The sequence below is a fragment of the Haliotis rufescens genome, unplaced genomic scaffold (genome assembly GCF_023055435.1).
Source record: "Haliotis rufescens isolate VD_foot unplaced genomic scaffold, xgHalRufe1.0.p SCAF_3, whole genome shotgun sequence".
Taxonomy (NCBI): domain Eukaryota; kingdom Metazoa; phylum Mollusca; class Gastropoda; order Lepetellida; family Haliotidae; genus Haliotis; species Haliotis rufescens.
This window is the reverse complement of record NW_025964001.1, coordinates 9,166,057-9,238,145: the sequence shown is the minus strand read 5'-3', so window position 1 is coordinate 9,238,145 and position 72,089 is coordinate 9,166,057. Positions and strand designations below refer to the sequence as shown.

General features: G+C 40.5%; 3 protein-coding genes across 6 annotated transcripts; 2 read left to right on the top strand and 1 right to left on the bottom strand.

The window, feature by feature from the left end:
• Positions 1–20,049: 20,049 nt before the first annotated feature.
• LOC124140911 (ATP-binding cassette sub-family G member 8-like) lies at positions 20,050–35,165 on the bottom strand. 2 transcript variants are annotated; one of them, XM_046508739.2, is made up of 11 exons: positions 35,033–35,165; positions 34,133–34,403; positions 33,290–33,525; positions 32,625–32,757; positions 29,372–29,495; positions 28,875–29,020; positions 27,110–27,335; positions 25,540–25,739; positions 23,988–24,064; positions 22,781–23,048; positions 20,050–21,194 (listed from the first exon to the last, which is right to left on the bottom strand). In XM_046508739.2, exons 2-11 carry the CDS (start codon positions 34,371–34,373, stop codon positions 20,929–20,931), a joined length of 1,917 nt encoding a protein of 638 aa, XP_046364695.2. In that variant the 5' UTR covers positions 34,374–34,403; positions 35,033–35,165; the 3' UTR covers positions 20,050–20,928. The 2 variants fall into 2 exon arrangements, with proteins under 2 accessions (XP_046364695.2, XP_046364696.2); XM_046508740.2 differs by lacking the exon at positions 35,033–35,165 and adding an exon at positions 34,503–34,603.
• LOC124140910 (ATP-binding cassette sub-family G member 5-like) lies at positions 35,160–45,839 on the top strand. The gene is made up of 11 exons (XM_046508737.2): positions 35,160–35,283; positions 37,420–37,668; positions 37,827–38,059; positions 38,576–38,708; positions 38,804–39,076; positions 39,826–40,042; positions 40,278–40,477; positions 41,440–41,578; positions 42,837–43,022; positions 43,765–43,892; positions 45,482–45,839. The coding sequence occupies exons 2-11, from the start codon at positions 37,422–37,424 to the stop codon at positions 45,646–45,648; spliced, it is 1,923 nt and encodes a 640-aa protein (XP_046364693.1). The 5' UTR covers positions 35,160–35,283; positions 37,420–37,421; the 3' UTR covers positions 45,649–45,839.
• A 2,671-nt stretch (positions 45,840–48,510) lies between these two features.
• On the top strand, positions 48,511–64,277 carry LOC124140912 (ATP-binding cassette sub-family G member 5-like). 3 transcript variants are annotated; one of them, XM_048403682.1, is made up of 11 exons: positions 48,511–48,880; positions 53,564–53,831; positions 54,823–55,055; positions 55,368–55,500; positions 56,385–56,654; positions 57,107–57,323; positions 59,681–59,880; positions 60,594–60,732; positions 61,355–61,540; positions 62,309–62,436; positions 63,808–64,277. In XM_048403682.1, exons 2-11 carry the CDS (start codon positions 53,576–53,578, stop codon positions 63,972–63,974), a joined length of 1,929 nt encoding a protein of 642 aa, XP_048259639.1. In that variant the 5' UTR covers positions 48,511–48,880; positions 53,564–53,575; the 3' UTR covers positions 63,975–64,277. The 3 variants fall into 3 exon arrangements, with proteins under 3 accessions (XP_048259639.1, XP_048259640.1, XP_046364697.2); XM_048403683.1 differs by lacking the exon at positions 48,511–48,880 and adding an exon at positions 48,913–49,607; XM_046508741.2 differs by lacking the exon at positions 48,511–48,880 and adding an exon at positions 50,908–51,169.
• The last annotated feature ends 7,812 nt before the right edge of the window (positions 64,278–72,089 follow it).

Genomic DNA, 72,089 nt, shown 5'->3' with positions numbered 1-72,089 from the left:
GTTAAACAGGGCATTGTATTTAGAAATATAATTGTCAAAAATGTCTGACGAACAAGGTAAAGGCTCAAACTCTGAAGAAAAACCTAAGAGCTATACTTCAATAGCATTGCTTTCGAAAATTCTATTACATTACCATGAAATATAAAACACCAATGCTAGAAAATAACCAGTCTTGATTTTCCAACGAAACAGATTCCATCGAACGTAAAAAGTAACAAACTATGTGAATGGATCACCGAAAATCATTGAAAATCATTTGGATGTATCCGAAAAAATGACCATTTATTGTTAAATAAACAGTGGCATTTAAAATGCACACATGGAAGTTTATGCCTCATTACTGAGCTCTTCCAAGAAGACTGTTGTAAAAATTGAACCGCTTCCTTTATTACATATGCACTCACAATATACCCACTAATACCTGATAAGTCTTGGAAAAAGCATGAGTTGTTTGATATTTCGATAAGATACACTACAAATATATAAACGAAAACATGTCAAAGCCATCAATCGTGACGTAGAAAAGTATTGCGATTGTGTATGCCAAAACAACATTGGTTAAGAATGATCAGTTTACTAATCAGGAGTATTAGTCGTATGTACAATCCTCCTGAAGTACGATCAAGCATACTCTTTCAACGAAACTTTCCAAGAGACTCATACAACTCTTTGTCAGAAGTTGTTTGATCACGGTTACAATATTCATGGCCTCAGCAAAGCTTTCAAAAGGTTTTTTGGTCGACACATGGACCTTCCGAAATCTTACGCATCAGTTAGAAAAAGATCCCGATGCAATTCCCTATTTGTACCGTATGGTGTTTTTTCCAGATTTACAATTGACTTTTCTTTGCATCAGTTTGTGACAGGTACCACCGGTGGGGCAGGATACGCTCACCTTTTCGCGAACAACTGGTATCATCACTATTTGATAGTGATTCATTAACACATGCTTATGATATTCTCGAAGGCGTACAAGGAACTCTGCTTTTAGTAGAATTTTCTTCTGATCATTGAAATGATTTAGTCGTTTTTATTTATGTGGAAACTACCACAGATCGTCAAAAACTGAAGTTAAATAATTACTGGAAGTCAATTGTCAGAAACAAAACGTCCCAGCTAACCCAGCTCGTGACATCTCGGGCCTGCCTACACAATAGCTGATTCCAAACACCGACAGTGAATCAAGGCGTTTACCTTTTCGCTGTTAGGGGATCATAACACAAACGGGAACCGTCTCCCACAATTACCAAAGACAAACGCGCAAATATATATGCAAATGAAAATAGAGTATGACATGTCGAAGCCCGGAGAAAAAATTATGACAATTTGTTATTTTTTGTGATTAAATTTCATGTTGTCATTCTTTAACGTCATCTGTTTTTACATTCTTCACTGTTTGTTTAGCTTGTATGTTTCAAAACAATTATCTGAGCAATTCATTTAATTGTTTTCTATGTACAGCGTAATACCAAGGCTTTGTTAACATTGCAATCTCACAAGAGGAATGTTTCATATGCAAATTCGACGATAATACTGGAATGCTGAGCGAACACCTGGCATCATTACTATTTGATAGTGATTCATACATGCTCATGATATAGTAAGAATCATACAATCGACTCTGCTTTATGCGGGGATTTCTATTGGATTTTGAAAGGGTTTTGTCTCTTTATTTACTCACTCGTTGTTGGAAATCGTGCCAGAGAAACAATTTGTGTCGGTGCTAATTTTGCTATAAAAGTATAAAAGTGGCGTACATATTTTACTTGTGTTTCAGTTTAATGCATATATATCTTATAGTGTACATACATTTACTACACGGTAATACCATGAGTGAGTTTGGGTTTACGTCGCTTTGAACGGAATTTCAGTTAATCACGGCGAGACATCTTACTTTAGGAAGAAATCCCGAAGTGATGCAGATCTTATACTTTTGTAACCACTGCGGTGAAACCGGGGAGCAAGCGTATGGTGCTGACAAACCTGGAAACATATGATTGATCTTGGTACACTAATTGCACAAGAAAATCACACCGCAAATGCACCTTATAGACGTTTTTTATTTATGCCGATAAGAGAAATGAATCCACTTGATGATTAACAAAGGCGTCTTAAGTGAGGTACAGTTAAACAGGATGGAGACATGTTTTTTCAGAAGTTTTTTAACTATTACGTTGATGCATATGTTAAGATAACATATTGTTGAAGAGACCTTGCTTGCTTTTTTCTCAGTGCAAATATAATAAGGATATTTCATTGATGAAATAATGTTCAATTTCATTCCATTAAGAATGTCATTGTATATTCATAAAAGCAAGCTCCTCTGAGAAACTGCCTTTTCCAGTGAAACCGTAAACCCAGAGGTATCTGAGAGTTATTCTCATGTACATTACTTTCTGTACTTGGTATGTATCATGTGAGTTAAAAGCTCTCGGATCTTGACATAATGAAGACAGTCCTTCATAAATAAATAATATATTGAGGAAACTGTCCAAAACATCACTTATGTAAATATGAGCGAAAAAACCCTTCACAAAACTTCTTAGACAATAGTTCGTCTGAATATACACCACAAACAAAACAATTCCAGTATCATTTTCTAATCAGTAAATTTCCTTACTTGTCACCCTTTTGTACTCTACGTGTAGTTCCAGGTGTCGCCCTTTCCTCCGTCGCTGTCCTTAAAGGGCTACTTATGTGTTCTTTAACTTAAATTAAATATTATCCTGATGTTGATTTCTAAAATGACGCTACTGTTACAGTTACTGTCTATATGTGAATTCGTAATTTCCTGAATCAGTAATACATCCGATGTTGACATCCCACCGATGTCACTGAACAAATTGAAAACTCAAGGACATCTTCTGAAATACGTTTCCTCATCCAAACGCAATCTGACGCAATCAACGAATACGGGCATACATCCGTAATGATGTAACTTACACTTATGTAGATAATGAGCTGCAAGGAATAACAGTTTGTCCGTCCTGTTGAATCCATCAAATCTGTCTTCGGGCATAACATTTAATCACAAGGGTTATATGATCAGAATTATCAATAACTTATCAATAATTAATGGTCAATTCCATGAGGTTGGCGGAACTGTTATGTTACAAACATATATTATATATATATATATATATATATGTGTTAGTGTGTGTGTGTGTGTGTGTGTGTGTGTGTGTGTGTGTGTGTGTGTGTGTGTGTGTGTGTGTGTGTGTTTGTTGTTTTACACAACAATCAGCAATATTCGAATCTTATGATCGCGGTGTGTAAATAATTTGGACCAGACAAATCAGTGGTTCATATCACGAGGAACGAGCCACGCTGTCAGGGTACGACAACACGCTATGATGTCACGGATCCCGTCGAGTGCCCCATACGACACTTCCGACCCATCCTACCCCGGAATCTCAACGGGGTATACCTCAACCACATTGCGTGTTCTAGCCCTACAGTCCTTGTCTTGAATCCTATACTACACGTCACACTACAACCATGTTACTAGTTAAAACCATGCCCGGAGAAAGTATGCTACTTGGAAAATACATGTAGTCTGCTAGTTTCAATATGACCCTATAAACAAATAGTCAAAACGGGGGAAAGACTTACAATCATTTGTTGATACCACTCTGCAAAATACCAATAGTCATTGCTATCAAGATGAACTATTTTAACAAGCATTTTATTCGTAGATAACAAGTATTGTATTTGTACTGGAACAATTAAGAAATAAAATTGTCAGTCACTACTGTTTTTAATTAATATTACGAAATAAATAGAACTTACATCATGCACCGCAGAGCTTCCGGGCGATAATCGTTGTAGTATTAGTTATACGACACTTAATAAAAGGTTCGATATTTTTTATCTTTACTTTTGAAGTCATCTGGCGAGATAGTGACGAGTCGAAAACTTGGCGCTTTTCAGCGTGAAAACGACATTATTAATTCATACTAGCGTATTTGTGCGTCAAATTGAGCCTTATTAGGCTACTTCACGATTTGTATCAATGTTTTACCTGTGGTGAATACATTCGGAGATTTTTAAGAAAACAGAAACTGTACGAGCTGATGACTGTACTGTCACCGTTGATGTTTATGTCTTTAGAGTCGAGTCAAAAGTTGATAAAAGTGGTTTGGTAGATTTCTTCCTCAGTTAACACAGTTACTGGCCTTCTAACAGTATGTGGTATTATTGTCACTATGTCACTAACGGTTTTCGTACGACATAATGCTTATTCTTTTAGAACCAAGGACATCGAGGCAATTAATTTGTCATGTGTGTGTCATTTAAAAAACAGTTCCTTAGCTCCCAAAATTCCACTGTAATCAGTAATAGCAATAAAAAAAACTACTTCAAAAATTCCCAAAAGGATAAGTATCGTCAAAATGACCTCATTTGGGGCTTATCGGCAATCAAAAAGGCAGGAACAAGGTATAAATGAGATGTTATCAAGCTACATCTCAGTTTATAAGAAAATCAACAACCTAGATAGTTTTTAACCAACTACCATCAATTCTTGCATGTTTTGTTTTGTTAAATATCTCAGAATATATTTATTACACAAAGGTTATACACTATCCTAAAATAGCCTAATAAAGCTTAAATTGACACAAGGACGCCAGTATGAAAGAATAATGTCGTTTTCACGCTGGAAAACGCCTACATTTCTACTCGATGCGCCAGATGACATTAAATAAATGAGAAAATTATTGAACCTTTTCTTGAGTCTAGTATGTAAATACTATAACTAACGACTATGGTCCGGTCCGGAAGCCCTTCGGTGCATGATATAAGTTTGATTTATGTCAAAATAGTCATCAATGGGACTAAAACCTCGCCTAAATCATGCTACTTGTGCTCGGGTGAAGTCACGTTTTTTTATGTCCAGCGAGAAAATGGTAGTTGCTACCAACCAACTTCCTGTTTGGCATGGACAACGCCTACCCCCTATGGTGGATTGTATTTGTAATGATACAAATAAGATATAAGCATGGTCAATCACTCTCTGCTGTGTCCTTGTCAGCTTTCATGTATCGAGGTCTCGCGAGGAGATTCAATGCATTTATGAGGATGTGTATATGAAGAAATGCTACTTGCACAACAACCACTTTCTAAAATTTATTTCAATTGCATATCTGTGAATCGTGATTTCGATACGTGTTAATATGATGACCACCCTCCTCGTCAGTCCAACATTTATCGTCCATCTGTGTGTTGGGGAGCATGTTTATGGCTTGTGTCAATACGGTTTCTGTCTCTTTGCTACTTTTGTTTGTATGATTGAGGGTCCAATAAGGTAAACACTGCAGTTAAACATAATAGTTTCATCTCCAACTAATTGCAACACCGTGAAGATCCGGGGTAGAATAGGTCTTCAGCAACCCATGCTTGCCGTAAAAGGTGACTATTCTTGTCGTAAAAGGCGACTAACGGGATCGGGTGGTCAGGCTCGCTGACTTGGTTGATGCATGTCATTGATCCCAGCTGCGTGGATCGATGTTCATGATCTAAATCACTGAATTGTCTGGATTACTTACAGAATAAAAGTGATACGGCAAGCATGGGTTGCTGAAGACCATCATATAGCTGGAATATTGCTGAGTGCGGCGTAAAAGAACAAACCACAATTGCAACAGAAACAATTTCTGGTGAAATTCCATCAGAACATATGTAAGTTAAACATACAAAAGGTCTAGAAAAATCTAATGAAGGGAACGTGGTGCATTTTGTGGTAAACATGTGCAATATAATGTTAAAAACGAATGGGCAACCGTACAGATAAGGGAGATAAATCCTTACGATGAGAAGCCGACGAAGTTTGTTTACCTTGTGATTCGGAACGTCTTACTTGTAAATAATGCGACTTTCACTATGGTGACTGATTTAAATATGATATCATGTATAAAACAAACAAAAACTAAACACAACATGAAACAAACACGTGTTTGTGTATGTTTTAGTATGTATGTGATGCGATTCATACGGCAGCTTAACGTACTGCATACAAGTTTGTACATACTAACTGTTTGTAAATGTATAGCTTAAGAAATGAATATATATTGTGTTATCACTTTTCAACCAAAATAATTTTTAAAACACTCGTTAGAATCGCTGGGGAAGGGAAAATTTATGGAAAATGTCTTGTCTGGTCGATTTGGGCTGTCGCAGTGGCTCAGCGTCCATATCCAGGAACCCTGGTCAACGTACCATACATTTTTAATTACTCTTTTCATTATCTTCTTTTTAATATAACTTTGATCAGCATATAACATATTTTAAGCATTGAGATTATGCAGCATTGCAGATATCAGCAAATGTACTGTACGGATTTTCTTTTAATAATATTATTTTATGTTTGTTTATGTTGTCTGTAATTAATTATAATTTGAATATATATGTATATTCTGTATTCAGATTAAGATTGCGAACACCTAAATTATTCTGATATTTGTTCTCATGTTGACCTCACCGATTTTTGCAAAATTTCTTCATTAATAATTCGAACAGGTTATCTTCGTCATCTAAAAGTTCCACTCAGATAGTAATACATACAACCCAACACGGACCAATAAAAACGTAATGTTGATTGAAGAGAAATGTATGCGAATCGTGCATTTCCGCTCAGGAACAAAATCCTAGTTACTTGTTAGTTGTTTGCATTGCATTGGCTGTTAGTAATTATTAATAAACCACTCGCCTTGATGTCATCTGTTGCTTGTATAGTTGGAAATATTTTTTTGGTATTAAAATGCATGCCAAGTTATGTTCATACTCAGTTAAACAGGGTGTGAAATAGCGTCTTTGTTACACATGGAATCTGCCTCGATTAGATATATTATTATATATTATTGCATATATATATATATAACCATTAAAATATATCGGAATGAATCTTAGGACATGCGACAGAAGCAATATTTTGAAAACTTAATACTGTCACAATTTTTTCATCAAAGATCTATCCCCAATTATTTTGAATATTGATATGTCACAAATTTTAATGTTATCGGAGAAATACTAATATATTATTTGTGGATATCTCTGTTAGAAAAGTGATTATGGTTAAATGTCGATATATTTGTTCAAATGAAATTAGTTGTGCATGAGACAAGAAGCATAAACTAGTTTTTAAAAGGTGGTCGTCAGCATGCGAAGGCCATTATTCATTTGTTGCGACATGTACAAATTCTATCGCTAACAACACCCATCATCAATATCGATTCGATATCGATTGTTTATTTGCATAATTGCGTGGTACATTTTAAGTGTTTTCTTTCTTTTTTATTGTGAAACGAACCTGTGTTAATATTGTTTGATAGGCATTACTTAGAAGTTGACGGATGAGTGAGTGAGTGAGTGAGTGAGGTTTTACGCCGCTTTTAGCAATATTCCATCAATATCACGGCGGGGGACACCAGAAGTGGGCTTCACACATTGTACCCATGTCGGGAATCGAACCCGGGTCTTCGGCGTGACGAGCTAACGCTTTAACCACTAGGCTACCCGACCGCCCCAGTTGACGGATGACAAAGTATGGATAACAACTTCTTTAATACTGTAAAAAGCGACGTTTCGGTAAAGATCCTTATACCGTTGTCAAGCAACATCTGTACCGAAACGTCGCTTTTCACAGTATTACAGAAGTTGTTATCCATAAATTGTGTCTACTCTGTGTTAATATATTACTTTCCATAAATGCAATTTATTATTCCGAAATGATTCGTGCATGTCTAATAATGGTCACATTTAAAGGGACCCGTGAAGATTCCTGGGTAGAATTGGTCTTCACCAACCCATGCTTGCCGTAAAAGGCGACTATGCTTGTCGTAAAAGGCGACTAACGGGATCGGGTGGTCAGGCTCGCTGACTTGGTTGATACATGTCATGGATCCCAATTGTGTGGATCGATGCTCATCAATCACTGGATTGTCTGGTCCAGACTCGATTATTTACAGACCTCTGTCATATAGCTGGAATATTGCTGAGTGCGGCGTTAAGCAACAAACAAACAAACAAACACAGTTAAAGGGCAAGTCCTCGGGTACATACAACTTTGCAGAATTGGATAGATCGTAACGCCATTAATGCAAATATAGTATTCAAAACATCGAAAGCGACGTTAAAATGAGGTTTATTTGAACTTTAGTCATGTCTGTCAATTTCAAAGGCTGAAACGAAAATACCAGGGAGGCGGAGCCTATTTCTTAGTGAGGTTCCATATATGGTCTTGTTGGAGGAAATGCATAGTCATTATTACAATTACTCGCTGGATCGCATGACAAGCCCGCCCCTCCGTTCCCACCCCAGCTGGCAAGCCTCCGTTCACGATCATGGTAAAAGTGAGTGAGTGAGTTTGGTTTTACGCCTTTTCAAGCAATATTCAAACAATATCAAATCGGGCAAAACCAGAATTGGGCTTCACACATTGTACCCATGCGATATTGTGACCTCAAATCTATCATACCTTGCCGATATGTCCAACTCTGACAGTGACACAAGTTTACGAGTTATCGTGGAAGAGGAAGCAATACGAACCCTTCATGTCTCACCCTGTGACCGACAATAGTGATCTCAATCCTGGACACATGGATCACGCGTGATTACAAAACATAGATTGGTTTGTTTTAGTTTATTTCCTCCAATTCATCATATCCTTGTGCAGTCTTGAAATAGCACGACAAAGATTAATCGAGACTGTTGACGGAGCTAAACATAACACATCATGATGTATGGTATTTTGCATCTAAATGTCCAGTAAAATAAATATTTTCTGTTTCATTTTCGGAATATTAGTTTTCTGCATTGATTACCCACTTCATATATATTTTAAACACTGATGTAGAAGCGCAACACTCATATAGCATATACAATTTGTGATCTGGAAGTGACTTTCAACAAATGTATGTGAGCCAATAAGTGTTACAAATTTAAAACTATCTGATAGGTAATAATTAACTGAAGTTACAATGTGGCAGTTCGACTAGGATCGGGCGACCATTTATTGATTTCATCGATATCAAACAAGTATTTAATGAAAAGGTTTCACCAAACATTTTCGAAAGCTTTCGGGTGGTTCAAATTTCATGCATTGTACTCGTATGTTGGTTGGTTGGTTTGTTGTTTAACGCCGCATTCAGCAATATTCTTGCTGTATGACGGCGGTCTGTAAATAATCGAGTCTGGAACAGACAATCCAGTGATTAATATCATGAGCATCGATCCACGCAAGTTGGATCGATGACACGCATCAGCGAGCCTGACCACCCGATCCCGTTAGTCGCCTCTAACGACAAGCATAGTCGCCTTTTACGGCAAGCATTGATTGCTGAAGGCCTATTCTACCCCGGATCTTCTCGGGTGATATTGTATGTAATGCATAGCTATATTGGTTAATTTAAAGAGTTATGATATGTTTATAGAGAGTGAGTATGATTGTACACCGCTTTTAGCAATATTCCATCAATATCACTGCGGGGGATACCAGAAATGGGCTTCACACATTGTACCTATGTCGGGAATCGAATCCGGGTCTTCAGCATGACGAGCGAAAGCTTTAACCACTACCCGACCGCCCCGATATGTTAAAAGAGGGGGTTTAATTTCACTTCTCATCACGCAATATATTGGTTAACTTTGAAGAACTAGAAACAAATTACTTTTGAAAGAAAGTGTTTTTGTACACAAATTAACTATGCGACTTTGTCATTGTGTCCCAAATGCTAGCATCGATGCTCATTATGTCAGTCACTGCTTTATCTGACCACCGGGATATAGCTGGAATATCGTTGAACGCGGCTTTAAACAACGTTACAATGTTAATTCCTGTTTGCAACATGATTTACACCTCGACCTTGACCTGTTTAATGGTTTTTATCTCGCAAACGTGTTGGTAATTAAGAAAAAAACTGAAATTCAGAGGTCACATAATAAATGTACATTCAAAATCACTCCATGTATCTGACTGATCAGGTTCTCGAATGAGGATATATCCTTTAAATTAACGTCATATATCAATAAAGTACTTAACGTCTTTATATTACATATGTGATATTTTGGAGATAAACCTACTGGGTTTTCTTGGCCAATTTAGAGGTTTTGAATGCAGCTTCTACACTTCAAAATTTCTATCGAAACCGAATAAGTTTGCGCTGGAGTTTTGAATATGAAAAAATACAGGTTTCGAATCTACATTCAAAATCTCTACACTAAACATTCAAAACGTCAACGTCAGAAAGTAATCGCCCCTGAATATGTGCCGAATAAGGTTCCATGGGGCATAAAAGGAAAATAGTAAATCAATGAAAATAAATGGATCACTGAAATTCAGTGACAACCGGTTTTCGAGGGAAGTAAGCACGTCCTGTTCTACCGGTAAGAACTGCTACCTACTTGTCAAGCCACCTGCAATTTTATTAGGTCTTCAGCAACCCATGCTTGCCGTAAAAGGTGACTATGCTTGTCGGGATCGGGTGGTCAGGCTCGCTGACTTGGTTGATGCATGTCATCGATCCCAATTGCGTAGATCGATGCTCATGATGACAATCACTGGATTGTCTGCTCCAGATGGAATATTGCTGAGTGCGGCGTTAAACAACAAACAAACGAAAACAAACTTGTCCAGCAGCTGGCCAAGGGAAAGTCCCCATCGTGTATGTTAAAGCTGGGTGCTCATCTCAAAATACTGGACCTGTGGATGTTTGTGGCTAAAGAAACGACTTAAGACACAAAAATACATTTGTCCCCTCACATCCCAAATTTATATAATTTACAGTCCGACTAGATGTGAATTAGCATTGTGATAATCGTTCACTGGTTTCTGGTTGTCAAGAAGTTGTCTCTTCTCCCCCTCATGATCTAGGTTTCGATATTCCTTCTTGGGTTGCATGAAACTACCTTACCGAACTTGGATGAGAGTCCAGACTCGATTATTTACAGACCGTCGTCATATAGCTGGAATATTGCTGAGTGCGGCGTAAAACATCAAACCAACCAACCAACTACAAATTTAAAACTATCTGATAGGTAATAATTAATGGAAGTTACAATGTGGCAGTGGTCGGGCGACCATTTATTGATTTCATCGATATCAAACAAGTATTTAATAAAAAGGTTTCATGAACAATTTTCAAAAGTTTTCGGGTGGTTCAAATTTCATGTATAGTATGTTGTTTTGTTGGTTGGTTTGTTAACGCTGCACTCAGCAATATTCCAGCTATATGACGGCGGTCTGTAAATAATCGAGTCTGGACCAGACAATCCAGTGATTAATATCATGAGCATCGATCCACGCAAGTTGGATCGATGACAGGCATCAACCAAGTCAGCGAGCCTGACCACCCGATCCCGTTAGTCGCCTCTTACGACAAGCATAGTCGCCTTTTACGGCAAGCATGGGTTGCTGAAGACCTATTCTACCCCGGATCTTTTCGGGTCATATAGTATGTAATGCATAGTTATATTGGTAAATTTAAAGAGTATTATGTTTAAAGTGAGTTAGTATGATTTTACGCCGCTTTTAGCAATATTCCATCAATATCAGGGCGGGGGACACCAGAAGTGGGCTTCACACATTGTACCCATGTCGGGAACCAAACTCGGGTCTTCAGCGTGACGAGCGAACGCTTTAACCACTACCCGACCGCCCTGATATGTTAAAGGAGGGGGTTTAATTTCACTTCTCATCACGCAACATTTTGGTTAACTTTGAAGAACTAGAAACAAATTACTTTTGTAAGGAAGTGTTTCTGTCCACAAATTAACAATGCGACTTTATACAGATAACACAATCGCATGATTACCAAACAGGTCTCAAGGAATGACACAAAAATACATTCAGTTACAATTAGTTGGGTGTTCGGTAATCTTTTGTTGTAGATTGACTGGACTATAACGTCTTATTAACTTATCTGTCGTTAACCAATTAACCTCTCTGTGTTAAAACAATATAAGAGTAACGCGGAGTTCAAATAAATAAAAGCCACAAAACCCTTCCTTTACCCATAAGAGATCTCTTTCAAAAACAGATTCGATTGTACGATTCCGACTATATCATGATCATGTGTTTATAAATCACTATCAATTAGTGATGATACTAGGTGTTCGCGAAGAGGTGAGCGTATCCTGTTCACTGGTGGCACCCGCCACAAACACATGCGAAGGCAAGTCAGTTGTTCACATAAAAAACATATGAACATATGGTACAAGTCAAAATAAATCAGACCCGTGAAGAAAAGGGTTCGGGGTAGAATAGGTCTTCAGCAACCCATGCTTGTCGTAAAAGGCGACTAACGGGATCGGGTGGTCAGGCTCGCTGACTTGGTTGATACACGTCATCAATCCCAATTGCGTGGATTGATGCTCATGATATTAATCACTTGATTGTCTGGTTCAGACTCGATTATTTACAGACCGCCGTCATATAGCTGGAATATTGCTGAGTGCGGCGTTAAACATCAAACCAACCAACCAAAATAAATCAGCGGACGTACATGTAATTAATCTCTCATTCTGTAAGAAACAGAAAGCAAGACGTGTGGGGATTTCGTGTGAGAATCGTGTTCCCAGCAACCTATGGTTATGGTAGGATTTTGATAGGTTTTTGGTTTGATTTGTTGTTTAACGCCGCACTCAGCAATATTCCAGCTATATGACGACGGTCTGTAAATAATCGAGTCTGGGCCAGACAATCCAGTAATTAATAATATGAGCATCGATCCACGCAATTGGTTATGGTAGGAGGCAGGATACTATGGATCCGATTGCCAGGTTTGATGACTTGTTAGAAAACATGTCATTGTGTCCCAAATGCTAGCATCGATGCTCATTATGTCAGTCACTGCTTTATCTGACCACCGGGATATAGCTGGAATATCGCTGAACGCGGCGTTAAACAATGTTACAATGTTTATCCTGTTTGCAACATGATTTACACCTCGACCTTGACCTGTTTAATGGTTTTTATCTCGCAAACGTGTTGGTAATTAAAAAAAACCCTGAAATTCAGAGGTCACATAATAAATGTACATTCAAAATCACTCCATGTATCTGACTGATCAGGTTCTCGAATGAGGATATATCCTTTAAATTAACGTCATATATCAATAAAGTACTTAACGTCATTATATTACATATGTGATATTTTGGAGATAAACCTACTTGGTTTTCTTGGCCAATTTAGAGGTTTTGAATGCAGCTTCTACACTTCAAAATTTCTATCGAAACCGAATAAGTTTGCGCTGCAGTTTCGAATATGAAAAAATACAGGTTTCGAATCTACATTCAAAATCTCTAAACTAAAAATTCAAAACGTCAAAGTCAGAAAGTAATCGCCCCTGAATATGTGCCGAGTAAGGTTCCATGGGGCATAAAAGAAAAATAGTAAATCAATGAAAATAAATGGATCACTGAAATTCAGTGACAACCGGTTTTCGATTGAAGTAAGCACGTCCTGTTCTACCGGTAAGAACTGCTACCTACTTGTCAAGCCACCTGCAATTTTATCATTCAGAAACGACGTCAAACCTCTTCTCGTTGGAAATGTTCTTACAGAGGGTTTCCACCACCATTTACACCGAAGACGACTTTGTCACTAAGCACCATAATATGATAAAGACAATGCTGAGAAGACTCTCATCCAAGTTAGATAAGGTAGTTTCATGCAACCCAAGAAGGAATATCGAAACCTAGGTCATGGGGGGGAGAAGAGACAACTTCTTGACAACCAGAAACCAGTGAACGATTATCACAATGCTCACTCACATCTAGTCGGACTGTAAATTATATAAATTTGGGATGTGAGGGGACAAATGTATTTTTGTGTCTTAAGTCGTTTCTTTAGTCACAAACATCCACAGGTCCAGTATTTTGAGATGAGCACCAAGCTTTAACATACACGATGGGGACTTTCCCTTGGCCAGCTGCTGGACAAGTTTGTTTTCGTTTGTTTGTTGTTTAACGCCGCACTCAGCAATATTCCATCTGGAGCAGACAATCCAGTGATTGTCATCATGAGCATCGATCTACGCAATTGGGATCGATGACATGCATCAACCAAGTCAGCGAGCCTGACCACCCGATCCCGTTAGTCGCCTTTTCGACAAGCATAGTCACCTTTTACGGCAAGCATGGGTTGCTGAAGACCTATTCTACCCCGGAATGCGATATTGTGAGCTCAAATCTATCCTACCTTGCCGATATGTCCAACTCTGTGACACAAGATTACGAGTTATCATGGAGGAGGAAGCAGTACGGACCCTACATGTCTGATCCTGTGAACGACAATAGTGACAAAATAAACCAGGATGATCTCAATCTTGGACCCATGGATCACACGTGTTTGCAAAACATAGATTGGTTCGTTTTAGTTTATTTCCTCCAACTCATAATATCCTGTTGCAGTCTTGAAATAGTACGACAAAGATGAATCAAGACTGTTGGCGGAGCTAAACATAACACCTCGCGATGTATGGCATTTTGCATCTGAATGTTCAAGTAAAATAAATTAATATTTTCTGTTTCATTTTCGGAATATTAGTTTTCTGCATAGATTACCAACTTCATGTATATTTTAAACACTGATGTAGAAGCGCAACATCAATAGCATATACAATTTGTGATCTTAAAGTGACTTTCAACAAATATATGTGAGCCAATAAGTGTTACAAATTTAAACCCGTGAAGATTCCGGGGTAGAATAGGTCTTCAGCAACCCATGCTTGCCGTAAAAGGTGACTATACTTGTCGTAAAAGGCGACTAACGGGATCGGGTGGTCAGGTTCGCTGACTTGGTTGATGCATGTCATCGATCCCAATTACGTGGGACCCGTGAAGATTCCGGGGTAGAATAGGTCTTCAGCAACCCATGCTTGCCGTAAAAGGCGACTATACTTGTCGTAAAAGGCGACTAACGGGATCGGGATCGTGTGGTCAGGCTCGCTGACTTGGTTGATGCATGTCATCGATCCAAATGGCGTGTATCGATGCTCATGATGTCAATCACTGGGTTGTCTGGTCCAGACTGGATTATTTACAGACCACTGTCATATAGCTGGAATATTGCTGAGAGCGGCGTAAAACAACAAACCAACCAACCAATCATTCTACCATGACACGAACTCTTTCGTAATAGTGGGAAAAATGAGTGATGTGACATCGGGTGTGTATAACATATTTATTTAAAATTATCCTTACATTGGATTTCAATTCATAATAGAGTGTAATTTAGGTTTTAGTCGGTTATATTGTTGCGTTTCCTCCTCAATCAGCTCAGCCCATAGTGACCAAACACTTAATGAATCACATGTCATGTCATGCGAACTGTATGAAATGTAGATCTTCGGGTACTCTGGCATTCAGACTGCTCGTGTCTATTATACATGGTCACACTTAATACAACACGGTATTATAGGTTTCAGCAACCCATGCTTGCCGTAAAAGGCGACTATGCTTGTCGTAAGATGCGACTAACGGGATCGGGTGGTCAGGCTCGCTGACTTGGTTGATGCATGTCATCGATCCCAATTGCGTAGATCGATGCTCATGATATCAATCACTGGATTGCCTGGCCCAGACTCATTTTTTTACAGACCGCCGTCATATAGCTGGAATATTGCTGCGTGCGGCGTTAAACAACCAACCAACCAACCAACCAACCAACAACACGGCATTGCGAAACGTTTATGAAATAAAATTTGTATTTGAAAATAGCCTTCCAGTTGGGTTTGTGAAAGAAGTACTTTCACATAAATATTTTCTTTCAAAGTCAACAAAAACAAGTTCTAACGTAAATTCAGTACCGCTCGTGGGCAATCAGAGGGTGGAGTCATGGTTACTTATTGATTTAATAGGCCACTATATAGAAATGACATTAGGCGATTCTAAACTTTCAGTATTATAAATTAGGATGATGTCTGCATAATTTGAAACAAATGCTTTATTTCACAAATGGTATACATCGTTAATATCATTATCGTTGCTACAGCTTGATTATGAAAATGATGACAGTCGAGAACATCAGATCCTCACTAAACGGTATAGCCTGTACGCTCTTAACGATAAATCATAATTTGAGCAGATTACCACGAACGTGTCACACACCATTTCAAGGCTCGAGGCATTTGTCAATGTCATTGTCACCGCCAAGATACAATTCACGCTTTCACGTGTCATGCTTAATTACCACGACCTTGGGATACTGATAAAAACATTCTATTATGTATTTGCGCTTATTGTGTAACTGTCGCGGTCGTTCTTACCTTTACAAGGTGACAATGAAGCAGTTCCTTCGTACATAGTGACTAACCTTGCATAACCCTGAATTTGTTAAATAACATGTTCAATATACGTAGCTCATGATTACCATTATAATAATAATAATAATAATATCCTTTTTGTCCTTTTTGATAAATCCAATGAAATCATTTATATTATTGAATTTTCTGTCCCTTTTGACACCAATATGATTGACAAGATTCAGGAAAAACATGGCAAATACGCAGACCTCGCTTTCAAAATGTCACGCTTGCATCCTAAGTACCAAGTTTTCCGACTCCCCATTGTTCTTGGTGCCTTAGGTTTCGTACCTCCCAATCTGTTGACTGACGTTGGGAGAGTACCCGTGTTTGCTGCCAGGAATACAGCCCTTCTGACAATCTGGGTAATGCAGAAGGCTGTAGTGTTGGGTGGGTTTGACTAGGCAGCGCTTCCTGGGAGAAGTCCCATTCGCTGACTGGGCTGCGTGTAGAGGGGGCAAGGGCCCTGAGCTGATGATGAGCCTAACCAGCCTGCCAGGAACACCCAAACCCTCTTTGCTGCATTTTTTATTTTCATCTGTACATGATAATAATAAGGCTATTTATATAGCGCAAAGTCCACATCACTGAGGAGCATGCTCAATGAGCAAACCCCAAAGAGGAGAACAAGTATTGCTTATTTGTTCGTTGTTTAACGCTGCACTCAGGAATATAACAGCTACAACACCGCAATCTCATTAAAATCAGACCTTAGTTCTCGCTACCGCTAAACAAAGATCTGTAGACATCCCATTCGGGGTCACGTCAGAACGACCTTTCATCCGACCAATCAGTACGTCGCTTACCAGATTATGAAAGTGACAGTCTGAATGTTATTTCTAATCATGCAATCTCGAACATTTTAACATGGGTTATTACGAACGATAGTTACGAGTTTGACGACTAAATCCTTACAATCTAGACAATCTATTAGCCATTCCAGAATGTTTTTTTGTTCAGGTTTCAAATTTGTAATCGAGAATTTGTCAAAATATGTTTCGAAGCGTAGTCGCCAATTTGAAATTTGTGCCGTAAAGCACGAGAAAGCTGCCTTCTGATTGGTCATTCCATTGGTCGGTCAAAGTTCGCGCAAAGTCGGTCTGACGTGACCCATAATGGGATGTCCTCAGATCTTTGTTTAGCGGTAGCGAGAACTAAGATCTGATTTAAATGAGATTGGCAATACAGCGGCCTGTATATAATTTATTCCGGATCAGGCAATTCAATGATTGATATAACGAGCGACATCTCACGTCTTTTGGGTATGATGACACGTCATCAACGAAGTAACAGAACCTGACCATCGGATCCATTTTGTCGCCTTTTACGACAAGAATTTAACCCGGAATCCAAACTGGGGTTAATAATGCATAGTTGGCGGTGATTACAACCGTTTCATTGAGAAAAATGCCGTGTGGGCGGTTAAGGGATTTTTAAAAAATGTCCTGCTTACGTATGAGCGTGATAGATAGAAACATTTATGTATCTTAGTGTCACCTTCCGCCTCAAATGATGCAATGTTTGTAACATACCATTGAACCATATGGCCATCAGAGTTATTTCCCTTTAAAATACATATTTGTGATCAAATATGGTGAGTACATGCGATGGTGACACGAGCATATCATAGTGATTCCAGTAACCTGTGATTCATGCATAGCATCATGAAGAAATCAACAAATATTAAACATAAATGTGATCATTTTTTATTCAGAAGAAATGCAAAATTATTACCGTAAGTTATCGCATCAGAATTTAAAATATACCAAGCTGAATACACCTACTTCAATATAGATTATGTAGACAAAAGGACCAAAATATGGTGCAAAATAGGTGGTTGTCTATAAAAGAAAACAACACTGACCATGAAACCACATTTCTATATATAATTACACAATTGGATGTGGGGATTTTATATGGTTTGCCACCCGTGAAGATCCGGGGAAGAATAGGTTTTCAGCAACCCATGCTTGCCGTAAAAGGCGACTATGCTTGTCGTAAAAGTCGACTAACGGGATCGGGTAGCTGTGTATTTGTTGTTACCCTGACACCTAACATTAGAGAATAAAGAAGGGCTGTCTGTATACTGTGTCTGAGTGAGGTATCCATGTTAAGCTGTGACATGGTATCTCAGTAGGCTAGCAGTGTAAAACCAGCAAAAGTACAAATAGCCGTACAAGGCGACGACTATGCTTGTCGTTAAAGTCGACCAACGGGATCGGGTGGTCAGGCTCGCTGACATGGTTGATGCATGTCAACTGCGTGGATCGATGCTCATGATGTTAATCGCTGGACTGTCTGGTCCAGACTCGATTATTTACAGACCGCCGTTATATAGCTGGAATATTGCTGAGTGCGGCGTTAAACAACAAACCAACCAACCAAGATGGTTTGCACGACTGTTGTTCTTTTCATTGGCATATCATTACTGACCTATTCTACCCCGGATCTTCACGAGTCGGTTATTGTAATGAATCATATCAGACACATTATATGAGTGTACATTATAAGAATACTTATTCTCTGTTCGTTCACAAGTAAATTGATTGTACACTTTGTCTGACCAAAACATTACCAAAAACACCATTACCAAAACACATCACACAGAACAAACTTGCATATTCCAACTTAGGGAATGAACATTTTTGCATTGTTTTGTGCCGTTCCCTTGCATTGTGTGTGCATATTTGATTGCACCAACCTTAGTGGCATAATACTTGCACGATATATATAAGTTGTGTAAAACAATATTGACAGCATTGCATTGCTAAAGGAATGAGTTAGGGTAACATTTTCTATGTTCAACTAAGGTCTCGGCATATTAGGAAACTGGTCTCAGAAATCTCCCCTCGTTTCCAGTCAGAAAGAAATCTTGTGTTTGTATTTTACATCTTTCTGTTTGGATCCAAAATAGTAAGATTACAAAGATTCAACAGATCGAGAGAAATTAAAATCTAAATACTAGTATTTGCAAAAAGAAAATTTAAAATATATAAGCCAATCAATATTTTTCTATTAGTTAATTTGTTATGCGAAAGTAATATTTTCAGTTTTCCCTTCTTGAAATCCGGGCAATATTTTGGTAATCACACTCCGGTATATTAACTTTGCAATGAATTATATATGTTCATACATGTCAATAATTTACACATATTCATATCTACAGCAACCCATGCAATGAATCATTTCACAAACATATCACATTAGTCTAGTCAAAAGTGATTCAAGATAACTAATAAATACATGGTACTATCTACACAGGCAGATATATAAACATGACAGCGCACATATACACTATATATCCGCGTATACATGAGCCAAACATACATTCACTGAAAGAAAAACGGTGCTTTCAAGGCGATTGAAATTGCCAATTTGCAAAAAATATTGGCAACCTCTGTGACGTCAGCGTGTTTGTGTTCGGTCCAGAGTAAGCACCAAACTCTCTTATATAACAGCTTTGTCCCCAACAACCTTATGTCTAGTCACGTTATTTGTATAGTAACGCGAAAGACCGAATACTTTTAAATGAACAAGGTGGATCTAAAAATGCATAGCGAATTTATTTACATATATTTCACTACGTCGCTCTTAAACGGGCTGACCCGTGAAGATTCCGGGGTAGAATAGGTCTTCAGCAACCCATGCTTGCCGTAAAAGGTGACTATGCTTGTCGTAAAAGGCGACTAACGGGACCGGGTGGTCAGGCTCGCTGACTTGGTTGATGTATGTCATCGATCCCAATTGCCTTTGTCGATGCTCATGATATTAATCACTGGATTGTCTTGTCCAGACTCGATTATTTACAGACCGCCGTCATATAGCTGGAATATTGCTGAGTGCGACGTTAAACAACAAACCAACCAACCAACCAACTTAAACGGGCAAATATTTCATCTTCAGCCTGTCTGATTATTCATAATGGTATGAGCACATACATATTAAATTCTTATTCAACTAAGGTTCCGTCTGGTGACGTTATATTAGGCGTCGCGTAGAGACAGCCTGAGTAACAGTAACTAGTATGTCACTGGACACGTCATAGAATACATTATAGGGACATGTCCAGTGGCAGGAACTCACAGTCTGTCATAAGTGGAATTAAACGCGGAAATGTAGAGATCACATTACAGCCAACTACCACAATCTCTAAAGAAAGAGGGTTCGCCCTGATTATTCTTGGTTTGTCAGCAAATGTGCTTGTTGGTTTCCCAAAGTGGTAAACGTCAAATAACAGCATCACTTTGGGCTTTCATAACACATCATGCTAACAGGTATAACTGAATAATGTTCAATACGTCAACAGGAGAAGGAAAATTGAGGAAAGGTAGATCATGAAACAGGAACTACACTGCCCCAAAATGGAGTCACAGAATCATATTCGTAAATGTCAACTGCGATTATATGCATCGAGATATCGGGATTTGGAACACAAATATATATCGCGATTTAAGGGGTTTACATAATAATGTCGAAATATCAAGGTTTCAAATGCACGACTAGAAGAAAACATAAATGTAAGGTTGTCCGAGAATAGATTTTTTGAGATAAACACATGTGTAATATAACAGATATGTTAAGTTATCCGAGACAATGGTAGTTGCTTGATCCACATTCATGAATTGTAAAACCTTCAGGCTTCGTGTGGTTTTTGTGGGATGTATTTGAGTCCTACAAAATATAACAATAAGAAGACAAAAATGGAAGCACATATTCCGACCACCGCTTCCCAGATCTTTTCATCTCTGAAGGCATACATCGACATAGCTTCCTCGCCCGTCGCCACACAGAAAGCTTCCGGGACCCCGTCGCAGGTAAAGTTGAGGGGGGACACTACAACCAAACACAGCCCTTCGAACCCCCATCGAAGATACGACACGTCAGCCACCCATCTTAACCCTGCAACAAAATATGGTACCACTTACATATCTTGGAATTAAGTCAGACATAATATACAGTGAGTGAGTGAGTGAGTATGGTTTTACGCTGCTTTTAGCAATATTCCAGCAATATCACGGCGGGGGACACCAGAAATGGGCTTCACACATTGTACCCATGTCGGGAATCGAACCGGGGTCTTCGGCGTGACGAGCGAACGCTTTAACCACTAGGCTACCCGACCGCCCTAATATACCATATATCGACAGTGTCACGACATACCATATCACATCTCTGCGTGTAATGACATGATACCATTTCACACACATATATCAGCTTTTCCACAACATACTATATAGAATCTCCGCAGGTGGGTGCCATAGCATATCATATATCTGCAGATGGGTGCCATACCGTAGCACATCATATATCTGCGGGTGGGTGCCATACCATATCATATATCTGCAGATGGGTGCCTTACCATAGCATATCATGTATCTGCCGGTGGGTGCCATACCATATCATATATCTGCAGATGGGTGCCTTACCGTAGCATATCATATATCTGCCGGTGGGTGCCATACCATATCATATATCTGCACATGGGTGCCATACCATATCATATATCTGCAGGTGGGTGCCATACCATATCATATATCTGCGGGTGGATGCAGTACCATTTCACATCTCTGCCGGTGGGTGCCATACCATATCATATATCTGCGGGTAGGTGCCATACCATATCATATATCTGCAGGTGGGTGCCATACCATATCATATATCTGCAGGTGGGTGCCTTACCATATCATATATCTGCAGGTGGGTGTCATACCATATCATATATCTGCAGATGGGTGCCTTACCGTAGCATATCATATATCTGCCGGTGGGTGCCATACCATATCATATATCTGCACATGGGTGCCATACCATATCATATATCTGCAGGTGGGTGCCATACCATATCATATATCTGCGGGTGGATGCAGTACCATTTCACATCTCTGCCGGTGGGTGCCATACCATATCATATATCTGCGGGTAGGTGCCATACCATATCATATATCTGCAGGTGGGTGCCATACCATATCATATATCTGCAGGTGGGTGCCTTACCATATCATATATCTGCAGGTGGGTGTCATACCATATCATATATCTGCACATGGGTGCCATACCATATCATATATCTGCACATGGGTGCCATACCATATCATATATCTGCAGGTGGGTGCCATACCATATCATATATCTGCGGGTAGGTGCCATACCATATCATATATCTGCGGGTAGGTGCCATACCATATCATATATCTGCGGGTAGGTGTCATACTATATTTCCTTTAAATACGATATGTACCTGCAGGCGGGTCATATAACACCATAGCAAATCTCTGCGGGTGCGTGATATACCATATATTTCCATAGCATACCACATATCTTTGCTGTAACATACCATATCATATTTTGGTAGCAACATACTACGGTGCCATCTTCTTCAATGTCGACCTCTACAATACTATACGATGTCAAACCACATCACTGATTTACTTTGTCATATACGAAGTTATAACCTTCGTCACCAGCAGCGCGGTGTTAATACTCACAGGAGAGAATGTTGTCGAGGTTGATGAAGAAGCCGGCGGACATGATGAAAATGGAGAAAAAGCTCTGTGCAAAGAATCCCGAGATTTGAAAAGTTGGCATGAGAGATGCTGAGAACATAGCGAGGCTACGTGAGCAGTAGACAGAGATGAAGATAATGGCGAAGACTTTGAGGAAGACCCATGCGTCCATTTCCAGGTTGGCGAGGAAGTACATAGGTATCATGTACACTGTTACGAAGAACGTGTGGAATGGGAGCTCGCTCAGCAACTGTAAATGTGGAAAATGTACACTGACAAAACCAAGTCAAGTGTTCATCTGAACTTACACGGTTTGGTATTGTACAAGTCAAAATAGGGAAATTGTATCGGACATCATTTTGGAAATGCCCCCCACATGTCTACCATAAAAAGTTTTGAAAGCTTTACGAATGCCTTGATGATGAAACCTGATCAAACATTTTTTTTACCAAGGGCCTTACTGTGCTCTTTGAAATAATCGTAGAAAGAGCATGCACGAAATTTAAAGTTGCTGGACTTGTGCTTGACATAAAGGTCAAATTGACCATAAGAAAGTTGAAGTCACCACTCTTGTCATACACTCTGAACCTTTTGACCTATTTTATTATGAAACAGATGATGCGGTTTTATTCTCTCCTTCTATTTCAAGTTCAGGTGGACAAATCAGTTGAATGGAATAGGATATTTGACTCTTATTCTATATGGGATCATCGATATACTTGAAGCTAAATTCACGTGATTTTGCAAGCGCGAGCAGAAATTGCGATTCACATGCATAAATAACAAGAGATCAGCCAGCTTGGGTGCGAATTTGGTGCCCCCCATGGAGATGCCTACTTCTTGCCTAAATGGTTTATCTCCAAATTTCACACAGATTTTTTCTACGAGGAAGTCTAGCATTTATGTTTCTCAGTTAAATTCAGGTGACATTGCTTGTATTCTCAACAAATTGTCCTGAACTTTTGAAATGTAAAAATCACCTGGTTTAGTGGATCAACGAATGAGCTTTTTTACGTTTTCTTGTGGGATAGTGGTGTATAAAGTGGAAAAATCAAATGTTTTGCCAATTGAGCTTGGTTCCTTTCCGATACTGTCAAAATTCAACCGAATCATTTCAGTTTTTGGTATCACTTTCACTGGTTTCAGTACTTTGGTTATCTGAAGTCCTAGTCACACTCAAACGGTTTACCTTCGCAAAATAGTAAGCCCCCGCTGAATATAGTTTATCTTGAAGCTCAAAATATAGATATCGTCTTTCTTTATGACCTGAAAAGAAAAAAGTTTTTTTCTGAGAGAAAACCCAAGAAAATCTAACGACACTTACAATATATCTGTAGTGACACTGAGTCATAATTTATATAGGAATAGTAAGAGAATATGTTACCCAGCATTTGGTTTTTAATTTATGGGAGGCATTTGTTCTTGAAGTGTGTGGATTTTACGTTCGCACCTTATTGTATTCTGTTGGTCAGTGAGATAGAGCTACCAGTAAACCCCAAAATGTACAATGCCCTTTTAACTGTTTACATTCACTCGTCGTCATATGGCTGGAAAGGTGCGTTAAAGAAGAAACAAACAAGACATTCACACACATTTGATTGCCGTTATTTTCCCAATTTCTCCGTGTATATCGAAATACGTTTGAAAATTCGCATATTTAACAAAATGGTACCCAGAAATCGGGGGAAACATTCATAAAAGTACAACTTACTGGCATAAAAACCATTACATCTTAAAAGAACAAAAGATTTCTGACTCGATCATGTGATACTTACCATATGAGACTGATATATATATATACATACACACACACACAGAGGGGGGCGGTGGTAAAAGAAACATACAGAATGTCATATCAGATTTTGCTGTGTGATTGTACCTTGTGTCCTTCTCACTAAACTCATTAACAAATTGTACTCCATTTACAGGGACACCAACCTTCAGAAAAACGCACAACGCTCATTTGTTTGTCCTTTAAGATGGCAGCATGTATATCATCAAGTCAGGACCAGACAAACCGGTGATTCATATTAGCAATCAATCAAATCAACGCATCTGACCACCGATCCATTAGATCGCCTGTTACGAAAAGCATAAGTTGCTGCTGACCTATTCTATCCCGGAATCAGAGAAGCGTGGTCACCCGTTCGTTAACACCTGGTGTCATAGTAATTTATTAATCATTCGTGAGTAATAAATGCAAAATACCTAACGGATTTTTTTTAATTTCTTTACCTATACCAACTCATCATTCTTTTTTATGCTTCTATATAGGAAGCCTTATATTGAGCACAAGCTTTAATATGCATGTGGATTTAGTTATATTGCATTTAATAGGTACTTGTAACCGCAAACGAACTCAATTTTCAGTTTGTCGTTTCCATTTGGGTGATCTGTCCCTTTGCCATGTGTACCCGTGAAGATCCCGGGTAGAATAGTTCACCAGTAACCCATGCTTGCCGTAAAAGGCGACTATGCTTGTCGTAAAAGTCGACTAACGGGATCGGGTGGTCAGACTCGCTGACTTTGCTGATGCATGTCACCCACCCCAATTGCATGGATCGATGTTCATGATGTCAGTCACTGTATTGTCTGGTCTAGACTCGATAATTTACAGACCGCCGTCATATAGCTGGAATATTGCTGGGTCCGGCGTTAAACAACGAACTAAACCAAAACCTTTGCCATGTGACAATGGACACATATAAACACCAAGAGAGCATGCTTTACCCAATACATACACTGCCCGATGACATCCAGGACGATCATGTAGGGGTACATGACGCTGATCATGTAGAGCAACCCAAAGTGGTCCCTCAAAGACAACTGGTCCCTCTTGAGCTCGAAGAAGACGAAACCCAGGATAAGGGACATGGAGAGAGCTTGCAGGAACTGGACCAAGAGCAGAGCATAGTCTTCTACTAAATTCCTCATTGACCGACTGAAGTAGATGAACAAATACAAATGGCACATGCATTCGAATGACGTTAAGGTTTTTCACTCTCTGCCTTATTGATACCACCAGGAAATTGCTGAACTACTTACCACATGAGACTGACAAAGAATACCTGTGTGACGTCACAGTGAGCTGTCAACCACGTCGATTCAGTGTTGTACATACGGCTGTCTTTCAAATTTAGCAGGATAAATGCACCTCTGTTTTGGGTGTATGTGTGTGTGTGTGTGTGTGTGTGGTATAATGTACGTATGGTATGTGTGTGTGCGTGCGTGTGTTTGTGTGTGCGTGTACTTGTGCGTGTTTGCGTGGTATGGTGTTGGGTGGGTGTGTGGTTATCTACGTGTTTGTGTATGATTGCGTGCGTGACTTTATAAGTAATTTGGCGTGTATGTGCGTGTGCGAGCGAGCGTGCGTGTTCATAACCCAACCTTAATTTTAAACATTCTGTTAGTATATGTCTTATTTTACCTTATCCAGATCATGACGTTATAATTTGCTTTTATGTCTAAGTGTCTCGTAGGCCATACCTGGTCGGATGTTATATTTGTATTGTTCGTGTACGTGTTTTAGTATGAAGTGTATATAACATGTGACACTATAATAAACAGTATTCTCTCTCTCGTATTTCAAAATTAATATATCCAATTTAGTTTCAACAAAATCAATAAAAGCGCTATCCGGTTTGTTTATAAGTTCCCGTCGCATGGCAGGGGTACCGCTGTTCGGCGTCTGGCAGTAAACAAACATTAGCCTTTTTAGGTAAATTAAGTGTAAAGGTTACTTCAAGTACGGCAGGACATGCTTACCCTTTTCGCGAACACCTGTTATTTGCCTTTTACGCCCAATGGAAGAGTCGGCGGAGAGTCGAGATTGTTTCTTCTCTGGCGTTGGCGTTTTTAATTGTTGGGGCATTGTTGCTGTCCCCCGCCGTTATATTGCTGCAATATTGCTACACGCGGCGTAACACTATACTCACTCATTCTTTAGTGAAGGAATGAGTATCCAAGTATCACAAGAACACATGCATTTGTCTTTTTTGACGTAGAAACAAATATTGGCTCAGTTCCTGTCTAGACATTAATAAGATATTCTAACGCTGTGACTTGAGGCCATCTAATTTATGACTGCTGAAATGGGTATAAACCCGAGGTCAATGTTTACTTTTTGACCAAAAACCCACGCAGAAATCAAACCCTTCAACATCAGACTAATGTATTCAACACATACCAAGTGTTAAGAATACACGAGTGAAAACAACATTTCAAATCCAAACACAGAATTAAATAAAGATCAAATACACAATGGCATCATGTATTTCTATGTCACGACATATCCCATATAAAATATCTTACTTGAAGAGCACTGAAAACTGTCTTAGCTCGCCGGGTTGGTACTTGTTTGTTTTAAAGGCTGCCTGGAGTGGGTCGAATCCTGGTTTCTTGGTCTCACCATCAGCGCTATTGTCTTCAAGGCTTGCAGACGCAGCATGGCGTGTGTAGGCCGCCACCAGACTGTCGGAGATGTCGGAACTCCTGTTTTCCGTGTTATCTGTTGTCGTGTCCACCGTCGCCAGATCCACTACAAAGAAGGATCATGCACAGGGTTGAGTCGTCACTTCCAAAACAGAAGCAAAATCCTGATTTTCCGAAACAAAGAAATGATGATGTTATGTTTCGAATCCTCGTGACTAGGGAGTGACTGAGCAAGTTCTAATGCCCTATCACGGTAGGGCATTGAAATATTGTACACGGGTATTCGAATACCAAAATGAATAAGTGAGTGCGTTATTACTTAACGTTCCGACCCGTGAAGATTCCGGGGTAGAATAGGTCTTCAGCAACCCATGCTTGCCGTAAAAGGTGACTATGCTTGTCGTAAAAGGCGACCAACGGGATCGGGTGGTCAGGCTCGCTGACTTGGTTGATGCATGTCATCGATCCCAATGGCGTGGAGCGATGCTCATGATGTCAATCACTGGATTGTCTGGTCCAGACTCAATTATTTACAGACCGCCGTCATATAGCTGGAATATTGCTGAGTGCGGCGTTAAACAACAAACCAACCAACCAACCAACTAACCAACTTAATGTTCCCACAACATCACGAAAGGCAACACTGAGGATAGGCTCCCCGTATAGTAGCCATTTGAGAACTATTAAGTATTGTGACGATGCCTCGCGTGTGCTATGACAATTTACAAACACGAACGTTTTGACAGCCAGCAGTATGAATTTCAATACCAGGTCAGTGGATAATAAATAATCACCTATAATAGTGCCGATGTCAATTTTTTAAAGACCAAAATAGTTTAGGCTGGTTCATGATGACACATCACATGAAGTACATAAATAGGTGAATGTTGAATAACGCCGTAGTCGTACAGGTCTCCTGTACATCTGGTCCAGACAAACCAATGACTTAAAGCACAAGCATCAATCTACATCATCAGGGCACGAGCACGCGACGTTACAGGGCCTGAGGTACCGGAGTCTGTTCTGATCAGTAATCACATGGATTTCAATGGGTCTAAATGATGCGACTCGACTCGTCTCGTGCTCAAGTACCTGGTGATAAGAACCTTTTCATGACGTAATTATCTTTATGAATAAGAGTTCAGCGTGTAGGCGTACGTAGCTGTATTTTTTCTAGCGAATAAAAGCCAATAATTATAACTAAAAGTTATATTTTTTCTGTGTTTTCGATTTTCATTAGTGTAACTTTCTGGGACGTACTGACTTATATACGTCATCGAGGCAATCACACTGACGTACACTAATATGTCTCGGACATCCCTTTGACATTCGTTTGAAATATTAATAAATTAAAATCTATTTGCAGCAGTCTTACTAAAATGTGCCTGTTAACATGAGTACGCATGTGATTGGATAACTGGCAGAACAATCATCCAATGAAATTACAGACGAGAACGAATACTATCAATACTTTTCAACATACATGTACACTCCAGCTCTCACGCGTAGCATAGATTGTTTGACTACATTAATGAGACGTCTTTCTTTCATTATATCTATACAACATGTGTATTGGAATTAACTAATCAGCATACCTACAATTGGCAGCACAACATTGCCCTACTCAAATGACCCGATTACCTACTATAATGATCACAGGGATTGGTGAGTTCTGGGCACGGAAAGCCGAGGTCCGTGAAGTAGTCCACCATCTTTCTCGCCTCGCCGTAGTACACCATCTGACCTCGGGACAACAGCAACACCAGGTCGAACAGCTCGAATATGTCAGACCTGCAAGACAAGGTGACAGTCAGAAGAGACTTCGGGGCTCATAGATGCCATACCCGTGCCTGGTATTGAAACAGTGTGTAGAGTAAATAGCAGCAAGACTATTGCACATGTTTCACGCGGAATATTGCCGAAGTAATCTGAACGTGCATTGGTCTGAGCACTCGCTGGTTTCCCTCCCGTTGGATCATCATGGAGGCCGTTTGTATGCATGGGTGATGGAGGCACAAAACCGAGAAGAACCAACAAGCTAAACAAGCAGCACACTAAGAAGATATGAATTGTGGAATTATAATTTAACAGTATACCCGGATTATTTCTGTAGAAACAGCAAAACACTTTGCACGCACGTACCTTGGTTGGTGTATTGATAAAAGAACACTTCTGTCATTCTTTGCGAGATTTGCCAATGTTTTCACGAGGTGGTGAGCTGTGAAGGAATCTAGTCCTGAAGTTGGCTCGTCCAGAAACAGTATACCTGGAGACAACAAGTCCATCTACTTAAACAGTACACCTGGAGACAACAAGTCCGTCCACTTAAACAGTATACCTGGAGACAACAAGTCCGTCCACTTAAACAGTATACCTGGAGACAACAATTCCGTCCACTTAAACAGTATACCTGGAGACAACAAGTCCATCTACTTAAACAGTATACCTGGAGACAACAAGTCCGTCCACTTAAACAGTATACCTGGAGACACCAAGTCCGTCCACTCAATCGGGAAAACAACCACGTGAAACTGTAAACTCAGATAAACAACCACGTGAAATAGTATACCCGAATAAACAACCACGTGAAACAGTATACTCGGAAAAACAACCACGTGAAACTATACTCGGATAAACAACCACGTGAAATAGTATACCCGAATAAACAACCACGTGAAACAGTATACCCGAATAAACAGCCACGTGAAACTGTATACTCGGAAAAAACAACCATGTGAAACTGTATACTCGGATAAACAACCATGTGAAATAGTATACCCGAATAAACAACCACGTGAAACAGTATACCCGGATAAACAACCACGTGAAACAGTATACCCAAATAAACAACCACGTGAAATAGTATGCCCGAATAAACAACCACGGGAATCAGTATACCCGAATAAACAACCACGTGAAACAGTATGCCCGGATAAACAACCACGTGAAATAGTAAACCCGAATAAACAACCACGTGAAACAGTATACCCGAATAAACAACCACGTGAAACTGTATATCCGGATAAACAACCATGTGAAACAGTATACCCGAATAAACAACCACGTCAAACAGTATACCCGAATAAACAACTACGTCAAAAAGTATACCCGAATAAACAACCATGTCAAACAGTATACCCGGATAAACAACCACGTGAAATAGTATACTCGGATAAACAACCAAGTGAAACAGTATACCCGAATAAACAACCATGTGAAATAGTATGCTCGGATAAACAACCACGTCAAACAGTAGACCCGGATAAACAACCACGTGAAACAGTATACCCGAATAAACAGCCACGTGAAACTGTATACTCGGAAAAAACAACCATGTGAAACTGTATACTCGGATAAACAACCATGTGAAATAGTATACCCGAATAAACAACCACGTGAAACAGTATACCCGGATAAACAACCACGTGAAACAGTATACCCAAATAAACAACCATGTGAAACTGTATACTCGGAAAAAACAACCATGTGAAACTGTATACTCGGATAAACAACCATGTGAAATAGTATACCCGAATAAACAACCACGTGAAATAGTATACCCAAATAAACAACCACGTGAAATAGTATGCCCGAATAAACAACCACGGGAATCAGTATACCCGGATAAACAACCACGTGAAACAGTATGCCCGGATAAACAACCACGTGAAATAGTAAACCCGAATAAACAACCACGTGAAACAGTATACCCGAATAAACAACCACGTGAAACTGTATATCCGGATAAACAACCATGTGAAACAGTATACCCGAATAAACAACCACGTCAAACAGTATACCCGAATAAACAACCACGTCAAAAAGTATACCCGAATAAACAACCATGTCAAACAGTATACCCGGATAAACAACCACGTGAAATAGTATACTCGGATAAACAACCACGTCAAACAGTATACCCGAATAAACAACCACGTGAAATAGTATACTCGGATAAACAACCACGTCAAACAGTAGACCCGGATAAACAACCACATGAAACACCCCCGATAATCAACCACATGAAACAGTATACCCGAATAAACAACCACGTGAAACAGTATACCCGAATAAACAACCACAGGAATCAGTATACCCGGATAAACAACCACGGGAAACTGTATACCCGGATAAACAACCATGTGAAACAGTATACCCAGATATACAACCACGTGAAACAGTATACCCGAATAAACAACCACGTGAAACAGTATACCCAAATAAACAACCACAGGAATCAGTATACCCGGATTAACAACCACGGGAAACTGTATACCCGAATAAACAACCACGTGAAACAGTATACTCGGATAAACAACCACGTGAAAAAGTATACCCGAATAAACAACCACGTGAAACAGTATACCCGAATAAACAACCACGTGAAACAGTATACCCGGATAAACAACCACGTGAAACTGTATACCCAAATAAACAACCACGTGAAATAGTATGCCCGAATAAACAACCACAGGAATCAGTATACCCGAATAAAAACCACGTGAAACAGTATGCCCGGATAAACAACCACGTGAAAAAGTAAACCCGAATAAACAGCCACGTGAAACTGTATACTCGGAAAAAACAACCATGTGAAACTGTATACTCGGATAAACAACCATGTGAAATAGTATACCCGAATAAACAACCACGTGAAATAGTATGCCCGAATAAACAACTACGGGAATCAGTATACCCGAATAAAAACCACGTGAAACAGAATGCCCGGATAAACAACCACGTGAAAAAGTATACCCGAATAAACAACCACGTGAAACAGTATACCCGAATAAACAACCACGTGAAACAGGTATACCCGAATAAACAACCACGTGAAACTGTATATCCGGATAAACAACCACGTGAAACAGTATACCCGAGTAAACAACCACGTGAAACAGTATACCCGGATAAACAACCACGTGAAATAGTATACTCGGATAAACAACCACGCGAAACAGTTTACCTGGATAAACAACCACGTGAAACAGTATACCCGGATAAACAACCACGTGAAACAGTATACCCGGATAAACAACCACGTCAAACAGTAATCACAGATAAACAACCACGAGCATCAATATCCCCGACAACTATTTGACACAATACCCCACGTGACACATGGCATGCCGTTACATGCTCGGCTAGAGCCACAACTTGAGTCATTGTCTCACCGATTTACTGAAAGGTAACACAAAATACGTTCACTAAATATTCTGGTAGTTTAAATTTGGGGAACTTGTTATGATTTATTCGTGTGTGCAGGGTATTTTGAATAGTTCGCTCCCATTTGTGTGTGGGGCATCACTTGTTATGAGACAGATAAGAGTATAACTAACCTTAGAAAGTTTATACATATAAAGTTATACACGAAACTGAACTGCCGATGACTTACTTGGATCTACCAGCAGCTGTATCCCGATGCTGATCCTTCTCCTCTCCCCGCCCGACACGCCCCTTATCTCGGAGTTCCCAACCCTGGTATCAGCAACATGGGACAGACCCAACTCCGACATCACATTTTTTACCTGCGGTAACAAAGCATTTGCAATGATATTTTAAGACTTTTACAACGAGTGCACATTTACTTTGGATCTTATGCAGGAGTTTATCATTCTTCTTTAGAAGAACATTAAAGATTTGGATGCAAATCAGTTGATGTCATGAAAAACTCCTGGCCGTGGTGAGTTGCAAAGACGCAAACCATCTAGGTCTCACTTTTTAAACACCCCATGCTCAGTTTGGTAGGCAGTTTCGACCAACGAAATCATTTTCAGTCGAAATAACTCACTACAGTAAACTACGGTTATAACGAACTCAAAGGGACCACTAATTGTAGTTCGTAATAACCGTAGTTCGTTATAAGCATATATACAACATATATACATCAAATGGCCGGGACTAAAATAAGTTCGTTATATCCGTCAGTTCGTTATAAGCGTGATCGTTATAAACGTAGTCTACTGTATATATTCTCCGATTTTACCCCGGACTGGCGTTAAAAGAGAGTAGGATACTGACCAAATTAGGCGTGCCAAGAAAGTTATCGTTATCACTCACCCTGTCTTCTACCTCAATCTGCTTCATATTGGTGGGAAGTTTCAGCTGTGCTACAAACATTAGTGTCTCTCTCACAGTCAGGTTCCCCAGCAGCCGGTCGTCCTGTCGCACATAGGCTGAGCAGGTGTCTAACATAGTCCTTGTTCGCGCAGCACCGTTCAGGTAGACCTCACCAGTTACCTCCCCTGTCATCGTCCTGCACGCCATCACGTCAAGCAGTGATGTCTTTCCGCTTCCTGTTGGTAAATTGGGTATTTGAAGGCGACACCAAGAAGGATACGTTGTAATAAATTTTAAAAAGAGAGACACCAGTAAAGCCAACATTTCTGAGTACAAATTACAAATTCTCAAAACATTACTTTTCAAATTTGTTGTTTCACTTTAGTTGTGTAAAAAAAAAGACTTTTAAAACACTGATTCTGCTGTCATAATCGCCAACTATTTCAAACATGTCTCTCTAGTATGTAAAAGAAGTTTGTACTACTAATTCATAGACAAATACTCTTTAAAATCGTAATTATGTGTATTCCTTCAATTATTAAAATCAGTTCTGGTGCACCAACTGGTTCACCAAAGTGGTAAACGCTTTATTCCCGCACGACTCCGGGATTTCCGTCCACACTAAGCTTACATGTTTTGAGATAACTGACATACCATTCAAAGAAATGTTAATCCCAGCTCACTCACTCAAATACCTGAGATGTCACCGATCCTAGTTGCGTGGATCAATGTTCATGCCAATCACTGGATTGTCTGGTTCAGACTCGATTATTTACAGACCGTCGACATACAGCTGGAATACCGCTGAATGCGGCGTTAAACAACAACAAACAAAACACATACCTGAGCTTCCCATGATGGCCAGCATCTTGCCGCTCTTGACTGCGAAGGAGATATTTCTGAGCACCATCTTGGTCTGTGGTTCCTCCAACCATTCCCAGGGCATCTGCAGTGCCGCCAGTCTCTGCCATATCTTGACTGGCCTGTCACTGACAGAGTAGGACAGGTCTTCTACACGGACATCAATGGGAGCATGTTTGTTGAAGTTGAGGTCAACGGTGAACACTTTATCGATGTCCACCATTGTCGTCAGTGGTAATTATGCATTCAAGAACTGTCGATGAAGAACAAAATAGGCCATGAAGTGATTTCTGAGTGATGGAATATCATAATTAAATCTTCATATTTTAAAGTCTGAAAATCAAATATTTACCTCATGCAATCCCATTTAATCCTACAGGAAAAATATCATTCGAGATCAAGAATACTGTATGACGGGAAGATTGAACTTTGTCAATCTATGAGCAGGAAAGTTCTAATGTCATTCACCGCGTTATCACGATGCCCCGTATCGTTATCTTGCCAAGTCTAGTCGATGTCAACAACATGTCAACGCCATGTACACTTCGAGCTCATCTATTAACCGTGACTATCATTACAAAACCTTATCAATCCTTGGTGCAAAACCCATTCGTGTCACTAGACCCTGGTCCATAAACCATCAGTACATCTTCCCCTTTAAGGATGAAACCTAAACTTTAATCCATCTGCAGCTAAGGTGAATTGATTTCATTGTTTTGAAAAACAAAATGCATGATGAATGCGTCAGTAAATTGGGTTTAACGCCGCTTTCAACTTAAACCCAGTCATACCACAACGGGGACAGTTTTAACCACTAGGTTACCCCGCCGTTGATGAAGTAATTGTGAGCTGTTTAGTAAAACGTGAGATGTATATATTTACCTTCTATGTTGCAGACACGAGACCCGTTCATATTGCGCCATGGTTGTCAGTTATGTCGACGGTAGAGGACGCATGCACGTAGTTCTTGTCAAGTCCCACATTTCACAAGGGGTGTTTATCACCTGGGACCCGCAGGCACGAGGTCTGATAACACATCGACATTAAACCCAAGCATGATCTAGATCACTTTTATCATGTGACCTTAGCACATGCAGTTTGTTTTCTACCGTGTGGCCTTACAAATTTAAAAGGTAAGGTTTACGTCCTCTGCGTTCTATGTATGTCTGTATACAGATATTCAATATTTTGGTTTAACGTATTTAATTATCGTTTCTCCAATGGCATGTTAAAGCATAGGATGACATTGACAGTAAAGTCATACTTCATTTTTATCTACATTTCCTGATGTTTATTTTGCTCTTGAATAAGGGTCATTATCAGAAATGCAGGTACGTGTGGTTTTGCTTTTCTTTTCTTTTGGTCTTGTGTGGTTCAAAACACAATCAGATTTCATGCATTTAATGTCAATACCGGCACTAAAACAGATTCCATGTAGCTGAAGTAATACGCCCCGTGGGTGTTCAGGAACAACAGTCGCCAGTTATGGCTTGTTTGTTTTGTTTTGTTTGTTGTTTTACGCCGCACTCAATAATATTACAACTCTACATGATCAGCGTCATGTACCCCTACATGATTGTCCTGGATGTCATCGGGCAGTGTATGTATTGAGTGAAGCATGCTCTCTTGGTGTTTATATGTGTCCATTGTCACATGGCAAAGATTTTGGTTTAGTTTGTTGAACGCCGATCTCAGCAATATTCCAGCTATATGACGGCGGTCTGTAAATAATCTGGACCAGACAATCCAGTGATTGATATCATGAGCATCGATCCACGCAATTGGGATACGATGACATGCTTCAACAAAGTCAGCGAGCCTGACCACCCGATCCCGTTAGTCGCCTCTTACGACAAGCATAGTCCCCTTTTACGACAAGCATGGGTTGCTGAAGACCTATTCTACCCCGGATCTTCACGGGTCTCTCCAGTTATGCTTGCCGTACAGCCAACTTACGGCGATCGGGGTTATAATGACTGGCTGATTGTCTGTCAGCGTACCCCAAGCGTAGATCGCATCTTTTGCTGACAACCGCAGGGTCCTGGTCATCGTAGAAATCGATACGAATATTCACACAGAGACGTCACCTTTGAATAGCTGTAACATTGTTTCCTGTGCTGGAAAATAACAGTGAATTAAACATAGAATAATGTCAACCACGTAATTATATTTGAATAAACAGTATGTAGAACATAAAGCGAAAGATCCCTCTCCATAATTATCAGATATGCTAAAAGTTCATTGTACTTTTCCGACTATATCATTTAATGCTTCCGAAAATCTGAGCTGCATATCCTTTTCAGCCGGTGGCACCCGTCCCAAAAAAAATCCTTAACATATTCATAAAGAATCTCTACTAAAGGCAGAATCGATTGCACGATTCCGACTATATGACCATCAAATAGTGATGACACCCCACCGGTGGCAACCTTTACAAACACACGCAAAGGCAAATCAATTATTCACGCGAACAAACAGGGGAACATATGGTACATGATTTAAGCTTGACCAAACAACGTTTGAGCAAGAACTTATGAAGCCCTTTGAAATAGTCGTTAAAGAGCATGCTCAAAAGCTATGATAGACATAAAGGGAAAATTGACCATAGGAAAGTTTAAGTCATCCCTCTTGTCATACAGTCTTATGGGTAGATTTATGTCACCCTGAATCTATATGCATAGATTTGAAAATGAAAGAGATGCGGAGTTTTCACTTTCACGTGTTTTGCTTTTGAAAATCCGAGTGGAATCCCGATTCATATGTATAAAGGAAGACATCAGCAAGGAAGGGACCATAATTGGTGGCCATGGTGATGACTAATTCTTGGCACTAACTGTCCTATCCCGAAATTCCACATTGATGTCATATACGAGGAAATCCATCATTTCACATATTGTTTCTCAGTAAACATCTCATGACATTTGCTTTCATTTTTAACAAATTGTGGAGTATTATTGAAGATTTAGACGTCAGTATGTATATGGACACCACGTTTTGTGATAATTGGAAAAAATCAAAATGTTTTGACAGAATTGGACTCTTTTCTGAGATTGCGAAAATTCCAGCAAATCTTTTACTTGTCTGTTAATATAAAAATTGATTGAATTAAGGATTATGAATAAGTGATTAAGCATTGAGACAGGGATTTGGAAGTATATTAGCGGGTAGATTTGATGGAACTTGGAATTGATGAAGAAAGAGTCGTGTTAGTGTGATCATTTTATTTTGTAAGGAAGGTTATTCATCAGTATGATTACTTTAATTATCAGAAATGGACATCTCTACACTACAAGATGCGTCCCCTATCCTCAGGCCTACCTCAATCAGTCCCCTGCCCACTTCCGGTGACACGGTTCCTCCTGTGCTACACATAAAGGATGTGACGTACACGGTACAGGAATGGGAAGGCCCCTGGTGGAAAGGAGCTTGCTTCAGGAAACGACGAAATAAAACAGTTCTCAACAATATAAGCATGTCCCTCAAGGGAGGACTAATAACAGCACTTATAGGAAGTTCTGGTATGTCTGACCAAGGTGTATGCCTTTTGAAGAATGTTGAAGTAGCTAAATAGGTACTAGCTTGGTGAATAGGCTATCCGAAGACACTTAAATAAAGACGTATTATGTCACAAACATAACTCAACAGACACTGTATAAATATATCAATGTTATTTTAGGATCAGGCAAGACATCGTTATTGGATGTGATAGCTTGTAGAGGTGAAGGTCAACTTGCTGGTCAGTTGTACTTCCGGAACCAGCCATGTCAACAGGAAGTGATGAAGCGACACGCGAGTTACGTGATGCAGGCAGACAAACTGCTTCCTAACCTGACGGTCAGGGAGACTCTAACTTACACTGCCTACCTGAAGCTTCCCGGCAATATGAGCAGCGCAGACGTCGAATCAAAGGTAGAACATTTTCAAATAGTCGATCATGCTTTCACCAGTGGGGGCAGTCGGGGAACCTAGTGGTTAAAGCGTTCGCTCGTCACGCCGAAGACCCGGGTTCGATTCCCGACATGGGTACAATGTGTGAAGCCCATTTCTGGTGTCCCCCGCCGTGATATTGCTGGAATATTGCCCAAAGCGGCGTAAAATCAAACTCACTCACTCACTTTCATCGATGAATGGTGAACATGTCTTTTGCAAAATAATTCCGTGGAAGAAACAATGACTCTGCTAACACAATAGTGGGACAGAACTTATAGGTGACGTGCACAGTAATCATGGTATGTGGCACCACATATCCTACACGAGACAAGGAGTCAGTAAATTCCTTCCTGTATTTACATGATTGCTGTGATGTCAACCATATAGTAAGAAGCAACCAAGAAAGCTTTTCGCTTGATTCAGGATTTATAGATTTACCTGTTCTTGTTCCTGTTCTGTTTTTATTTTATCACATGATGTCATGTTTACACTCAGGTGCAGGAAGTGATCGAACAGATGGGACTCCGCCATGTTGCAGGTAGTCGTATCGGTGGCCAGGTGACTAGAGGCGTTTCGGGGGGAGAGAAAAGGCGCGTTACCATAGCAATACAACTTCTACAGGATCCAGGTATTAATCCTCGAGTACCAATGCGGTATGTCCATAATAAATACAGTAAACGGTGGCGTTGTTTTATCAAAAGTTGTTTTTGTTCATTTCTTTAGAAATCCTGCTCCTTGACGAGCCTACATCCGGTCTGGACAGCTACACATCCCGTTACCTGGTGATGAACCTGGCGGAACTAGCTCACAGAGAGGGCAAGATCATACTGCTGTCGATACACCAGCCTCGTTCTGATATCTTTAAAATTTTGGACGAGATAGCCATCTTAACGCAGGGTCACCTAGCATATTTTGGGAAGACAAGTGGAATGGTGCCTTATTTCAGTGACATTGGTTACCCATGTCCCCGCTACTCCAACCCCCTGGATGTATATAGTGAGTGCTAGCGTGCAAGCCGAACAATGGTAGTGTTGTAGACAGTTTTTGTCTCAACTGCTTTTCGAAAACGTAATAACTATGGTCGACGGTTGAAAAACGAATTGTTAATAATATTTTTATATTAATCATTGGCGTCAGGCAACACACGCTTACTTGTTTTTATGATATTGTATGAGTGGTGGGTGAAACCGGTAGAGCAGAACATGCTCGCCCTTTTCGCGAACAACAGTGATCCATTCATATGATATACTCCGCTATTTTTGCCTTTTACGCCAAATGGATTCTGCTTCGGCGAATAATCGAGACCGGATTCTTTGGTGTTTCCTAAGGGAAATGAAAGAATTGTCGGTTTGGTGGAATTAAAGTAAATACGAAGACTTGAAAGACGAGTTATGTTTAAGGATACATCAAACAGTTGGTCTCTTTCCCTACTGATCCTTACTGGAATTATTTAATAGTCGATGGAACATACAACACCCACAAAACACGATTTCGTTACTACCTTAAAACGTAAAAGCATGATCATTGTGGAAATAGTCTATACGTTATATCTGTCCGAACGTAAACATGATGTTTACTGCTTCACATACACGTAACTCTCTAAAGTCGATCATGATCATATGTGTGTGTTATTACAACTGCGAACGAATATGATAATAAACCATGTCATGATCTGCACATTCTTAAGGTGAATATTCAGAGCAATATCTTTATATCCAATCTGTCACTTTTCCGTTCTTCTTTAGTCGATGTGTCCAGTGTAGACAGGAGGAACAGTCGACTGGAAGAAGTGTCCCAGAAGCGAGTTGACAAAATAATAGGAGCTTACAGAGACTCATCACTGTACAGTGACATAAAGTCTAGCATCCGCGAGTCCCTAGCTCAGTCCCCTGCTGGAAATAGAGACAGTGTCGGCAGGAGACGTGGACCTCGCTGGTTCCGAGTTGTTAAGACGCTTGTCAGGTATGATCACAACTTTTACAACTTTTTAAAATGTAAAATTAATCATCCTTTTTATCTTCTGTTCGATGACAAATTATCCAAATCCAGTAGAAAAATTGCTTTCGGTTGACACGCATAATTTTCATGACTGTACTAGCTTGTGGAATATCGAAAAAAAAACACACAAAATAATGATGTTTCAAAAGCCTAATAATCTGTCACATACTTATCTAATTTCATCGTGTTTTAATATCAGCCGGATGACTCTCAACCTGTCACGGGACAAACAGGGCTTTCTGAACCGGATTGTGTTGATGCCAGCATTTGTGGTGTTCATAGCTGTATTCCTGGGTCGCCTGAAGAACAACCAGGAGAGTATACAGGATCGGGCTGGTCTCCTATACCAGTCAGTGTCAGTACCCACACACGTGGCCATCCTCAACATCGTGCCCTTGTGTACGTAGTGATTATAGATGCAGAATAGTTTCGGTTAGTCAGTCAAGTAGAACTTTATCATTCGGTCCCCAGTCCAGAAGACCGCCTCCGTGGTCTAATGGTAGAGCGTCCGCCCAAAGAGCGGAAGGTTGGAGGTTCGTTCCCCGTCCGCGTCAAACCAAAAGACGTTAAAAGATGGTACGTTTTGTTACCCTGTCTGGCGCTCAGCATTAAGGGATTAAAACAGGGACTGGTCGGCTCGGAGTTAGTATACTGTGTCTGAGTGGGGTATTCATGTTAAACTGCGGCATGGTATCTCAGTGGGCTAGCACTATAGATCGGCATCAGTACGGACTAGTACAAGCAGACACACACACGTGCATGCACGTCGAAATATAAGTGCAATAACCTTGAACGCTAGAATGTGCTGACTGCTGGTTCCATCCATGATATGTAAATGGTACAATTTGTGATGATATTGCATTCTGAGACTCAAATTCATACAGGATAACTAAAGTGCCCACTCAAATTCGCATCAACATTTACTTACAACACCGTACCACACTGCCTATTTAAATTCATATCAGCATTTATTTATAGCACCTATCAACCCTTTCGATGCATACCAACATTTACTTTCAGCTCCGTAAGTAAAACTTCCGATTCAAGATCGAATAAACATTTACTTACATCTCCGTACAAAACTCATTCATTCTGTGTCATGTTGCTTAAGTGCCGAATAAAATCGAATCTGTTAGCGAGACCCTGTGACTATCGAGGTCTGGTCACTGGTCACTGGTCACTGGTCATTGGTCCAGACTATTATTTACATGTAAGATAACTTTAGTATTGCTGACTGCCGTGTTTAACATTCACTACCGTACTCACACCATGCCCAAACTGCCAAAATACATCCGAATCAACATGACTCCATTTCAACACTGTCAGATAAAAACGTGATCATAAAACCATAATTGTTTCAGTTCCCTGTATTCGAGAGGTGTTCTACAGAGAATGCCGTGACGGCCTGTACTCCACCACCACGTTCCTGGCCGCCTACACCATCCATATGTTACCATTCTCCATCCTTGCCAGCGCCATCTTCAGTAGCTTCTTGTACTGGTTAGAAAGTCATAGTATTCGCTTTCAGTGTAGTAGTGAGTGAGTGAGTGTTTGTGGTTTAAGGTCGCTTTGCCATTAAAGTATTTCAGTTATAGCCTGACAAGACAATATATGTGGAAGGAGCACCCAAAGTCGTGCCAGACCAAGGATCATAATCGGAGCCCAACTGAGACTATCGGATACTGGCACTGATATATGCACAGCAGGATATGGCGCGTTTGTTTAAATAATACTGATGTACTATTGGAATGAAACATATGAATTATCTCCATCTACACTGTCTATTTCGTCGATGCAGAAGTAACAAACAGAGTAATGCGAATGGAAATTAGCTTTAAATTTTGGAAAAAATAATGACATCGAAGGGAAGGTGAATGGGTCTTCAGGAACCAATGTTTGTCGTAAGAGGTGACTAACGGGATCGAGTGTATGTCAAACCTGTCCTCACAATAGGGGCGGTCGGGTAGCCTTGTTGTGAAAGCGTTCTCTCGTCACGCCGAAGACCCGGGTTCGATTTCCTACATGGGTGCACTATATGAAGCCAATTTCTTGGGTCCGTTGTCGTGATATTGCTGGAATATTGCTAAAAGCGGCGTAAAACCATACTCACTCACTTATTCACGATATCGACACGAATGAATTTAGTTGTTCTTGAAGGATAATCTGTTCCGTTACAGAATATCTTAAAGTGGGATTCTTGGAAAGCCAAATAAAACATTACTTCAGGTAATTACAGCAGCCTTAGAACTTAGGTAAAGGGATAGAGACCTACACACATAGAGGCAAGGTTCGGTCATGATAAATAATTTCTCATTAGGTTGAAATCGCCGGAAGGCAATGTCCTTTACTTTAATCTACAGTTTCCTCATCACGTGTGTCTCTTTTCAGGGCGACCGCCTCCGTGGTCTAGCGGTAGAGCGTCCGCCCGGAGAGCGGAAGGTCCGGGGTTCGATCCCCGACCGCGTCATACCAAGAGACGTTAAAAGATAGTACTTGTTGTTACCCTGTCTGGCGTTCGGCATTAAGGTGCTAAAACAAGGACTGGTCGGCTCGGAGTCAGAATACTGTGTCTGAGTGGAGAATTCATGTTAAACTGTGGCATGGTATCTCAGTGAGCTAGCACTATAAATCGGCGTCAGTCCGGACTAGTACAAGCAGCCACAGAAAACACACACACGTACATGCAGTCGCTATATAAGTGCAATAATCTTGGACGCGACGTTAAACCCAATTTCACCTCACCTCACCATCTTTTCAGGGCAGTTGGCATGTCGGAGGATCCTGACAAGTTCGGGATGTACGTGGGTGTTGTGTGTTTGCTGTACTTTGCTGGAGAATTCCTCACAGTGGCTAACATGGGTGTCTTCATGGACTCACAACTTGTCAACAACTCAACCAGCCTCATGTTCACAGCATCTGCTGTTCTATCATCTGGGTTTTTGAGGTAATATTTTAAGCTTTTTTTTGTATATATTAGCATGGGTAGGACAGGACATGCAGTCATTGCAGCCTGATCATTGATTCGTGAATAGAGTTCCTTTGGTCATGAATATGTAAGTCAATTTGTGACAGAGACATGAGCACGGTGAGACCTAATACATTGACGGATTGTTCTTATCATATGTGACCCGTGAAGATTCCGGGGTAGAATAGGTCTTCAGCAACCCATGCTTGCCGTAAAAGGTGGCTATGCTTGTCGTAAAAGGCGACCAACGGGATCGGGTGGTCAGGCTCGCTGACTTGGTTGATGCATGTCATCGATCCAAATTGCGTGGATCGATGTTCATGATATTAATCACTGGATTATCTGGTCCAGACTCGATTATTTACAGACCGCCGTCATATAGCTGGAATATTGCTGAGTGCGGCGTTAAACAACAAACCAACCAACCAACCAACTTATCATATGTATACTGACAGAAATAATAAACATAAATTCCTACCTCAGACTATTAAATGTTCGGTGCTACAGTATCTTGAAGAACGTTACCTTTTTCTTTAAATTCCTATGTATGTAACAATACAACATCTCTCGACGACAAAACACATTCCCAGCTACCTTTCAGTGGCAACTGTATTGGTGAAGGTCTTCACCGTCGTCGTGATATTTAGCATACCGTTATGTTCATACAGGCTCTGTCATATGGCTCTGTATCCAGTTCTTTACCTTGCATCTCTTCCAACAGGGCTGTGCCCAATATGCCCGAGGTCTTCCGGTATATCAGCTATGGAATGATTCATAAGTATGGTAGTGAGATAGTCGCAGCCAATGAATTCAGTAGCCTCGCCCTGACCTGTGAACAAAATACGAAATGTAAGTTGAAAATTGACATACTTGATAATTATCGTTGATATTTTCATTAATGCCGCAGCCACGAGGGTGAGAACGTCAACTTTGTCAGGTTAGAAGACTTGAATAAGCGTACATCTCTCCACATATGCAAATATAAAACGCCAGAGAATAAGCAATTTCTATTAGTGAGTGAGTGAGTTTGGTTTTACGCCGCTCTTAGCAATATTCCAGCAATATCACGGCGGGGGACACCAGAAATGGGCTTCACACATTGTACCCATGTCGGGAATCGAACCCGGGTATTCAGCGTGACGAGCGAACACTTTAACCACTAGGCTACCCGACCGCCCCCAATTTCTATTAACTGCCAACAGATTCCAATGGACTTAAAAGGCAAAATTGCGAATTTTATATGAATCAATTAAAATCAGTGATGCCACAAGGAGTTCGCGAAAAGGGTAAGCATGTCCTGCCCTTCTGGTATTATTCGCCACTCACACAATTCTCATGAAAATGTAAGTGTTTGTGTTGTTCCCTAACGCCGTGCAGCAGTACTCCAGCATACGACGGACTATCGCGGCTTGACCAGTCACGACAATCCATGATTCTTGCACGGTTTTGTATTTATCAAAGGAAAGTGAAAATCCACCACATTCCAAAAACACTAGCTCTTTATGTGTAAGCATAGAAGTACTGACATATATTATTCAAATACTACTGTGTGATTGATCACTTAAAATGCCAAACACAAAGATCGGTACGATTCCACTGCCGTATGATGAACATTCTTAAAGGTTAACTGGAATACTATTTTAAGCGCCGTAAAACCTAACCAGCCCACAGCTCAGTCATATAACAGAATATCATATTGAAGCAAACCAAGCGTGACGCAGGTCACTGTGGAACCAGTCAGGTCAAATGTGGGATTCGAACCCAGGACCAGACATCAACAATTTGGCAAATATATGCATGTACAGATGGGTATTCAGATATGTATTGGTTGCATTCTGTCTTATAATTGGTCTTCAGCAACCCACGCTTGTCGTAAGAGGCGACTTACGGGATCGGGTTGTCAGGCTTGCTGAGTTGGTTGATACATGTCATCGTATCCCATACGATGGTAAGTGACCGCCTCCGTGGTCTAGTGGTAGAGCGTCCGCCCGGAGAGCGGAAGGTCCGGGGTTTGATCCGCGGCCGCGTCATACCAAAAGACGTTAAAAGATGGTACTTGTTGTTACCCTGTCTGGCGCTCGGCATTAAGGGGCTAAAACAGGACTGGTCGGCTCGGAGTCAGTATACTGTGTCTCAGTGGGGTTTATTCATGTTAGACTGCGGCATGGTATCTCAGTGTGCTACCACTGTAAAATCGGCATCAGTCCGGACTAGTACAAGTAGCCACACACACACCCGCATGCACGTCGCTATTTAAAAGCAAAATTTTTGGACGCGATGTTAAACCCCATTTCATCTCATGATGTGAGTCACAGGATTGGCTGGTACAGTCTCGATTATTTACATATAGCTGGATAATTGCTGAGCTCGGCGTTAAACAACAAACAAATGTTACATTCTCAATAAACTGTCTGATCCATAATGTGTATATGTTGCAGTTGTTCCATGTGTGTTTACCAATGGCAGTGAGTATCTCAACGTGGCCTTCCCCGGCGCTGTCGACCACATCGACAGGAACTTCGGCATCCTGACTGGGTTTTCACTCTCATTCGTCGTCCTTGCTTACATTGCTTTCAAAGTTCGTGGAATTCCAAATCTACATTGATTTCAATGTTGACGCTTGCTCGATCTATGTGAGATTGCGAAGGAAGTGTGACCTTACACCTTTATTAATTGTATATATACTGAACAACAAAAGTTCCTAAGATTTAATGCAAAGTTATGTTTTTTACCAAATCTGAAACAATTTCGGTTTGCAACAGATAAAAGACTCCTGTAAGTGTTCAAATGGTTTGATTTGCCATACTGACTTCAGAAAATGCGTGATTTCATAAATAAAACATGAACATGCCAAAATGTCAATTTACAAATCAATAGCGTGTGTGTCCACCTCTGGTTGCGATGCAAGCAACACATCTTCGTCTCATGGAATGGACCAGGCGTCGCACAAAGTCCTGTTGGATATCTGTCCATATCAGCTGGAGCATGTATCGAAGTTCCTGGAGTGTCTGTGGAACACGTGGTTGACGTCGATGGCGCCGATCCATCTCATCCCACATGTTCTCGATTGGTGAGAGATCAGGGGACCGAGCCGGCCAGGGGATGACATTCACGTTGTTTTGTTGAAGAGAATACTGAACAAGTCGAGCAATATGAGGCCGGGCGATGTCATGTTGAAAGGTAATGTCGGGGCCATGACGACGCAAAAACTGTAGAAAAACAGGACCGATGATCTCGTCGCGGTAGCGCTGTGCATTGAGATTTCTCTCTACCACTATCAAACGGGTCCTCTGTCTTGCTGTAATCCCACCCCATACCATAACGCTGCCGCCCCCGAACCGATCTTCTTCCATGACACAATGATTGACGTAACGTTCACCTCGATGTCGGTACACTCGAATCCGTCCATCGCTGTGGCTGAGGTGAAAACGAGACTCGTCAGTGAATAGAACTTGTCCCCGCTGCATGGCCGTCCTGCGTAGCCTCTGTCTGCACCACTGTAGACGTGCTTGACGGTGGTTTCCTGTCAAAATGGGAAGTCTGGCGGGTCTTCTGGCGACAATCCCTGCACATCTGAGGCGACGACGTACGGTTTGTGAAGATATTCGTCGAAGGCCAGGGATGCTTCTTGCAGTCACTGTTGCTGGCTGGAATCGATTTCGTAGGTGTGTTGTTCGAATCCAGTTGTCTTGTCCATTATTGGTTACGCGTGGCCTGCCACTCCGAGGATGGTCTCTGACTGCATTCGTCTGTTGCCAACGTTGCCATAAACACCAAATGGTGTTTCTGTGGACGTTAAATTGTCTTGCAACATCACGCTGACTCGATCCTGCTTCAAGCATACCAATGGCTCGCAGACTCTCATTTTCGGACAGGCGTGGCATTTCGTAATGTTGAATAATTGCGTAATTTTGTTGTTTTTCTGAGTGGTTGTTGTCAGCACGATGCTAAACAATGCATATGGAGTCCCGTTAACGCACACGTTTTTATACCCATTCTTGGGTGGTGAAATGCATGGGGCCTCCATAAAAGTCAACTTTTGCATGGAATGCATAATTTGCTTTTCTGTAGCAGTTGCGTTTTTGTGACCTGATTCCATACATGTACTACAATATTGAAAACCAAACTTTACTTGTTTGAAAAAAAACACTAAAATATAGGTGTCACAGGAACTTTTGTTGTTGAGAAAATGTACTGAAGGCTGGAAACTGTAAATGTAAAAATAATGTGAAAAAAATGTCCATATTGTATGACACAGTTGTTGTAAATAAGGCACTATCAACACATAAGTATGTTTTGGTGTATTGTATATATTGTGTTATGGTGTGTGAATGTTCATATAAATATGTTTGTGTCAAATATTTCTTGTTGATATTGTAAATGGCCCAGCAACCTTTCCATCCGACAAAGTCAACTTACCTCAAATAGCAATGTTTAGTGCACTAACGAAAATAAACCGTTTCTATTTTCATTCAAATGCTGTTAGGAGCTGTCATAAGTACATCCAGTCTTCCACAAGTAGGGTTTTATTGTCGCCGACAGTAGTGGTAAGTCCATCTAGTGCAGTGCGCATTATAGAATGGCAGATTTGATCCATTAAAAAAATGGTTTTCAACACGTAGTAAATAAACTACACCAGAAAGAATAAGCAGGGGAAAACACGTAAATGCGAGACAAAAGAGCCCACAAAACTCAGGACTGCAACTTTAGGGGTAGGGGTGGGGTTATGCCTTAAAAGTTAAGGAATTTTGTTTTTATCCGACATCGAACTTTTGAACTGGTCCCTAACGGTGCTTAATTGTTCCAAAGTGTATGTGTATTACGTCACAGCTGCTGCAGTATTTCATGTGTGTTTAGCCGTTTACTTTTGGTTCTAATGTGAGTAAAATATAAATTTAAATCTGTGTTCTTTACAAATGTCATATGACGAAATTGTATTTACTACTGTGTGAGCTAATGTTTAACTCGCTTATGTTTCACACAAACAATTACTTTAAGCACAACGTATACATACTACAGAAAAAGTCACATATAATCAAGGATGGTTGGAATGCGTGACCTGGTTGATTGTACCTTGATGACGTCCCAGTTTTGAGATGATCATTTGATAACGGGGTGCTTGTTTTATTTTGAATAAAACAAAACTTTTCCTGAAAATGTGGTCCTCGGGTTTTACAGTAAACAAAATATGTTGAATTTTCGGAAAGTTGATTTGTTGTGGTTAACACAATTATATGAATACTCCTTTCAGAGAAAAATAAGTGTATTACTGAGTCCAGCGTTAACCATCACGCACCATTAACATACTTTATTTTATTGTGAAATGGACGTTTTTGGACACCACAGCATCAACAACTATGTAATCTGTTCTGAAATAAATCGGGGCGGTCGGGTAGCCTAGTGGTTACAATGTGTGAAGCCCATTTCGGGTGTCCCCCGCCGTGATATTTATGGAATATTGCTAAAAGCGTCGTAAAACCAAGCTCACTCACTCACTCACACTGAAAAAAATCAATATAACCTTGACCTTTACCCTGTCAAGCTATATCGGAAATGACGATGGCTGTTATCACGCAGGGAACACAGCCGTCCCCTCAGCCAACAGCACAACGGCTTTCCGTGTGTCATGCTGTTATCGAATGTTAGTGTACGTGTGGACCCAACCGAGTTGAAATCAGTAAACTCCCATGCGTTCTTTATCTGCCAACTCTGAAAAAGGGTTGTCATGTTATGTGGAGAGGAGTAATTTATAACAATGTTCACTCAGAATTTACCTGCGTAGTCTACCACCGCTGATACTTTCCAAGTTGGGTGCGAAGACAAACAGAGTACATAAGGTATGGCTGTATGAATGTATCCCCCCATTGCTGATAAGACTTAATTCGTGTACCACGTGTTTTAATGCACGTATCTACATACCTCCTCGTGTATTATAAAGTACAAACAAATCTTAATTTTTATAAGACCACCGTGGTTTAGTGGATGGGGCGTCTGCCCGGAGGGCGCAATGCCAGGGGTACGTTGCCCGGCCGTGTCATACCAAAAGACGTGAAAAGATGGTACTTGTTTTTACCCTGCCTGGCGCTCAACAAGCGGCTAAAACAAGGACTGGTCGGCACGAAGTCAGTAAACTGTGACAGAGTGGGATATCCATGTATCATGGCAGACCCACGCACACAAATATGGACACACATGCATGCAAGTCGCTATATAAGTGCAATAATCTTGAACGCAACGTTAAACCTGAATTCCAGCAAATCCCCCTGGTTGAACAGTTTCTTGCAAATTTCCCTGAAAATCATGAATCGAAAAACAGACCAAATTGTGATGAAAATCAGGTTTTATCATATATACTACCAAAAAATAAGTAAGAATATTTCATAGTGAGTGGTGTTTTGCGCTACTCTTAGCAATATTATAGCCACTTCACAGCTGGGAGCACCAAGAATTGCCACTGTATTCTCTGGTCCATATCTTTATTTTCTGGTCAAGGCTCGATTGTTTGCAGGCCACCGTCGTAAGGCAGGAGTAATGCTGTACGATGTCAGGCAACACTTTTATAGGGTACTGTAATTTATTGTTAAACAATGATTGTAACTGCATTACATTGTTTCTGTTACGATTCAGTAGAAGTTCATTGCATTATATTTTGACAATGATTGGTTGTCAGGAATGTGGTACTATTTAATGTAAGCAGTGGTGAGGATGTTATTATTTTTAGTTGCCCGAATTATCTGTAAACTTCCGGAATAGCTTGTATGGATGTCAAGCGTTATAGAAATATGTGTGATGTTCGAGTGACACTGGACTGGTCTAGCAGTGTGTGGAAAGTGCTGGAAGCTAGTTAGACAAAATAAGTGAATCAAGCGCCCGTCTGTCTCTTCTCACATTTCATCTCACATTACATCAAGACCAGTTTCCTCGAAGATCTTTTTTCATCCTGGTGTTCAGCCTAGGCCTATCTCGGAAGTTTGACCTCTGGCGAGGTGATTATTGTCATTGTCCTTTCCACTCCTCTCACATGTTATACTGATGTTGACTATTGTACAACCACTCTATCGTGTACTGCCATTGTAATTGCATAGATTTGTCAATCTAGTTAATTCTGAAATACGATTGTTGTTTGTAATACATTTGTTGGTTGTTTGTCGGTTCCACACAAAATTCTTTTACTACAGATTCCTGGTTTAACTTATTATTTCTATTTAGGAATCGACACTTCCAACACTCGCATATATATTTTATTGGTGCGAATGGCGGGCGCCACCGGTAGGGCTGGACATGCTTACCCCTTTCGCTGACTGACTTGAATCAATTTTCACCACTATTTTACGTTTTACGTCCAATGGAATCTGTTTCGGCACATAATCGAGACTGGTTATTATCAGGGTTGGACGTTATATATCTATGTATGGAATCGAACCCCGGTATTCAGCGTGACAACCCAACGCGTAAACTGAAAGGCCAAGCTCCGGTCCTACATAGTTTTATCTCAACTTATACTATGTACAATATGTTGTAGGAGTGAGTGAGTGAGTGAGTGAGTTGGGTTTTACGCCGCTTTTAACAGTATTCCAGTTATATCGCGGCGTGTCAGCTTAATGTGGGAGGAAAGCCCGAAGTGATGCAGGTCTTCGACGTTTACCACTTCGGTGAAACCCACGAGCACGGGTATGGTGCTGACAAACCTAGAAACATAATCGGGTTGAACCGGGATTCGAACCCACAATGATAGGTTTCTGGCGTGCCCAAGGGACGCAACTCTGCAGAGCGAATCGCAGCGCCTTAGACGACTGGGCCACCCGTGCCCCATATGTTGTAGGAAAAAACGCACATGACTAAGTCCGTTATCGCGTTTGTTTACAAATGTCACGCTAATATACTGTATGGTTACACCATTGCTGCTACCCTTGTACATGTCGGAGATACCATGATATATGAGTAATCTAAATCGGTTAAAGTGACCTGGACTGTTATCAGATACATAAGTGAACACGGTCACTTAAATTGCGTAGATACCCCTTGTGGCTATTTACAACGAATTAATGTATATCAGTCAAGCCCAAGCACTGCCCATTTGGATGTGCTGCGTAATATAAGAAATGAAAGCTTAATGCAGAGGAAAGGTAAGAGTAAGCTATTATTATACCTCAGTATTTATTTTAGATATAAATCTAGAACAGTCATTGTTGATCTGATAGTATTTAACCTATGATCGTGGAACTGAATCCTCATTCGCTTATTATGTTTCAAGATTTGCCAGCATCATACCATACATGAAGGGCTTCATAAAAGCGGTGAACGTCTAAGACAAACAAGACTACTTACCGTGATATAACTGAAATACTGTTGAAAGCGGGGTTAAAATCAACGCACTCACTCGGATCTAACCACATATTCGTGGATATATTTAACGATTTGTCCAAAACGATTTATTGGCGATAAAGAGACATAGAAGAAATGGGTTATTAAAAGGTAATAAGTGTATAATTCCATGTTATGTACTCGACACAGATACTGGCGGAGTACATATGCGTATATCTGGTTTGTGGTATAACATTGTGGAAGGGCAAGCGGTGTGGCTGTTTAGACGAAAATGATATCGGGGTTTTGTTTGAGGAATTATTATTATTCACAACAGATAATTCAGGAGCACGGTCCCCACAGGGGACCAGTCGTCTAAGTCGCCTTAATACGCTGTGCAGAGTTGTGTCCTTTGTGCACGCCAATAACTTATGATGTTGGGTTCGAATCCCAGTTCGCCCCGATTATGTATCTAGATTTGCTCGTGTGATTAGCCAAAGTGGTAAACGTCTGAGACCATGTGAGGACGCGCTATTTGTTGTCTGGCATCAAACATTTGCCCTGATTTAGAAGCCGGACGGCCTTCAGCATCGTGGTCTTCTGTAACGGGTACACATGGCCGTCGTTAGTTTGTCCCTCTTTCCTCACAGATGGGGCATTTCTAGTTATGAAGCATTTCTAGGTTTGTCAGCACCATATCCGTGCTCGTGGGTTTCACCAAAGGGTAAAGGTCTGAGACCTGCATGAAATAGGGCTCTTCTCCCACATTAAGCTCTCACCCCGTGATAGACTGGAATACTGTTCAAAGCGGCGTTAAACGCAACCCTTCAATCCATATGAAGCTAACAGGCCGGTATTTCGCTTAAATTAGGTTAAAAAGTGCTTAAGCCCAAACATGATAGGATCGTTATTACAGCGCTAGCAAACTTGAGTCGAGGGACCACATAAGATGAGAGATTATATCTGCAGTTGGCTCTATAACATGGAACAAACAGACGATCATGCGAACTAGTGGTTGTGTTACCTACGAGTTCCTCGACGAAAACATTGATGAACCAGGGTTCAAATCCACGCGTGGTCTCTTTAGAACAATGAATCCAATCTCGGACGCCTTGCACGTCCAGACGCAAGTTTAATAATTATGTTTAACTACATTTTTCTACAGGTAAAAACAGCATTAATATTTACATAATACATCAGTCCAATGATCCGGCATGCGCTGTTAACAGAGCAAATACTGTATTGTTTGGTGTTAGACGACAGCACAAATTGCCCGCTATTGTTACGGTTCCTTTAAAAGCAAATTCAGCTATGTAATCATTTATTTCACAGCATATCATCGGGCGGTCGGGTAGCCTAGTGGTTAAAGCGTTAGCTCGTCACGCCGAAGACCCGGGTTCGATTCCCGACATGGGTATAATGTGTGAAGCCCATTTCTGGTGTCCCCCGCCGTGATATTGCTGGAATATTGCTAAAAGCGGCGTAAAACCATACTCACTCACTCACTCACAGCATATCATCATGTATGTGTAAAAAAAAGTCACAAAGAAACATTGGCCACATGTTTACTACTTTGGTGAAACCCACTAGCTTATACAAAGCGTTCGCAGCCTTAAGGTAACCTTAACTCCCATCCTTAGACGTACGACAGTCGTAAAGCTACGATCGCTATGTGGAAGGGTGTGCAGGGTGTGCAATTTAAAACATAATGTGCCACAACTTATATAATTGACGTATCAATATCATCACTTATAACCACCTTGGATGTCATATATTCATTGGGGAGCGTGGAAATTGAAAAACCTCTCGAAACACGATAAACTGGTTCCACTGTTAGTTCGCATAGCTAGCTTAGCGCTTTCAGCCAACAGGGACAAGATAATGAGGTACAAATCTTTACCACTTCCGGTTATAGATGCGCCTGCGTGGCATCCTAAAATAAGTCTTCAAGAAGTCAGCAATTTGACCTTCGTTCGATACCAAGGACCAATGAAAGCTACGCTATGTGTCGTCCAGCCACAGCCCTCGAGAAATCGGCCCCAGCCTGTCTACTCGTTTAGGAACTATGAACCCAGTCAATACTCAGAAGGAGTTTACACTAATATTAATTGATAGATATCAATACCACTTACATTATTTGGAGTCATAGTTAGCAACAGTTACATTTGATTTATTCGTAACTGAAACAAGTATTTCACTAAAATGTTTTGAAACAGTAAAGAAGGGAAATGGACTTCTCAACGTTGACGGAAGTAGCTGGCGTTGTGCGTCCGATGTCAGCCATGTCCTGGGAGGTGGCTTGTGAAAGTGATCGAACCTCGGCCGGCGTCGTCTCCGTGAACGACGTGTCTTACACAGTGACAGAGTGGATGGGGCCGTGGTGGAAGGGTATGTGCTTCAGACAACGTCGGCAACGAAAGGTGCTCAAGAACATCTCAATGCTGCTGGAGAGCGGGAAGATCACAGCCATCATTGGAAGTTCTGGTTTGTGGACTGATTTCATTCAAGTGTCCATTCTGTCTATTCTAAATGTGCGTTTAAGAAAAGCAAGATATTTCTTTGGCGGAGTCAAAGTCATTACAGTTTTTGCCATTCAAATGGATTGTTATTTTCTTTTATGCTTAATTTTAGACTTAAAAGAGACCAATGAAACCGCCTTATCTGTTTCATATTTATATCTGTGCATAAAGATTCAGAGTGACAAAAAACAACTACCCACAAAACTGTATGACAGGAGGGATGATTTCTAATTCCCAATATCAACTTTCCTTTATGTCGATCAATATTCTAGCAGCTCCAGCCATTGGTGCCTACATTTCCAAACGTTGGAGGTACAAGCGATTATACTCTTGCTGAGAAGTGTACAAAGAGTTTTACACGACTGTTTCTTAAAATGATCGACATGTGTAGGGTATTTCAAGTTATGACACAAATGATGTCAGTAACTTAAATGATTGATGCAATTCCCTACTTCGATTTGTACCAAATGTTCCCGTGTTTCGTCAGACGACAAATACGTGACTTTATGTAAGTTTGTATCAGATGCCACCGATGGGGCAGTACACGATAACCTTTTCGTGAACACCTGATATCATCACTACTTGATGGTGATCCAGAAACACATGTTCATGATACAGTGGGAATCGTAAAATGCACTTTTAGCAGATATTTCTTTGGTTTTGGAAAGGTTTTGTCGATTTTATTTAGTTAAACTGATTCCGTATCAACCTACACAATATTTTATGGACGTAAATAAAATGATTTTGAAAATGGTGTAAAATCTCTTTCGTAAATCCCTTTTCTCGGTTCGATTTCTAAAAAAACATAAGCATGTATAATTCCATTGCATCTCTTTCTATTTCAATGAAATAGAAAACAAAATTAATGTTACTACCTTGATAAAATGCTGTTACATCTCGCACAGTACGAATCGTGTCCTTTGTGCCAAGTAATATCTTTTGCAATCTACCCTAAGGATCTGGTAAAACGTCACTGCTTGACGTCATATCCTGTCGTGGAGAGGGAGAAGTGAGTGGGGAGACTCATTTCCGGAACAGGAAGTGTACACGTAGCCTGATGAAGACGTATGCCAGTTACGTCATGCAAGCAGACCGACTACTTCCGAACTTAACTGTCCGAGAGACCCTAAGGTACACGGCGTACCTGAAACTCCCCGGGGGTACCAGCAAGGACGATGTTGAGGCAAAGGTAGATGTAGATCTTGTCTTACTACTTCAGTCTTTTGAGCTCCTTAAAAGATTACCCAACACTATTGCAATTTGACAGAAATTCTGCACCCTTCCCTCATCCTGAAGACGCCATTAATACTGGATTCGTCCTCTTGAGCCCGAAGTGCCTCGCGCTGGCTAGTAGGGGGATTCGTCCACAATGGCTGAATGATGTGGATAAAGCGACGAAATGGGGTTCTGACAAATTCAGATTGAAATATTTAGGTGGCATCGTACCGCGAGTGTTTGAATCTAAGCTGACATTATCACCTACTTGTGTAACTCACTCCAGGTGCAGAAGGTCCTCATGGACATGGGACTTCGTAAAGTAGCCGACAGCCGCATAGGTGGCGCTATCATCAGAGGTATTTCAGGCGGCGAGAAGAGACGTGTTACCATCGCACTGCAGCTTCTCCAGGATCCAGGTAACTATAACGCCTGTTGGGATACCAGGTAATCTATGCTTGTCATTTGATTTTGTTGATGGCGTGTCATCGTATCCCGACGGCAAGGGGCGTTGTTCATAATATCAATGACTGGTTTGCCTGTTTAGAAGCGGCCGCGACCTACCTGGAATATTTATGAATGTGGCAACCATGTAATGTTTAAATATATATTACTGTACGTTCATACTCATGTATGCGCGTCATGTTTCCGCCTGTCCCGTGCCAGTGGAATAAGTATGCATAATAAAATGACAGATTACAAAATGAATGACAATAATCCGGGAAATAATTTCGTTTGTTAGCCAAAAGTAGTTAAGTGTTATTCTTGTTGAAAACATGTCACTAAATGGTTAAGTCATACGTTGTTTATTTTTAAATACGACAACGTGATTCGTTTGGCTTAAAGTGGTTAGGCTGCGCACTACTATTACTCTGGATCCCCGTATGTATTAATTATAGCTAGCGCAATATCCCTTACCGCCAAAAGCCACGTGATAATCAATGGATCGGTGTCTATTCATGTTTTATTCTCAGTTTGCTGGGGAGAAAACTAAATAAGCTTTAAAAAGATTCCGATTAGGCGTCTACCCAAATAAATTTTCTGTAATTATCGCTTTGGGAAACAAAATAAATCTAGCAATCTGGTTGTATAATTTACACATTATTGTTGTTTTATACAATGAGAAGCTCGTGGTTAAGTCTGGGGAGGATGGGTTACCTAGAAGTAAAGTTTGGGCTAGGGACCAGGTTCAAATCCAGACATAGTCACACTTGATGAAGCAACTCTTGGTGTATGGCAAGTAATTTTACTATCCTTTGTCGCACTTGACCATATGATGACAATATTTCACTATTTACGACAGAGATTCTCCTCTTGGACGAGCCAACCACTGGGCTAGACAGCTACACGGCGCGTTACCTTGTGTCCAATCTGGCGGACTTGGCACACAGAGGGAAGATTGTCGTCCTTACCATTCATCAGCCTCGTTCTGACATTTTTAAGCTTCTTGACCATGTCGCCATCTTGTCTCTTGGAGAACTAGCCTACTTTGGGAAAGTAGATGACCTTGTACCGTACTTCACCAACCTAGGGTACCCTTGTCCCAAATACGCCAACCCTCTTGACGAATACAGTAAGTTCTCTCTGTCCTAGACTATAAAACTATATTGGATTACCTTCAGTTCGAGACAAGCGTGGTGTCGATTTTCGACGTTAGTGTCGACCCCGACTCTGCCGGGACCAAAACTTCGTCTTCAACGATTTATCGAGTTAACGACCATCCACTGTAATCGATGACGTAATAGAAATGAAAACAAATTGTTGATTTCGTAGAGACGTATTAATTAAGTCAAATTTATTTTAAATGTAATGAGTCGTGGATGTAGGTATATTTATTTATATGCATTTTCCATTCTTGTTGAGATATATTTTGGGGTATTCATGCGACAATTATTTTACGACATTGACATTTAACATCGTGATGTGCTTAAAAGTTCTATTTTTCATCATGGACTTTTTACGCTGTATTCACTTGGTTTTAGTCAATTATCTGCTAAACATGCGCCATGATGGAAATATTTACAGTTGACAAGTCAAGCGTTGACCGACGAACTCCTGCAAGCGAGGAGTTCACGTACAAACGAGTTCGACGCATTGTGAACGCCTATGCTGAGTCGGAGACGTTCGAAGAAATGAGACACAACATGACCGATTCCGCTGCCCGCTCAGCGATGGTGAAGAGCGGCTACTGGAGAGGCCACACAGGTGCAGGCGCCATGAGAGTACTGCGGGTTTTGCTCAAGTAGGTCACGATAGTGTCTCAGACTTGCTCGGACTGTTTTCTTGTGACAGTGATGCGAATATAAATGTTCATAGAAATGTTGTTTCGTCTTCTTGGGGGGTGAGTGAGTGAGTATGGTTTTACGCCGCTTTTAGCAATATTCCAGCAATATCAAGGCGGGGGACACCAGAAATGGGCTTCACACATTGTACCCATGTCGGGAATCGAACCCGGGTCTTCGGCGTGACGAGCGAACGCTTTGACCACTGGGCTACCCGACCGCCCCCGTCTTCTTGGAGTAAATTATGTTGCATATATATAATTCAGTTTGCATAGTACTTAACGGGTTTTCTAGTTAACCAACTACAATCTGTGTGTCATTATTGAATTATCTACCGCCAATGGGTTTTTGTGCATTCTTATTGGGTATGAGACACAAATGAAACGTAAATGATAGTCATAAGGTTTATATCTTTATTTCGTGTTTCAATATAAAGACACAACTTGAGAAATTGCATTATGCACACATTGCACCCACTTAGAATGTCACTAAAAGGATTTCATCACGGACTGCACTCACTGCACACAGTGGTCAAAGTCTTTGTCTGCTAGCCCATATAAACGCCAGCTGAAGGTCCTTCATTGTGTTGCTCATTTAACCTGAACTGATTTATGACGACTATTACCCCATAGACGGACATTTAGTCTCAGAAGTAAAGTTATCTTATTTAAGAAAATATATATATATATATATATATATATATATATATATATATATATATATATATATATATATATATATTATAAAATTCAAATGGAGCTCAGGTCAATCCTTAATTTCAGGGACTAATCAAATATGCGAAGCTGTAATTTGTTGGAGTTTTCGTAATCTTGTCAATCTTCATTTCTGTTTGCATGCCTCTGCTACTCAGACGGCAGATTTCTGACCACGCCCTGCCACCTCCCTCCTTCCTTGGTATCCCTCCTCTTCCCGGTGTGGCACCAAGACTGTTGCTTTTCTTGTATTTTCCAGCTCTTTGTATATACATGGTGTAATTAATAATGTTAGGGACTTCCAGTTGGTGAACAAAGTAACACATATTTTCCTTACAAGTACAACACGATACCTCTTTCTGATACGGATGGATCTGTTTAATATTAATTTATAGCTAATCCTAAATTATAAAAATACATAAAATATGTTTTATCATTTCTTCACCTTTTATTATCTCGTTGCGCTTATAAACAACAGTTGATTAGTGAGACGAATTTCACGTCAGCTCATTGTGGATTAGTGTCGGGTAGGATTAGCACTTCCAATTCAATAGAGTAGTGACGGCTTACCATCACACTGACTGCTACTCTACTTACCAAGTAAAATTTACAATGTAATATGTCTCTGGGGATCAAAGAAATGTATCTAGATAATAAGTTTTTCTCCTTAAAGGGTACTAGGTGAGGTGAAATGGAGTTTAACGTCGCGTTCAATATTATTGCACTTATATAGCGTCTTAAAGGGTACTACTTATTAGATATAAATGATGATAATTATGTAATGAGCGAGGTTGGTTGGTTGGTTGGTTGTTTTACGCCGCACTCAGCAATATTCCAGCTATATGAATGCGGTCTGTAAAAATAATCGAGTCTTGACCAGACAATCCAGTGATTGACATCATGAGCATCGATCCATGCAATTTGGATACAATGACATGCATCAACCAAGTCCGCAAGCCTGACCACCCGATCCCGTTAGCGAATAGGCAACTGGGCGCCCTAAGCATACAAAAACGTATCAGGACATTTATGTTATTCTCACAAGTACAGTAACATCTCACGAACCAAACCAAGAAGCCAAATCAGGATGAATCTGTGTATTCTGGCACGACTGAGCAATGCAACTACGAACAGCGAATAGACAACTAGGCGCCCTAAGCATACAAACACGCACAAGACATTTATGTTATTCTCATGTACAAGTACATCTCATGAACCCGAGTTTACCCAACAGAACATACATAGCGTCTATCCTTTCCATTTATCATCCAAAACTAGCTCCCACAGGAGATATCGCTTGGATGAGATCAAGCGATATCTACACTGTAGATATCGCTGCAATGGAATTACATCACAATGCTTTGCAGACCATTGTGACGTCACTGGTTACCATCACTAATGGCTCTGCTACTGAAACTGTTTTCAGTACTTTTTACACTGAAGACACACCTAATTACTGTCTACAAATTGAAAAAGTTGAAAGAATGATATTGGACGATAAATAAAATCTCACCCTCGTGTCTTTTGATATCAAAAGACACTCGGGTGAGATTCTCTATGTGTGACACAGCTTCTCCAGCTTGTTAACGGATGTTTTCTTTCAGTCGGATGCATACAAACCTGAGCCGGGACCGGAGCTCCTTTATGTGGCGCCTGACCATGCTGCCCAACTTTGTGTTCTTCGTGGTGATCTTCCTGGGTCGCCTGAAGTACAACCAGGAGAGTGTGCAGGACAGGACGGGGCTGCTGTACCAGTGTATCAGTGTGCCCCCCTGGGTCGCCATCGTCAATGTCGTTGGACTGTGTAAGATGGTCATGGATTCTTTTCAACATACGTGAGTGAGTTGGATTGTACGCTAATATTGCAATATTCCAGCAACATCACGGCGGGGGACACCGATAGTTGGGTCCCGATTATGACCCTTGTTCTGACAACAGTGGGTTGTGCAACTGTCCCTATCAGCACAAGTGTATACGACTTGGTTTAATTAATTTGAATATATGTTCTATAAATTGCATTGACATGGTTGTAAGTTTGAGTTGTATTTTACTAATATCTCAGCGTGTCAGCTCAATGTGTAAAGGGATGTTTGTTTGTTTGTTTGTTTGTTTGCTGTTTAACGCCGCACACAGCAAATATTCCAGCTATATGACGGCGGTCTGTAAAGAATCGAGTCTGGACCAGACAATCCAGTGATTGACATCATGAGCATCGGTCCATGCAATTGGGATACGATGAGATGCATCAACCAAGTCAGCGAGCCTGACCACCCGATCCCGTTAGTCGACTCTTACGACAAGCATAGTCACCTTTTACGGCAAGCATGGGTTTCTGAAGACCTATCCTAACCCGGATCTTCACGGGCCGTAAAGCCATGCAATGTGCTGTAGTGTTCATACGATTGCGTATTATGTAACATCCAAACGTATGTCAGATCAAAATATATACTAACATTTAGATTATTATTTATCATATGCAATAACATTGTATATTTTTATGGATGTACGCTGTTTCAGTTCCTTCTATCCGCGAAGTATACTACAGAGAAAGCAGGGATGGTCTCTATTCGTCCTTCAGCTTCCTGATAGCATACGCCTTGCACGTGCTACCTTTCTGTATAGTCTCCAGTGCTCTATTTGCCACGCTCATATACTGGTCAGTTTCATGTTTGTGATATATACTGGTCAGTTCCGTCTTTGTGATATATACTGGTCAGTTCCGTCTTTGTGATATATACTGGTCGGTGGTTGTACGCCTGGTATATTCCTCTGCACAATAAGCCCATATTTGGTAAACGTCTTAAGATCTGCCTTTCTTCGGGTTTTACTCCTACATCAAGCTGATACGCCGTGAAACCCAGCTCATGCATTTACTCGCTCACTCACTCACTCACTCACTCAATCATTCCCAGCAGATTTATGCTTCAGCTAATTTTTCTTTTAATATCCAATGGAACATGTTTACTGTCACAGGATTCAAGGTATAGTAGTCACCACCCGTCACTCCAACATTTAACAGAGTTCACTTCTCCTTATTAGGCAAAGGAACCTGACCGAGGACCTCAGACAATATCACACTGTATAAATGAAGTGGCGATATTTATAAATTCAAATAACATTTAGAGTAAAATAGATATAAAAGACTTAGTGTCCTTTATGCATAATGTCACTCGTTATAATAATTGCATTTCCATATATGTACGCAATACCTTATCAAAGGCCCTGATGTTGTGTCACCAAGGCCGTTATGACCCAACTGTATTGCATCTCATAATCAGGATATCTGGCATGAACTCTGACCCGGTGTTGTTTGGGGAGTTCCTGGCTGTCATCTTCATCCTTCACTACGGCGGGGAGCTCCTCACAGTGTCCATGATGGGACTCTACTTTGATCCCCAACTCGCCAACAACACCACCGCCCTCATCTGTTCGGCGTCGACTGTACTCGCCTCGGGATTCCTCAGGTAGCCAAAACGTCTCAGTGTTCATTAACTATCTTAGGTATTGTCTCTTTTTGGTTTGTGTAACCTTTTCCACGTGTTAACTATTTCTTGAATATAAGATAGCTTATAATGGGGGGGTCAATAAAAGAAATATGCACAAATGTTGAAAGTGATAAACATTTGGTATATCTTCTTATAACAATACGGGAAACGGATGGGCCCGTTCCACAAAGCGATCGTAGCGCTAAGACTGCCATAGGTCTTTTTTAAAGTGTTGGGGTTACGATCGCCTTAGCGCTACGATCGCTTTGTGGAACGGGACTCTGTTCTATAAGACACGGTAACTAGCTGTGTGGAGTTGCAGTCGTTGACTGCCAGGATCTACTGGTCGCCGGTTGGAATTTCAGATTCCCCTTGATCAGATTCCTTGTTCTGTTAGCATCATACAATTCAAGTAATCACGGTTTCACCTTGTGGTCAACACCTTCGACCCACGACGTTAAAAGATGGTACTTGTTTTTACCCTGTCTGGCGCTCGGCATTAAGGGGCTAAAACAAGGACTACTGTGTCAGTATACTGTGTCTGAGTGGGGTATTCATGTTAAACTGCGGCATGGTATCTCAGTTGCCTAGCACTATAAATCGGCATCAGTCCGGACTAATACAAGCAGCCACACACACGTGCATGCACGTCGCTATATAAGTGCAATAATCTTGGACGCGACGTTAAACCCCATTTCACCTCACCTCACCTCCTGTTTGAGATAATAGAATTCGTTCACACATCAGGACCCTGGACAACCTTCCCGAGCCCCTGAAATGGCTGAGTTGGGGAACCATACAGAAGTATGCCAGTGAAATATTTGTTGCCAACGAGTTTCACAAGCTCAACCTGACGTGTGATGACAGCAGCAAATGTAAGTTGTCACACGGGGAGTGCAGGCTGCAGGAAATATGTGTATGTTTCCTGTAATAGTCTTGTGTTCTGTTCTTTTCCTTTTTAAACGTTTTTATAAAAATAATTTTTGCACACTGTATTATTAACACAATTCACATGTATTATTTACACAGCGATTCGCAAGGCTTATGACATAGCACATGTAGTTGAACAGAATATTGTGGAATTTGTCATGGAAGTAAAGGATAGTAGTTTGATGTTCCAAGACATTTAATTTTTTCAATTCATCAATATAGAATATTTGGAGAAATGGTTTGAGTTTTGATATAAGCCAAAGAGTAAAAGGCATAGATACCAGAAGTTCGCGACTGTTTAAAGATTTTTATTCGAACATTTATATTTGTCAACTTGGTATTTATTGAATATTTCTCGCTTGAGGTAAAAGTTACGTATGGTATTTGACATCCTTGAATCATCCTTCTTATATCCTTACATCCTTCTTATATCCTTATACAATTTTGTGTTTCTTCTATATATTTTTTCATCCGTTCCTTTTATCGGCCGCAATATATTTATTCAAAAAGATATGTACAAGTGTTTCCACGTTTTTGTACATATGATGCGTACTTTGCTTTCATGTATACAATTATTTTTCTTAAAAGATATTTTGTTGGCAATAGATGTATTCTGTTATTGATGATTCCCTGGTATATTGAAACCATTGCTTTGAACTGAAATGAAAACGACGTGGTATGTATGTATTTCTTTCCAGTCTGTTTAACGTTTTGGAACTTAAGTCAAATATTTGAGGAGTATTTGTCTATGGTGTGTCATAAAATATTTTATATCTCTTTTTGCTTGCCACTCATTCTTCAGTTAAGTATGTGGGTATTGTGTATTTTAATATCCCTTTTCTTGTGGTATTTTGTAAATGCTTGCTTTCACAACGCCTGCATAGTCAAGAAACTTCTTAGAGCATGTATGCTGGCCAGTGAAAGTTTTAACATAAAGGAAATGTCATTGTTCGTCTATTAGGCCATGGGCTTTGGGGTAGCCGAGCGGTTAAAGCGTTGGCTCGTCACGCCGAAGACCCGGTTTCGATTCCCAACATGGGTACAATGTACCATAGTCAATCACTCTATTAAGCCATCCGTTAGGTTATTCCCTCAGCCGAGTAGTGTTTTAGTGTACTGATTTTCCACAATGAACACTACTGAGTACATGACACGTACATTGGCTATATGAAACAATCCATCACGGTACGTACATACGACACTGATATTTTGTCTTCAAATGGAAGTCAGCAATATTCCACATCATGCTGATCATAACACAACAGACAATGTCAACTAGCTGTATGTAATAATTCATGCTTGTGTATACATTCCAGTCGTTCCTTGTGTGTTTCCCAACGGAGATCGGTACTTGTCACTCTTCTACCCTGAAGCGTTGGGGCACATCCAGAGAAACTTCGGCGCCATTATGGGGTTCCTTGGTGGATTCTTCGTGTTAGCGTGTGTCACCTACAAGGTTAGAGGTACCCCCAACTTACAATAAACCCTGGATTACCCACCATAGCCATTCTGAGAAACGGATGAAAGGGGTGTATAGAAGAAGTTGGAGTGTTGGAGAAGTGTTGGGAATGTTCGGAAAGCCTTCGAGGAAAACATTAAGCAAACTAGGCTTGTTCCAATCGGCATTCCTACCAAGTTTGATTCAGTTCATTCAAAACCAGCTATGTTCGTGAACAAATTTAAACGTCAATGTCCATCGTTAATGATGTGCCTTATAATACAGACACAATGTCTCAATTTGAGCCAGGTCACAAATCACAACGTTTAGACATGGACAGACTATTGAGGGTGGCAAACAGAACCGCCTCCATGCGCCAATTAAAGAACGCGCTAGTCACATCGGTGTATGCAGCTGGTACAAGCAAGTTAGACTGGGATTTTCTCATTGAATGCATGACCACACGTGCTCATAAGATTAGGTCGAAATGGTTTATTGATTTGTCATTCTTTGCAAGAAAAAACACGAAAAATATTATTTAACATTGCAATATTGTCTGTCATCCGCGTACCAAATGAACTGCATGGACTGTGGCATCCGAAACAGCACTTTACAGGCCCCGACATCCGGAATACCAAAAGGGGTGGCATCCTCACTATTGTCCCAGAACTGTGGAGTACAGTCCCTGTCTATATGTAATTAATGTATAATACTAATAGCAATAAATAAGTAAAAGGTTACAGAGAAAACATGAACGTATGTCTGTATCCTAGGATCTTTTCGGCAATATAGTGAACACGGTGACTTATTTTGTTGATGGAGCAGGCTAGCTTATGTTGTCATGTATATGTATATGTATATGTATATGTATATGTATACTCTAAACACGGGTGGCCCAGTCGTCTAAGGCGCCGCGATTCGCTGTGCAGAGTTGCGTCCCTAGGGCAAGCCAGAAACCTATGATTGTGGGTTCGAATCCCGGCTCGCCCCGATTATGTTTCTAGGTTTGTCAGCACCATACCCGTGTTCGTGGGTTTCACAGAAGTGGTATACGTCTGAGACCTGCATCACTTCGGGCTTTCCTCCCACATCAAGCTGACACGCCGCGATATAACTGGAATACTGTTAAAAGCGGCGTTAAACCCAACTCACTCACTCTATACATATTTTTTCGTCTAACACAAAACAGCCAAATCGAAAGTACAAACGTACGATTCTGTCATGTTGCTTACAATGTGACATGTTTTACTAATTCATTCCACAAACAGTGGTATTCATGTTGTTTGCAAAGTAATGTTACCTGAGTGTCATGAATGTGTTGATGTACATGTGGTTAATATGTTCTTCTGCGTAAGGAACATGTGCAGTGCAGTGCAGTGCAGTGCAGATCAATGCAACGTTTTATCTTAAAGATGAGTGTTCAAACCATCAGTCGTTTATTGTTTTTATAATTTCCATTGTATTTTATTTCAATTTTCGTATTATACAACTATTATTTTCCTTATTGATAGATATTAAAATATTTTGTATCATTTCACCAGTGACATGTACGTGTGTTATTTATAATGCCAGAGCAATGCAATTTGTATACAGTGTAGTTTATATCCTAGTGTTTGTAATGTACAAACTATTTTACAATGCAAGTTTAATACATTATGTTTTTAAGAATCAGTGAATTTATGTATGATGCCATTCCAATGCAAGGCCTCGGTTAAATACTAAAGTGTCTGTGTTTAAAAATTTAGCTCACGTGACTCGAAGGGCCCCGTGGGGTTATTATAATTAGGTCTTTCGCTGTCGGTCCTCTGACGGTTTGTCATAGAAACGACTGTGCTGAGTTATTGTTTTAGGGTGTTTTTTTTCAATACGTTTTCAGCTGTGGTCGTGCCTTATATTTTCTCCAATATGCCATTTGACGTGAACTATTGCAGCTAATGTGTCTGTGTTTAGCTCACATTTCGGTGCATCGTATAGTAATAACATGCGCTTTCTGTAGCAACGTGCATACATGTAAGCGGGGTGTGCCTGTATGTTTTTAATGCCTAGTGTGTCTCGGGTATGATTTTGTGTTGACGGCGGAACTCGATCTGTCGTTTATATCGAGTCTTTTAACGACATATATCAAGTGAATCTATTGCAACATACGTCGCGTATTTCTTACAGAAAAAGGGGGGTCGGGTAGCCTAGTGGTTCAAGCGTTCGCTCGTCACGCCGAAGACCCGGGTTCGATTCCCGACACGGGTACAATGTTTGAAGCCCATTTCTGGTGTCCCCCGCCGTGATATTGCTGGAATATTGCTAAAAGCGGCGTAAAATCAAACCCACTCACTCAAAGGTTCAGGAGATCTGCGCCGCAACGTTCCTGAATCTCTGAGGTCACTGCATTGTACCTTCATGTGGTGACGTCGTGGCATTGTATACACGCCAGAAAATGTGGAAAATACGTAAATGCGCACGTTTTGATCCATTTGATGACATACTAGCAGGCTGACATATATAAAAAATAATCTTATATGAACGTTTTATACATGGTTAAAATAATTTCAAATTTTACATACTCATAAGTATACGTTTGTGTAAAACTGTAAACACGGTAAGTGAGTTCCCTATCAGTCGCTACAGAGTGTTAATTCAGCAGTGTACATATAGTTACAAAGTGTGACAAGCGCAACTAAATCAACGCTAATCCTCTTTATTTTTAATTTGGAAAGTTAGATTCAATCATTTATATTTTCAAAATAAATGAAGACATGAAATGTTTTATGAACAACAAATGCTTCATTGTTTGTCAGGGCCACTTCTTGTCCGCTGAAGGCCTCTACAGCCTAATAAGTTATTTGCGTCAGATGAGCATAATTGGTATTTAGAATTGTGGAATGATAGAGGTTTACAAAATGTAAATAAGCTTCGTACTTTGTTCAAACATTCGCTGTCAGCTGAACCCTATTCTACATGTATAGTAAACAGGTCCCATCGCAGTATCCTAAGCAAATTACGCTGCGGCACATTACCCTTACAAGTTGAATTTGGTAGATTTGATAGACCTATCACACCTTCGCAGGATAGAATTTGTAAATTATGTAATAATAACGCTAGCAGATGAGATACATTTTCTCATCAATTGTCTTTTTTATTCTGACTTAAGATATGAATTATGGTTGAGAATTATATAGTCTGATCCTACGTTTATCTTATTCTCTCCTGTGGACCAGACAGTTTTCTTAATGTAAGATGTATATAAAACCTCCTGTCGCACTTATTTAAAAAAAGTTTGCACGTTGGCAAAATTTCATTACTTAAAATTGTAATCCCTTTTTATTGGGTTTTGCAATTCTGTAAGTTATAATTCTATTATATAAATAATGTTTTTCATTGTTCATTGTGTCTCATAGGTCTTTTATGGCCTGATATTGTTTGTATTTTATGCAAGTTTTGTATGTCTAATGTGTACACATATAACATATGTGACACATAAATAAAATATTTTCTTCTTATTTTCTTCTTCCTGATATCGTCTTACTTTACGTGTCTTGTGTCTATGAGATATATGTCTTCACAACGCAATTCCACGTAACTCTCAGTCTAATGCCTGTATATTCGGATGATTGTTTCAACAAAGCAATGCAATTTCAAGTACTATATTACATGTATTATCATATTTGTAAATATTTAATACGGTTGGTGTTGTATTTCTCAGATCAAAGTTAATTAAATCGATAAAATCTGTTTACTTTGTTTATTTGGGTCACGGGTGACCCAGTCGTGCAACTTCATGTGTTCTTTGGTCCCTTATTTTGACGGAATCGCCCTTTAGTCTACTTGTTATAAGTCATGGCTTGTCAGCAGTGTTGTGTATGTATTATGTTATTTGTCCGACCCGCACAATGGAGGAACATCAAATCTTCAATACATAACAAAACCGTAGTTGGCCCAATCACTGTTTAATGTAGAACTGGCGCTGCCTCACACAGCTGCCTAGGTTACAACAACATAATGACGTCACACCTAAAGTGACGTCACTGCACGTGCGCATTGGCGCACTTACAATGTAAACATACCTAACATGCACAACATTTCTCCCCCTTAAAAGAAATTACTTTCTACTTCTCTAACCAATACATTTACAATATTCAGAACACAGGACTATGAGCTATTTTCTAAAGTTAAAATTTAACAATGTTACAACTTTCAACCACAAATGATAAACTGATATATATATGATATCTGCTACACATTGCTGAATACTTTATTCAATGACTTAATTGTCAAAACTGTCAGTTTCCACATTGTGTTCTCACAGGGTTAGTCTATCGGGAGGTTTTCTCACTCTTTCTGAACGTCTCACGGTTTGTTTTGCTGGTACATTTGCAATTGTCACCTCACTGTCTTCACACTGGTGTTCATCACATTGCTGTGATGCACTAGGTATTACGATAGGGTCGCCTTTGTTGACCCTGATACTTTATACAGTCCCTGCACTACAGTCACTTTGAACAATCATGTTCTCGTTACCATGGTTACTAGTTGCATCTCTACACCTTAATTGATCAATATGACGCTTGACAGTTCTATTGCCAATGTCAACATCATAATGTCTTTCACCACATTTTGTCATCATCTTGCCAGCAGTCCATTTGTCTTCTTTGTTGTACTCACGCACCCACACCTTATCATTGTCATTTAGCTGTCTTGTGTCGCCAGGTTGACACAATGAAGAAGACTGTTTTGTAGCAACAACATCAGCATGATTAGGCTTGATTAAGTCAAGTCTACATCTTAGTTCTCTTCCAAGAAAAAGTTTTGCTGGAGTTTCTTGAGTTGTGCAATGGGGACTAGAACGATAGGCTAGCAGAAACCTATCAATCTTCTTCTGTAATGTTGCATCATCCCCTCTAGTTGATTTCATAGCTTGTTTGAAGGATTGAACAGCTCTCTCAGCAAGTCCGTTTGTAGCAGGATGATATGGAGCAGATAAGATGTGTTTTACACCATTACTTCTCAAGAATGTTTCAAACTCATTTGACACAAATTGTGGACCATTATCTGTAACAACTTGCAGTGGTGATCCATATTTCGCGAACAAACCTCTCATCACTTTCACTGTCACATCAGCAGTAGTTGAATTCATAACAATCACCTCTTACCATTTGGAATGAGAATCTACAACAATGAGGTACATGTGACCCATGAAAGGACCAGCAAAGTCCAAATGAATGCGACACCATGGTTTTGATGGCCATGACCAATGATGAATAGGAGCTTTTGTTGGATCATTTTGAAGATTCTGGCATGTAATACACATTCTTGCAGTACTTTCAATATCAGCATCTACTCCAGGCCACCACACATAACTTCTAGCAACTGATTTCATTTTCACCATTCCAAAATGACCACCATGTAACTCATTTAGAACACCGTTTCTGAGTTTAGCAGGAATCACTACTCTCATTCCCCATACAATGCATCCTAATTGAATGGAAAGCTCATATCTTCTTGAGTGAAATGGTTTCATTATTTTGTTCTCACTGAGATCTTTATCCCAACCGTTCATCACTGCCATGTACACTTGTGAAAGAACAGGATCTCGCCTTGTCTCATTTCTCACATCACCTGCTGTAATAGGCAGATGTTCAAACTGACTTGTATAGAACAAATCTACATCATCACTCACACATTTTGTTGTATCAGGTAGAGGTAAACGAGACAACACATCAGCATTTGCATTGGCAGAGGAGGATTTGTACTGAATTTTGTAATCATATGCACTGAGAATCAATGCCCATCTCTGTAGACGAGCAGCAACTAATGATGGTACTGACCGTCCCTCACCAAACAGGGCAGTGAGAGGTTGATGATCTGTCACGAGAGTGAAATGCCTACCATACACATACTGATGAAATCTTTTCACACCAAATATAATTGCTAGGGCTTCTCTGTCAATTTGTGAATATCCCTTTTCAGCCTTGTTCAGTGTTCTTGAAGCAAATGCAATCGGTCGTTCAGTACCATCACTCATCACATGAGACAACACAGCACCCACGCCATAGGAGGATGCATCACATGCCAATGTTATTGGCAACAATGGATCATAATGACACAACACATCGGAACTTGCAATTTTTGCTTTAGACATTTTGAAAGATTTCTCACATTCAGTTGACCAAAGCCCATTTAGAAGTGAAAGATGGCATGTCTCCTAAATACATACCAGTGTTCTTGGTTTTCAAAGTGGTAAACAGATCTAAAGCTATATCACTACGGACTTTCCTCCTGCAATCAGCTGACACGCCACGATGGAACTGAAATACTGTTCAAATCGGTGCTAGATCGAACTCAATCATTCACTATTGTGTGCATTCTCATATAGAAGGTGGTGAGGTGAAATGGGGTTTAACGTCACGTCCAAGAGTATTGCACTTATATAGCGACGGGCATGCACATGTGTGTGTGTGGCTGCTTGAACTAGGCCGGACTGATGCCGATTTATAGTGCTAGCCCACTGAGATACCATGCCGCAGTTGAACATGAATACCCCACTCAGACACAGTGTACTGACTCCGAGCCGACCAGTCCTTTTTTAGCCCCTTAAATGCCGAGCGCCAGACAGGGTAACAACAAGTACCAACTTTTAACGTCTTTTGGTATGACGCGGCCGGGGATCGAACCCCGGACCTTCCGCTCTCCGGTCGGACGCTCTACCACGAGACCACGGAGGCGTTCTCTCACAAAGAAGCATCAATGAGGATCTGTGACCTGTGGTGCACGGAATCATGGGTTAGTCCCACTCAGGGATTAGGGTTTTTGCATCGGTGACTAGCCGGCTATAGTCTGTATTAACATGCTGTTAGGGTGAACACCTTTCTGTGATCGCTGTTCTGTCCCTGCTCGGCCCCTGCAGGGCTAGTGTATCCCTCGATGTGAATTCAGTTCATCAATATTAAGCTCACAAATATTTATATTTTCGGTTTATACACGCGTAAAGAGTAAACACTTACTAAGTATTAATTCAACACACAACGTCACTGATTACAACTTATTCACTCATGAAGCAGTAAAGGTTTCATTGCAACATGGCAAATGTTCTTGTTAACATTGGCCTTATACGGTTTCATTGCAACATGGCAAATGTTCGTGTTGACATTGGCCTCATAGGGTTTCATTGCAACATGGCAAATGTTCGTGTTGACATTGGCCTTATACGGTTTCATTGCAACATGGCAAATGTTCGTGTTGACATTGGCCTTATACGGTTTCATTGCAACATGGCAAATGTTCGTGTTGACATTGGCCTTATACGGTTTCATTGCAACATGGCAAATGTTCGTGTTAACATTGGCCTTATACGGTTTCATTGCAACATGGCAAATGTTCGTGTTGACATTGGCCTTATACCAAACGGTCGTGGGGGTCATATTGATTTACATGGTGCTAAAGTTAAGTAGTAAGTCAAGGATTTTATTTTCCACATGGGTTCAGTGTGTGAAGTCCATTTCTGGTGTTCTGGATATATTGACAATCGGCGCAATGCCTATCTGAGGACCTCCCCGATTCCAAAATACGTTTGTGAGCTGTAACATGGGCTTTAACTTCGCGTCCAAGATGATTTCCTTTATGTAGCGACGCGCATGCACGAGTATCAGGCTACTTGTACGTTTTGTTTGTTGTTTAACGCCGCACACAGCAATATTCCAGCTATATGACGGCGGTCTGTAAATAATCGAGTCTGGACCAGACAATCCAGTCATTGACATCATGAGCATCGATCCATGCAATTTGGATCGATGACATGCATCAACCAAGTCATGGAGCCTGACCACCCGATCCCGTTAGTCGCCTCTTACGACAAGCATAGTCGCCTTTACAAACAATCAGATTACGGATTTTTGGTGTGTTTGTTTTTTTATATAAACCCTGCATGTATCTAAAGATTGTGAAGATATTGTGAGTTCTCAATGTCAGAATAAAGTGCACCGACTCTCTGCCCTTCCTATCGTGCCTCTTGGATTGAGTTGCGTCCCTTGGCCAGTGCAAGCCATGCACGGGTAGCTCCGCTAGAAACCAACAGCAAGTAACAAAAAAGAGGCGCCTAGCTGTTATAGTTGTTACATTTCGTTTTCAACTATCTAGAGAACGTTCTGAGATCATGGGCGTGTCGGTGGA

Excerpts from the sequence above, each read along its gene's own strand:
- LOC124140911 (XM_046508739.2), bottom strand. The coding sequence starts at position 34,373 with ATGGTGGACATCGATAAAGTGTTCACCGTTGACCTCAACTTCAACAAA. Across the intron at positions 24,065-25,539 it reads CCTGGATGTCATCGGGCAGT|GTCATAAAGAAAGACGATAT; the intron begins GTATGTATTGGG and ends TTTTCTTTTCAG. Across the intron at positions 23,049-23,987 it reads GGGCTTACTATTTTGCGAAG|TTGCTGAGCGAGCTCCCATT; the intron begins GTAAACCGTTTG and ends CCACATTTACAG.
- LOC124140910 (XM_046508737.2), top strand. The coding sequence starts at position 37,422 with ATGGACATCTCTACACTACAAGATGCGTCCCCTATCCTCAGGCCTACC. Across the intron at positions 38,060-38,575 it reads GCGCAGACGTCGAATCAAAG|GTGCAGGAAGTGATCGAACA; the intron begins GTAGAACATTTT and ends GTTTACACTCAG. Across the intron at positions 40,478-41,439 it reads CCTCAACATCGTGCCCTTGT|TTCCCTGTATTCGAGAGGTG; the intron begins GTACGTAGTGAT and ends TAATTGTTTCAG.
- LOC124140912 (XM_048403682.1), top strand. The coding sequence starts at position 53,576 with ATGGACTTCTCAACGTTGACGGAAGTAGCTGGCGTTGTGCGTCCGATG. Across the intron at positions 53,832-54,822 it reads AGCCATCATTGGAAGTTCTG|GATCTGGTAAAACGTCACTG; the intron begins GTTTGTGGACTG and ends ATCTACCCTAAG. Across the intron at positions 55,501-56,384 it reads GCAGCTTCTCCAGGATCCAG|AGATTCTCCTCTTGGACGAG; the intron begins GTAACTATAACG and ends TATTTACGACAG.